Source organism: Medicago truncatula, chromosome 2 (genome assembly GCF_003473485.1).
Source record: "Medicago truncatula cultivar Jemalong A17 chromosome 2, MtrunA17r5.0-ANR, whole genome shotgun sequence".
Classification (NCBI taxonomy): domain Eukaryota; kingdom Viridiplantae; phylum Streptophyta; class Magnoliopsida; order Fabales; family Fabaceae; genus Medicago; species Medicago truncatula.
In genome coordinates this window covers 15,437,848-15,508,923 of record NC_053043.1, presented here as the reverse complement: position 1 = coordinate 15,508,923, position 71,076 = coordinate 15,437,848, and the positions used below count along the sequence as shown (strand labels likewise).

General features: G+C 32.6%; 8 protein-coding genes and 1 long non-coding RNA gene across 10 annotated transcripts in view; 4 read left to right on the top strand and 5 right to left on the bottom strand.

Moving 5' to 3' along the window:
* Positions 1-16,471: 16,471 nt before the first annotated feature.
* On the top strand, positions 16,472-20,060 carry LOC25488232 (uncharacterized). Its single transcript, XR_003009356.2, has 4 exons — positions 16,472-17,310; positions 17,746-18,141; positions 18,412-19,140; positions 19,238-20,060. It is a non-coding gene; the product is annotated as an uncharacterized lncRNA (long non-coding RNA).
* A 600-nt stretch (positions 20,061-20,660) lies between these two features.
* LOC25488231 (cellulose synthase-like protein D1) lies at positions 20,661-25,619 on the top strand. The gene is made up of 6 exons (XM_013607906.2): positions 20,661-21,359; positions 21,814-22,243; positions 22,362-22,745; positions 22,892-23,267; positions 23,657-24,059; positions 24,537-25,619. The coding sequence occupies exons 1-6, from the start codon at positions 20,836-20,838 to the stop codon at positions 25,489-25,491; spliced, it is 3,072 nt and encodes a 1,023-aa protein (XP_013463360.1). The 5' UTR covers positions 20,661-20,835; the 3' UTR covers positions 25,492-25,619.
* Positions 25,620-25,969: 350 nt separating this feature from the next.
* On the top strand, positions 25,970-33,994 carry LOC25488230 (glycerol-3-phosphate acyltransferase 9). Its single transcript, XM_024775688.2, has 13 exons — positions 25,970-26,122; positions 26,522-26,665; positions 26,808-26,865; positions 27,528-27,646; positions 27,935-28,034; positions 28,977-29,072; positions 29,179-29,275; positions 29,888-29,975; positions 30,244-30,340; positions 30,507-30,592; positions 30,910-31,029; positions 31,124-31,222; positions 33,660-33,994. Exons 2-13 carry the CDS (start codon positions 26,544-26,546, stop codon positions 33,706-33,708), a joined length of 1,131 nt encoding a protein of 376 aa, XP_024631456.1. The 5' UTR covers positions 25,970-26,122; positions 26,522-26,543; the 3' UTR covers positions 33,709-33,994.
* Positions 33,995-34,496: 502 nt separating this feature from the next.
* On the bottom strand, positions 34,497-35,219 carry LOC120578164 (TPD1 protein homolog 1-like). Its single transcript, XM_039830462.1, has 2 exons — positions 35,111-35,219; positions 34,497-35,027 (listed from the first exon to the last, which is right to left on the bottom strand). Exons 1-2 carry the CDS (start codon positions 35,169-35,171, stop codon positions 34,720-34,722), a joined length of 369 nt encoding a protein of 122 aa, XP_039686396.1. The 5' UTR covers positions 35,172-35,219; the 3' UTR covers positions 34,497-34,719.
* Positions 35,220-37,633: 2,414 nt separating this feature from the next.
* On the bottom strand, positions 37,634-38,334 carry LOC25488228 (ethylene-responsive transcription factor ERF098). The gene has a single exon (XM_013607902.3). The coding sequence runs from the start codon at positions 38,322-38,324 to the stop codon at positions 37,923-37,925; it is 402 nt and encodes a 133-aa protein (XP_013463356.1). The 5' UTR covers positions 38,325-38,334; the 3' UTR covers positions 37,634-37,922.
* A 4,763-nt stretch (positions 38,335-43,097) lies between these two features.
* LOC25488226 (potassium transporter 10) lies at positions 43,098-47,809 on the bottom strand. Its single transcript, XM_013607900.3, has 8 exons — positions 47,656-47,809; positions 47,297-47,522; positions 46,749-46,994; positions 46,560-46,610; positions 46,163-46,423; positions 45,892-46,059; positions 44,994-45,248; positions 43,098-44,283 (listed from the first exon to the last, which is right to left on the bottom strand). The coding sequence occupies exons 1-8, from the start codon at positions 47,779-47,781 to the stop codon at positions 43,247-43,249; spliced, it is 2,370 nt and encodes a 789-aa protein (XP_013463354.2). The 5' UTR covers positions 47,782-47,809; the 3' UTR covers positions 43,098-43,246.
* Positions 47,810-51,699: 3,890 nt separating this feature from the next.
* On the bottom strand, positions 51,700-56,958 carry LOC25488225 (potassium transporter 10). 2 transcript variants are annotated; one of them, XM_013607899.3, is made up of 9 exons: positions 56,759-56,958; positions 56,091-56,263; positions 55,731-55,956; positions 55,056-55,301; positions 54,923-54,973; positions 54,537-54,797; positions 54,266-54,433; positions 53,555-53,809; positions 51,700-52,885 (listed from the first exon to the last, which is right to left on the bottom strand). In XM_013607899.3, the coding sequence occupies exons 2-9, from the start codon at positions 56,214-56,216 to the stop codon at positions 51,849-51,851; spliced, it is 2,370 nt and encodes a 789-aa protein (XP_013463353.1). In that variant the 5' UTR covers positions 56,217-56,263; positions 56,759-56,958; the 3' UTR covers positions 51,700-51,848. The 2 variants fall into 2 exon arrangements, with proteins under 2 accessions (XP_013463353.1, XP_024633302.1); XM_024777534.2 differs by having other exon boundaries at positions 55,731-55,953.
* A 3,299-nt stretch (positions 56,959-60,257) lies between these two features.
* LOC25488224 (ATP-dependent zinc metalloprotease FTSH 2, chloroplastic) lies at positions 60,258-64,978 on the bottom strand. The gene is made up of 5 exons (XM_013607896.3): positions 64,787-64,978; positions 62,105-63,283; positions 61,494-61,807; positions 61,049-61,289; positions 60,258-60,769 (listed from the first exon to the last, which is right to left on the bottom strand). The coding sequence occupies exons 1-5, from the start codon at positions 64,964-64,966 to the stop codon at positions 60,431-60,433; spliced, it is 2,253 nt and encodes a 750-aa protein (XP_013463350.2). The 5' UTR covers positions 64,967-64,978; the 3' UTR covers positions 60,258-60,430.
* A 5,613-nt stretch (positions 64,979-70,591) lies between these two features.
* Positions 70,592-71,076, top strand: part of LOC25488222 (eukaryotic initiation factor 4A-3) — a 4,732-nt gene continuing 4,247 nt past the window's right edge. Inside the window, exon 1 of the mRNA XM_013607894.3 lies at positions 70,592-71,003. Within this exon, the coding sequence (XP_013463348.1) occupies positions 70,702-71,003 (302 nt within the window). The 5' untranslated portion in view covers positions 70,592-70,701. The remainder of the gene's footprint in view (positions 71,004-71,076) is intronic.

The window sequence follows — 71,076 nt, the reverse complement described above, 5'->3', positions numbered from 1 at the left end:
AAAACGAAATTTGTCCCATGAATATAGGTTTACTTAGAAAGAAATTAAAATTCGATTTTTAGGTTCGGGTTTTTGTTTTTTTGTTTTTTGACGCTTTAAAAATTCATAATTAATTCATCATTAGTTAAAAAATATTTTTTTGTGTAAAGCTATATTTTAACGTCCTAAACATGCCTGAAAAAATTCAACGTCTAAGTAGCTTTTTTGGACTTCAACTATATTACATGGTGAAAAATAATAAGAATATCAAATTACAGAGTTAGAATATATGGTTTTTATTTTAAAGGGTTATTTTTCAGACTTCGCATAAATTACAAGGTCAATTTCAGTAAGTAACCATAATTTTTTTATTAACGTTAATATTACACAAACTCCGTAAAATAATGGATTTCATGCAAAATATATTAAAATTATAGTATGTAAATTATCGATTACTTTTTAAATATACGAAGTAATAATAATATATATTAAATTAGTGTAATACATAAGATTAAAAACCAACAAGTAACATAATGATTCAATATATAATACTAATAAAACAATAAATAAATATTAATATTTATTTTTTCGGTTCAGTTTGGTTTTGAAAAAGTGATCCGAAATCTGATCTGATCCTAGCGATTTATACAAAACAACATAAAAAAGTATTCCAATTTTTGTAGTTTTCAGTTTTTTTTTATCAGTTTGCAGTTTTATTTTGGATCGGTTTGGATTTGAACACCCCTAGCTGTTACATTTTTAGGCATGTTATGTGTTAATGGAATAGGAGTTATTGCATGGAAGCATGATAAATGTTGTAGGCGTGGAATAACAGCCAATGCATGGAAGCATGAGAAACGTCGTGTGCCGGTAAGTATTTACTGTCGGGGATCTTAGTGACAGTAAGAGTTTACTGTCAGGGACCTAACTGATAATAAGTATGCACAGTCAAAAACTTAACAGTAAGTCTCCTGCAACTAGGGTGGGAATAGGTCGGGCCGAGTCAGGCTTCACTTAAACAAGCTGGTCCTAGTTGAAAAACTAATGCCTAAACCTTGGCCTTTAACCTGTCAAAGACTTTATTTTAAGTCCGGCCTGACCTTTTTAAAAGTCTAGTCTGGCCTATTAGCATGTCTAAAAGCCTAGTTTGTGTTACAAATTTTAAATAGAGTTCTTTCATCAATTTTGTTTTTCTTTTTAACTGTGCAACGTACTTAATATAGAGATAAACATTGATTAGATACAAATTAAACTAATAAAACACAATTAAAAATTTATAGATGGATAGAAACTCAAGAATAATCGTGTCTGATAACAGCAAGGATTTCAAACTTAATCTAATATTTGTAATTGTAACTCATTGGAATTGGAATTGGAATTGGATTGTTTCAGGTCTTGTGTACTGTATGTTATCTTTTAATTTTTGGTGGTTGGTAATTGGTATGAGTAACTCTAACCTCGGTAGAGTTCAATTGATCTATGAGGAAAATAACAAGAGTTGTCCTATATCCCAAATACAAAAAAAAAAAAAAAAAAAAAAAAAAAAAAACGCGTAGCTAGGTGATTCTAGCAGCAAATGGTGAATTTCTACAAAATTTCAGTTTTATTTATGAAATATTATTTCGATTAATACTTGTGCAGTACGAAATGTTAAATTTCTATGCATTTTGGCTTCAAAATTGAAGAACAGAAATCGTCAAAGATTTCAAATGCGGTGGATGGTGGTTGTTACTGTATTGTATTTATAATGAACATATCATGAATTTTACAAGCCCGCGGTTTGCAACACGCCCACGCCAAATAGCTAATATATGACTAACTTTGTTTTTTATTTTTTTTTTAAGAAATAACAAATTTGGATTTCATTTTTTTCTTACAAAAATGGAAGATATTTATTCATTTAAATTGATAGATTACATCGATATAATACAAATTCAATGTCGCTAAAATAAAATATAAAAAATGAATCTGCAAACAAACTCACTGCATCATATTATATCTAGAGCTGTCAAAACGGATGGCCCGTCCCATTTAGGGTCGGGCCTAACGGGCTTTGGGCTTTATCGTGTCAGGCCAAAAAGTCCGGTTGAAAAATGGACTTGAAGTATATTACCTGAGCCCGGCCCTACACGGGCCGTGGGCTAAACGGATCGACCTGTATTAAAAATTACATTTTTTTATTTTAAAAAAGTACTATAAAATACTCCTACGATTTTTTTATAAATAATATTTTTAATATGTTTAATTAATGTCTAGCACAAAAATAAATCGTAAACATTTTCGTACAAACATCGTAAACTAAAACGACGAGGAAAAAGATTTTAATTAAATTAGATACGTTATGGTTATAAATATTTATATATTCGATCTTTAAAACTATAAATAACGAAACGAGTAAATATAATTTTATATTTTTGTTAATCTATTGAATTTTCACTTTTGTTTTTTAGTTTGAAAATCAACTAAGTAAAGAATTATTTGAAAAATATATATAATTTACAGGAATTTTTTTATGCGGGCTAACGGGCTACCCGCAGCCTTACTAAAAAGCCATATTAAAATTCGGGCTCAATATTTAAGGCCCATAATTAATCGGGCTAAATGGGCCAGCCCGTTTTGACAACTCTAGTTATATCAATATGACTATATTCAAGTCTTCAAAATATTGAATATATGCACTTGCTCAAAGCTCTTCTTTCAACCCGAATCAAATAAACATAACAATAAGACGTGGAACAAAAAACACATCGTACAAAGACGAGAATCAAAACAAATAGAGTCGTGCAAAGAATATGAAATCTCAAAAACTAACAAAATAAAATTTAAAATATGTGGAACAAATATGAATTTTTATGATTTTAGTGTTTTAAAATTCATATTTAATTCATGTTTTATATCATTTACACTGCACTAATACCTTTATTATTTCCTCCGGTTAAAATAGAGTTTTTTAACATAAATTAAATATAAATTTTTATGTTTTTAGTGCTTTAAATTTAATATTTAATTATGTTTTGTACTCTCATTTACACTTCACTAATACCCTTATTATTTTGAACATTTATGCCAAAATTCATTCAAAAAGTTGAAGGATGCACATGACCTGACTTAAAAGTATGGACCAAAAGTGTGGACGAAATTTTGTTCGGGCTAAAATTAAAAAAAATAATAATAATTAAGAACCTAAAATGAAATGTTGACTATTCATAGAGAAAAGAAATATTTAAATATGAATTAGTGAAAATAAATATTTAACTGTAGAAAATATTGAACATTCAAATAAAAATGCAACGGCTCCTAATTCCAGGACAATAACTATAAGGGAAATGTGTTTTCTATCTAACAAGATCTCGATGAGCAAAAACATGTATTTGATGTGAGTTTATGGATTATATGGAAGCATCAAAATAATAAAGTATGTAACAATGTTACTGAATGTTTGCCAGTGTTTTTGATAAACTATAATTCTAGCTTTGATTATCACAAGCAGGATAAAACTAGAAAATCATATGACATGTTGTGCAATCTTTTTTCAGAAAATGTATGAATGTTAATCAAGTTCTTAGGTTGCTTTATGAACTAATGAAGCTTTGCAAGAAAATAACTGTCTCTCGACAAGGAAAAACACAGTAAATGCAAGTAAAAGTAAAAAACTCAAAAGTTTAAAACACATAACTTAAAGGAAAGGTAAATTGCATTACATTAATGTAATGGTGGTTCGACAAATCAAATTACATACATTCTGTATGACTCTTTTCTCTAGACGTCGGTACTTCGAGTGCTAGAATTTCTATTAGTGATTTGCGACCTATTTTTCATATGAAAAACTACAATTTATACATAGTAAAAATAACTGAAAAAAGCTAACTGCCACGAACAACACTCCTTCCACCGAAAACTGCTTGTTCCCCACGTCTTCACTAAGGAAACCGTGCTTTTGAATTTGAATTTCTCCTTCTTCGACTGTAATTGCTTGGCTTCGACCAAACTCTTCTCTGGATCAAATCTTGTCCAAACTTCGAAGCTTTTAAACTCTTCCAAATGCTAAGTCCAGACTCTGTCGAAAACTCCATGCTGAGGATAATGACTTTAATTCCAGAAAGGACAGATGCGAACGCATGTTGACTGCATTAATTAAGCTTGTCGAAATTACAGGCTAACAAATTTCCCCAAAAATGCCATTTTTTGACTGGAAAACGCAAAGGAGAAAATTGGTGTTTTTGAAAAACTCTAAGTATCCTTTTGGAAACTGACGTCATGCATCAACATCTAATACCTCTCTTTAGAATGTTAGTATTCTTTGTTGTTCTGGGCTTAATGGATCCCTATTTTATCTATTTTTTGGTCCAAATTAAAAACTTATTTTTTGGGGTCTAGGATGGTCGTCCTGCCTCGGATACGGCTTTGGTTTGATCAAACGATGTATATAATTTAATTTTACTTGCAATAATACAATTTTCTTTTACTTTTGTTCTTGTCCTGCATTTCTACGTTTGTGTTCTTCTTCTTATATTTTTTACAACGTTTACTCATTATTACATGTTTCTTGAACTTCAGCTAAAGCTTGCAACTTTAAACATATCAACTAAGAACTCCTTAAGGATGTAACTTGAGTTCTATTGATCATCAAGTTTATTTGTTGAGAGAATATATTTCCACTTCAACACTAATATAAGCTTTAGATAATAAAATTATAATTTCATTTTTTGCAAAGTAATACACCCTAAACTTTCTTATTACATCAAACACAAAGGAATATATGTATTAAAGAAATAAATTTAAATCAACGAATAAAGGAAATCTACATAGGTATATTACACACAACGGTAAAAATATATTGCTTAATTGCACTTTTAGTCTCAAACTATTGTGATCGTAGACTTTGGCCATTACTTTTTTTCTTCGGTGATTTTGACCCCTTCTGTTTTTCTCATTTGAGATTTTGCAGCCTCAATTTTCTCCAAAATATACGTTGATGTGTCATCATTTACGCTGTTGTTGCCAAAAAATCAGACCATAAGTGTGAGAGCGAATGAAATTCGCTACTAATGTTGAGAGGGAGAATGTCACGTCATAAAGAGAAAATCATAAGTGGTCAAAATCGCAAAAAAAAAAAGTGTGATACCAAAATCGCACAATCACGATTGGAGGGCCAAAAGTGTAATTAACTAAATATTTTCTAGTTTCTAATTCCAAAGATCTGCCCCATGGTTGGATGTTTAGTCCCAGTTGATTTAGAGGTAGTTGTTGTAGTCGATGGCCTTGTTGTTGGATAAAGAACTTTCTGAATGCTTGGGTGTTTAGAACTCATGGTGCAATTAACCAACAACTTATAAATTTCAAGTTTGAAATGAGAGAGATGGATAGTGCACAAGCTTGTTTCTAAGTTTTGTTTTTAAAAAAAAAGCTTGTTTCTAAGAGAAAATTAACACAAATATATTTTGGAGTGGATGAGTATTGAAGAAGCTTAACGTGTTATGGATATTTATAATGGTTGAAGAAAACACGCGTAGCTAGGTGATTCTAGCAGCAAATGGTGAATTTCTACAAAATTTCAGTTTTATTTAAGAAATATTATTTCGATTAATACTTGTGCAGTACGAAAAGTTAAATTTCCATGCATTTTGGCTTCAAAATTGAAGAACAGAAATCGTCAAAGATTTCAAATGCTGTGGACGGTGGTTTGGTTGTTAGTGTATTGCATTTATAATGAACGTATCATGAATTTTACAATCCGCGGTTAGCGACACGCCCACGCCAACTAGCAAAAATATATGACTAACTTTGTTTTTTTATTTTTCAAGAAATAACTAACATGGATTTTTTTTTTTTTTATTTTTTTACAAAAATAAAAGATACTCATTCAAATTGATAGATTAGTAACAAAAAATTCTATTAAATTGATACTACCTCTGTCCCTAATTATAAGATTTTTTGAGAATTTTTTTTGTCCCTTTTTATAAGACCCTTTTGTTATTTCCAACTACATTAATTATTTTTTACATACATGTCCCTATTTATTATACATCTTTTTCTTCAATTAGCAATAAAAAACATGTTGAAAACATAAACCAACTCTCTCTCTTAAAAGATATAATTGTAAAAACAATAGTAATTACAAACATATTTAATACAAATATTCACTATCTTCAAAAAAAAAAATACAAATATTCACTATCTTAATTCCCGTTATTTTTTCAAAAGGGTCCTATAATTAGGGACAGAGGTAATAGATTATATCGATACAATATAAATTCAAAGTCGTTACAAACAAAAATGGAACTGATTACTCCCCCGTCTTAAAATAATAATCTTGTTTTGTGCATGATTTTTAAGAAAATAATTAATTGTGTTGATTTCAATGATAAATTTTTTATCATTAACATTCCCTTATTAACTGATTGTATTTTAAAACACTGAGGAAAGGAGAAACCCTTATTGAAGGGGTTACTTTTAAAACACCCAAAACTACGATTAACTATAAATCGTTCCAAATACATTTTTCATTTTAACTTAGATTAAAAGAGTTAAAATTGAAATACCTGACGACAGGAAATCATATAGGATTATTAGCTCCTTTTTACGGTTATTTAAGAGTTAAAGTACCTAAGTTGATTGTATTTTAGTCGCTTTTTGTAAATGATTCGATAAAAAAGTCATGAAAGGGCAAAAACAGGAAACTAGCCTTAAAATTATGTAAATCCACCCAAATCAAACAACTATGTGTTCATGTTATGCTTTTGCAAGTTTATCATGAATGATTCTTAGAGCATAGTCGTTACAGACATTATGGTGAAAAGAAATGGAGGAAGGAGTGAAGAAAATAGCTTGACCCATCCTCAGCCTGACTCGTGATGCATGCTATGAGCTACACATCACGGGATCTCAAAGGAATTAGCCACGTTCAGTATTGCATCAAATCACGTCGTGTACTATAAGTTGCGTGTCACAAGATTTAATGGAAAGGCAAGGTGTTAGCTCTGTTCGCAACTCGCATCACGACATGAAGACCCTGCGTCGTGGGCCACTTAAATCAATGGAAAACACCTTTAATTTTGACAAGAAGACAAAGACATAAACATGATTATTGTTTATTAGGAGTGAGCAGATCCATTATGGAGCCAAGGATTCATCAATTGGTGATCCTTCATTTATGTTTTCCTTTTCATATGCAATACTTTATGTTTAGGAAGCATGAGTAACTAATTCTCTAGGTTAAGTCATGAAGGAGCAACTCCTCTGGAATTGTTTTATCATGTAACTTCTATTGTCCTTTGAATACAGTTAATTGCCTTGACTTTATGCGTTTACGAATGTTCGTAAATCGATCTATGTCTCAATGACTACAAATTAAACCTAGCTTTGGGACTTGACCTAATTTAATCGTTCAACCTTTATTAGCTTTAGAAATATTCTAATAATGATCTATGACTATAATCTTGCTTTCTTTCAAACCTTCAATGGTTATGGATTCACCTAAGACATCAGGGTTCCATGGCCATTAGATAATGATAGTAACCAAGACATTAGTGGTACTTAAATTCACATCGGTGAAACTTATACCTGATGTGAAATATACTTATTTGACATCGTTTAAATGGTACAAACGATGTGAAAACTTATTATTTAGTATTACAAGAATCGCTCCCGAATTAATGGAGTAAACCACTTTCTACTTAATGGGCAATTCCCATAATGTCTACTTAATGTATAATTACCACTTATTTAATAAATAAATAAATAATGGAAAAATATAACAATTACAACCTTTTAAGAAACAGCACAGTGTACAATAGAGAGATTCAAATACAATTAAAAGGTACTTCCAAGTAGAAATATTAGCTATGTTATAAATTCCAATAAAAAATAATAAAAGTATAAACATAAAAATAAATTGGAATAAATGTATACAAGAAAATATAGGTATATACAATATCCAACATCAGCTCCATATTTGCTAGCCTGCAAGAGATTTAAAATATAATCCGAGGAGTGAGTAAAATATAAATTCATGTTTTTGAAGTAAAAAAGGTAATAAAAGGGTGAAATATACTTATCAAACATACTGTTGAAAATATCTTAAAATCTGCTGCATAGTTGGATAAAGAACTTTCTGAATTTTTATGTTTTTTGAACTCGTGGTGCAATGCAACAATAACTTAATTAAAATCTAGTTTTTAGTGAGAGATCAGATCAATAGTACACAACCTTGTTTATTAGAGAAAATTAACACAAATATCTTTTTGAAATGAGTAATGGATAAGTTTAGCGATTGTATGTGGATATATTTATAGTCGTCAAAGAAACTAAAAATAAGTAGTTTCTAATCAAAAACAGTATATAATATAAATGGTGATTTTCTGCAAACTTTCTGTTTTATTTATGAAATATTTTTCCTATGATACTTTGCCATTACGTTATTAAAGATTGGCTTCATAATATTTTTATTTTTATTTTTTTATTATTATTGTATATTACATACATAGTTCCAAGATTTTTATGCAGTAATTTCAAAACCATTTCCTGTCATCTTTATTCTCCATATCCACAATGGCATAAGCAATGACATAAATTCATTGCCAACGTATTACAGCCTCCGATTCTCATTTCACACTAAATCACCACCATGATGTAATATTAGTTTGATATGGTCTTCCATCCTACAAATTTCAGCAAGCTTAGTTTTAATCACAAACAAAAACAACAACAATACAAACCCTAAAATACAAACCCTATTCAGAAACTGTTTTATTCAATGTGTAATTTCCTTCATTACAAAGTTAAATGTTCATCAATTTTAGTAACCAACCAGAAAAAAAAAATTAAATTTTCAAATTTTTACAACTTAACCCAAAATCCTAAAACGAATAATCAAACCAACTGTCTCAAAAATGCAACAAACACAAACAAAGAACAAGGCAAGCATCAACGATCACAGAAACAAAATAAACAAAATGATCAAAACTTAAAACGAAAAAACAAAATAACGGACAAAAACAGGGTGAATATTAACACAGCTAAACACCATGAAAGGCATTACCTTTAATTACAGCCGAACACAGAAACTTCAAAAACGTCAGAATCGCCGGTGATGATGATGATTTTGGAGGGGTGAGAATGGTGAAAGTTTGAGCGGGAAGGAGGAAGGCCAAAGATGTTTTTGATGTTTCTGACTGAAATGTGAAGAAGGGGTATGAGTAATGTAGGGGCAAAATGGGAAAAGCAGAAAAAATAAACTGAAAAGTGAAAACTGAACTTTTTCCAATTCAATCAAATTAGTCCTTGAACACATGACTTCCTTCTTGCCACGTGTACAAGACAACACAACATGCAGGGCGACATGTCAGCATGACTAATAGAGCACTTGGACGAATGAACCTTTTTGATGGACGTCTGACAAATTCAGAGACTAAATTGATATTTCGCATAATTGAGGGATGAATTTGACCGACCCATAAAAATTCAAGGATAAATTTGATGGTTCACTCCATAGTTCTTCTTAATTTCCAGAATGTAGCATGAAATTTACAATCCGTGGTTTGCTAGCATGGTGGCGATAAGGTCAATTTTAAGCTGCTGAAATGAAAACAATTAATTTCACTTTTTCCTCATAAATTTAATAATAATTTCAAGAATAATTAAAAGGAGAATCTTAATCAGTGTTTCTTGGATATTGGTTAATCAGTCAAAAGAAATAAGATTTTATTAATCAGTGTTTCCAAGACACCGGTTAACAAGACTCTAATTAAAATATATCATAAAACATTTTTTTCATAAAAAATATCCAAAGGCCAAGTCAATTAAAGATTACATTAACTTTAGACTTTGCTAGTCTAAACAGTTCAACCAGTTTGTAAATTACCCATTTCTTTTGGTTTACTTTGTTTTAAACAAGGAAATTGCTACTTAATGCGAGAAAATTCTCGTGAAAGTGTCCCGATATGTAAGCTACAGTCAAACAAAAAAAAAACTTACCCATGACCCCATGTATTCTGGAAATCAGAAAATTAAACAGGCTACTTGTTGATTCGGGAACAGTTCGCTATAAATCCTCTCGAGATATATAGCATCACTCCTTAAACAATAAATAATATTTAATTGGACTCGTCGCAAATAGTAAAACGAGAAAGTTAAAGGTTGGTTTTTTTTTAAGAAGACAAAAATGAAAAAAGAGCTCTAAACCTGTGAAAAGAGTACTAGGCTAGGATTCATACTAAGTTACAAGTAAGATGAATAAAAGCAAAAAGAAAGAAAAGAAAAAAAAACAACGCAACCACGAGATAGCATTGGAAACAAAACACGAGGTAAATTACATGAGTAAAAAACATTGAAAGGGGTTTATCCACCACCGGTGAAAATCAAAAGCTAAGAGCTTGTTTGAAACACTTCCCAAAAACTCTTTTTTAGTTTTTAAAAATTTGAAAATTAAAAACTTTTTTGCTAAACTATTTTTAAAATTTCAGTTTTGAAAACTGTTTTGAATTTTTTAGTTTTGGGGATTAAAACTAAAACATGTAAAAGGATAACTATTACGGGAAGAGGACATGTATATTTCAAAAACTATTTCAAACAAGCTCTAAGTATTTTTTGCTTTCAACCACTAAGAAGATAACAGATTTACTTTGTCAAAGAGTTGTCGTACAAATATTTTGTTTTGCTGGAAAAATACGAATTTCCATATAACTCAAACACAAGCCAACCAAATCAAATGAAGCGAAGACCAACTTTTCATTTATCACCATTTTAAAATGGATGAAATGATAAACAATATGCATCTTGTCTGCTAAACAGATGCCCAACCACTGCAAATAAGAGGCCAGATGCGCCCAAAAACTCCACAACTTACGAACAGATGATCTACACTTTACTCCTGCCCACAACCACTCACGCACAAACATGAATTAGCCTGAATAATTCCATGTCGAATCAGATTCTCTTTCGTTGGTAAGTGATTTTGTAACATCCTCCATGTCAGCAAGAGAACCTTCAAAGGAGCCACTTTATTTCAAACTATGTCGAAGATGAAAGATCTATCACTCGATACCACGAAAGAAAGCATGTGATAAATCCTTCAATTACTGTAAAAAAAAAAAAAAAAAAAAAAAAGAGAAAAGGATAAAGAGGATCAATTTGTTGTAGCCCTCTTTCCAAATTAAATTCATCAGTTGGCTCCTCATTAACGAGGACTGATGTTGTCGTAATTACACATTTCATGACCCACTTACGCCGTCTGGATATTCATTTTTCTCACAACTGCTTCCAAATATTTTCAATCCACCAGAATCTGTCTTCCTTTAACAAAAGCCGACCATGATTCATAAATGACGCTACCTATAACCTTTCTAAGTCTATTGGCTAACACCTTAGCTAACACTTTATACAAACACCCAATCAACAAAATTGGTCGGAAGTCCACTAAGCCTTGTGGGTTTTCTACTTTATGAATTAACGCTATAAAAGTGCAATCATAACTTTCTCCAATTTGCCATTTCTATGAAAATCAAAGATGACCCTCATAAACTCCGACTTAAATTCTCCCTAAAAATCTTTGACGAAGACAAAATTGATTCCATAAGGCTCAAGACTTTTAAAATTTTCACAATCCCACATTGTGTGTTTAACCTCCTCTTCACTAACCATTCTAAAGAGACCTCCACTATCAGTCATGTTGAGACACTTTAAAATCAAATCATCCAAACAAGGTCTCTCGATTCTATTTTCTTTAAAATAAGTTGCAAAGTGATCATAGATCGTTGCTCTAACTTTTTGTATTAGCATCGCCTTAATTAAGCCACTTTACTCTAGAATTTTACCACTACAAGTTGTTATAAATGTTTGATAATATGAACAAATTATATGAATGAGTTTACAACTCCATCTTCTTTTTTTAACAACTTGGCCTCCTCTCCTTGTATATCCATCTCTGAATTTCGACTTTTCATTTCTTTCAATATCCCATCCATATTATGAGAATCAGTTTGATGCTAACCATCCATATTATGAGAAAATGACAACGTGGGTAATTTATGTGGTCTTGTTGGCACTGTTCACAATTCACCGATCGCTAATGATAAGAGATCTTAATTAGATTGCGAGAAAAACAAAATCTAGCTAAACACTTGATAATCACAAGTCATTGCAGATCAATAACTTTTTATTACATTGATATACATGATGTGCACTTGTGGGCGCTTGGAGTTTTTTATTTTATTTACGGTAACCCTCCAATTCCCAACGGAAAGGGGGACCCAGTAATCCAAAGTTCGGCATTAAAGTAAAGATAGTATGGCCAAGAATTGTTCCACTCAGATTCTCTCCAACAATTTGCTTGTTAGCCATATCGAGTTGCGGTGGCGGAGCCAAGAATTTTATAGAGCTTGGACAAAAATTGCACATTTTCTGCGGATAATTTTATAGACTTCCTATATAATGTTACTTCCTTCCTGCCGATAATTGCACATTTCCTGCGGATATACCTTTCCTGTGGATATTAAAATCTTAAGGAAACAATTACCCATGAAGGTATTACATTTAACTGAGAACCTAAATCCTTGACAAAATCCACAGGAAACATGTTTCCTGCGGAATTTACACCAAAATCCGAAGAAAAAGCGAGAGGTTCTAGTAATGATCAGACTTGCTACAAAGAAAGTAGAAGCTGAGCCTGAGCTAGTGCTACAAAGAAAGTAGGCTAGCTGGGAGTGGCTCCGCCCCTTTTGAGTTGTTCATTTTAATCTTTGAAATGTTTCCTTTATTGGCCACTTGAAAATTGCCTTGTTAATTAATCAATTCTATACCCAAAACCTTAAAAACACGGTGATAAAAATACAGGGTTCAAACTTCAAACCTTCTCAAAATAGGGTTGAAGGTAAAATAGGGTCCCCAAACCTATATTATTTATATATTTTTTCTTCACAAAAACTAAAAGAATAATCAAAGATATATGATTCATCATGCCATAATAAATAGAAACAAGAGTTATGATACATAAACATCCTTATGTGGCCATACACCCCTTAACACTCACACAAAAATCTGACATGTGGCCATGTAAACCCCACGCAAACACATTTTCTCTTTCATCTCCTCTTTTCTCTTTCTAGTACATGGGTGTACAAGGGTGTATGAGGGTAAATGATGTCTATGTAACATTATTCTAGAAAGAATGGACAGAAACGTATGTCGCTAGGGTTGGTGACACTGGAAATTGGAATAAAATTGATTGAGCCATTGGAAGACAAGCAGAAACGAGGGTTGGTGTGATTGATTATTTGCATTTTTATAATAACTACAGTTTTATCACTTATGATTATGCCATTCAATCATCACTCTCACAAAACAACGACAAACCTTGCAATTTGGTCTGCAGGGGGTTTAGCGATCGTGTGTGAAATAGGAGGGGAGGATCATAACAACTTGTGTGCCTCACTTATTTCAAATGTCTTTGCTATCTTATTCACAAACAGTTTGGTATTTACTCAGTTGATCCATTGCGTCTATCAGATCATTTGTAGTTTTGTCAATTACGCGGCAATTTGAAATCGTTACGATCATGTTTGCAGCTAATATGGTTTTTATGTGTTTGGACAATTTTAAAAGAAAGAAATAACATAATTTTTAACATCAAGGAACAAAGTCTGAGTCATCTGGTAGACAAGATTAATTTATTTTTTTTTCCTTTTGATGGTTGAAAACAAAAGATACTACTTTTATTTTTATTATTGTATGTGGTGGCTTAACCCTTTGTTGTGTATGGGTATCACCATGTAATTTTGTTTGTATTGGTTCTGCAGCCGTTGTTAAACTCTATGTTTTTTACCTCGCACACCTTGTGGTGAGCTAGTAAACTGTTTTTTTTTTATGTTAATAAAATTCATTATTCCTTGTTAAAAAAATAGTTGTAATAAAAGATAAAAACCAAGATACATAAACATATCATGTCACATATGTTGAAATAATCAAACCCAGCACAAGGCTTAGCCAGATAAGAGCCAAGAGTTTACAATGTCATTACATTAGCATGGAAAAAGAAAAGCAAGACTAAATTTTTTTATGGTGGCCAAGATTTGAACCCTAGACCTTGCATATATTATATATTGTCCATATCAACTGAGCTAAGCTCATGAGGACAAGCAAGACTAAATATCACAACATTACAACATATTGTCAAACCAAAACGACAAATTTTTTTTTTTTTATCCAAAAACGACAACATAGTATCACTATACACATAAAGTGTATACAACCATTCCTAATTCACCCACCTAGAGAGACCAATTAAAAAAATTAACAATAATAAAGATACTGAAATAAATGGATATAATGAAGGGTAACAACTTGATCAATTAATGGTCCCATCAGTTTCATATAAGCTTTCCTGCAAAGGAATATTGAAAATACATAACCAAATGAGAAAAATTCAACATGTGCATAAGTTGCCACACAAAAAACATGTATATAAGTTGAGGTGTCAAAAAAAATGTGCATAATTAAGATGAAGAATAAAAGTATGTTATAAAGAAAATGACCTTGTTATAATTGGGTTCAATCCTTCTCCTCCTCTTTCTCCTCCTCCTTCTCCTTTTCCTTCTCTTCTCTTTTTATTCTCCTTCCAAAGATCTGATCCATGGTTGGAAGTTTAGTCCCAGTGGATTTAGAGGTAGTTGGTGATGATGGCCTAGTGGTTGGATAAAGAACTTTCTGAATGCTTGTGTTTTTAGAACTCATAGTGAAATATATAATGAAGGAGCTTATAAACTTCAAGTTTTATCTGAATAAGTATATTGATGAGTAATGAAGAAACTTGATTTCACCATGCTATATATAATGGTCTAGGCAATGGAAATATGGTAATTTACTCCAACATTTCTGTTCCATTTCGTATATATTTTCAGATGATATTATCCTTTTAATCTTAGTAAATGAATATTCAAAGTAAAAGCCGGTTTTGAAACCAATATAGTCAAGATATATAGGTTGAAAGTTTAAACCTTAGGTATTTCAATGCAAATTTCTCGTCCATTTCTTATATATTTTCCGATGATATTATCCTATTAACGTTAGTAAATGAATGTTCAAAGTAAATAATAATATTTTATTTTTAAAACTTGTTTTGCAACAAATGTAGTCAAGCTAGGATGAAACCCTAGGTATTTCGAAGCAAAAGCTAAGCCATGTACATTTTTTTTTTTGAAAGGTCTAAGCCATGTACATATAAATGGTGAATTTCTGTAACATTTGACCGACAATATTTTTATTTGTTTTTCTTTCTCAAGAAAATGGAGTGAATTAGGATGTTTCTTGAGCAACAAGTAGAGGTATAAGAGTAACAATACTGAATAAATTGAATGAGAATGAGAAAGTGTCAAACAAAGATTTGAAATAAGACAAATTTTACAGTACATCCAACAATTTGAGTGTACCGGTACACCAAATTATTAAATTAATAATTAAACGAGTTGTTTTTTTGAAGAAAAAGAACCGTTTTCTATCATTGACAATTACAATAATTAAATCGTATTTACCAAAAGCGTCGACGAAATAAAATTTACATTTTTTAATTTTTGTTACATATAACAAAGAATGTTGATTATTTTTTATGAGAAAATGTTAAAAATTTAATATAATTCTTATAAACAATGAAATGATGTTTTTTCTTATAAAATGATGTTTTCTAAAATATAAATATTGATAAATAACTCTTTATTTCATAAAAGAATCATTAAATTATAAATTTTTTAAAGCAGGAGTACCGGCACACCTCGGTTTATAAGTTGTACCGTAGAAGTACGCGCCTTTATATTTTCCCGAAACATAGTAGAAATTTATCGTCTACACTTCATACATACATGCATTACCCTACCATATTTGCTATTTAAATAAATAAACATATATCTTATCATATTTTATTGTAAAATATTTGATTTAATTTATGTGTTTTCTGATCTCAAATTTTTATTTTTTAATTTACGTGTTTTAAAAAATGACATATTTACTTCCTCCTAAAAGTCTTCGAACTTTAGAAAATGACAAATTAAATAACAAAAACATAACGAATATACAAGGAAATGAGAAACACAGAGGTGATCGAAAGTTCTTGTCTATCCTATTTTTCAATTGTATTTACTTGTTGTGTGTGTATATTATTGTATTTGCCATTAAAATAAATAAACATAATTTTTTACGAAAAAATAAATTCAAAATATCTTATATTATTGTATAATATTTACTTTAATTTAATTTATGTATTTTACTATTGGGTTAAATATGTTTTCTGTTTATATAAATTTTGTGTTAGTTTCTATAAAAAAAATCGCATGTTTGTTTCCTCTAAAAAGTCTTTGTCTCCACTTTTACTCCTATTTGTTAGTTTAATCATCATTTGAGTAATGGAAGTTCATGTGGTCATTTTATTTTTATTTTTTTATGGTTAAATAGTCGTTACAGAATTCACAATTTTTTAGTTTAATCCCTTAAAAAATTTATTCAATAATGGAGAGAGGAGGGAAGCGAGAAAGTGAGGAAGAGATAGACAGAGGGAAGGAGGGAATAAGGAGAGGGAGATAGGGTGAGAATGAGAGAACGTGGGATTGAGAGAGGGAAAGATAGAGTAAGGGAGAGGCAGCGATATCCCTTTCAATCTATCTCTTTATTTATCACACTCTCTTTTACCCCTATCCATTGTCATCTTTCGTTCTCTTCTCCTCCCTCATTGCTTTTCTTCTCATATATTTAATTCGTGAAGGAATTCACAGAAACAAGTGAACCAAGAGAGCCTGCAAAAACGACCGTCGTAAGAGTGAGGCGGAGCACTATGAGTGGAGGAATTTGGTCTGTGACTGATGAAACTAGGAGGCGAAAGACATAGTTTCACGTTTTTTAGGAAGAAGATGATGAAAATGGATCGAAGAAACTGGATTGGAGAAGGAGGTAGTTGTTTCTCTCTTGGAAGGAAGAAGATGATGATCAGATGAAATTATGGTTTCTTGGGCTTGGGTTAGCTTGCAGGACTATATTAATATTGGGCTTTGGCTTGGGTTAATAAAGTTGGACTAGAAAATTGCTCTTCTCCTATCAAAAAACACTCATGCTCAACTGAACAGGCCAAAGTACCCCGCGTGACTTAAGTCACGCTCGGTACTTTCATCGTGAGTTAACTCATAGAGGTTGTAAACCTAGCGTGACTTAACTCATGCTACGTTCTGTTATACAACAGCAATTCAGAAACATAACGATTCATTTTTCAAAAGTTCCAAATACGATTTTTCTCCCATCAAGTGCGATTTTCTTCATTCTTGCGCCAATGAAACTCAATTTCAACCATAAAATCAAGTAAGTTTTTTTTATCCTATTGTATTTTCTCTTTTTGGTTTAAATTTTTTATTATTTGGAGAAATTTTACATTTTTAGGTTTTTAGAAATTTGGTTTGCATGTTAGTGATGAATTAAATTAGGAATTGTAATTTAGATGTTGTTTAGAGTGCTATGTGGTAGTTTAGGGTTTATAAATTGTTAGATTTTATGTTGATTGAAAGTTGCACTTTAGGTGTTTGATAAAATGTCTCAATGAAAATTTGTTTGTTTTATGGATTGTTAAGATGAAATTAGTTTGTTAATGTTGATTATAGTTAGTTTGTTTGCAATGTGGTAGTTTACGAATTGAAATGACACTGCCGAAATTTAATTGTTTTTGTTGAATAGTTAGAAATAACACAATGTCCCTATGAAAAAATTCATTGATTTGTTGCTTTTTGAAATGTTGTGTAGATATGTCTCAGAGGCCTAATAGAGTTAGGGGAGGGAGGGAGTCTACTACCGGTAGTGCATAGAGAGAAAAGGTCGCACAACACCCTCCTCAGGCAGGTCGACGGAGACAAGGGCACGAGGATTGGTAAGTGTGATGATGTAAAGGGATCATCGTCACAGGCGGATGCGTGCCAGATAGTGGACCCGACGTATTATCAGCATCAGCATCAGGCATATCAGCCTCAATATGAGCAGACTCACCAGCAGGAGGGTGAGGCCTGTGGTGAGGCTCAGAAGGAGTAGAGGATAGAGTTCCAGCCCGAACCGCAGTGCTTTCCTAGGGGGCCTAGTGATTTGTCGCATCTACCTAAGTTCAGTAAACACGTTGCAGGCAGCAAGATATGGGTCGATGATGAAGTAAGTATAATTTTTTAGTTTTATTTTAAAGATATGCTACTTTTTATGATTTAAAGTTTTATGTTAAAACAATTTAAATTACTTAAATTACGTGCGCTCATTTAAATTACGCAAGCTCATTTAAAATATGTGTACTCATTTAAATTAACGCGTAAGAATTTAAATTACACGCGCTCATTTAAATTAAGCGCCTCATTTAAGAATTTAAATTTATGTTAGAATATTTAATGTTTATTTTAATTATTTTTTTTAACGGTGTTTATTTTTCAGTTCAAATGTCCCATAAGGTGACCGGTGTTTGGCATGGGAAGAAGCTTAGTCATAATACCTTGATGGTGCCGGAAGAAGGAAAAAAATGGTTCTAGACGCCGGTGAATGCATCCGGTTTTGCCCCTTCCTTAAGACTAGGTACGACAACATCACTCACGGGCTAATTTGTGTTTTATCAGAGAGATGGAATAAGGAGACCAACAGCTTCTACATGCTTGTTGGGAGATGGCCGTCACACTAGATGATGTGGCATATCTTCTGGACATCCTCATCACTAGTAGGCTCATTGAGCAGGAGGATCAAACTTATGAGTATGACATATTTTTGCTGGAGAATGAGTTGGGTTTTACGACGCAAGAAGCGATGAAAGAGGTGAAAGATCAGCGGGGTCTTTATGTAAGTTACACTCACCTGAAGAGGTGTTATGAAAGCATGTTGAATAGGTGTAATCAGTTGGAGGAGCCTGCATCAGACGAGGAGGAGGAGGAGCAGAGTGTTGTTAGGACCACCTGCATTAAGGTGTTTTTGCTGCTCTTGCTTGGCTACACCGTTTTTGCCAGCAAGAACAACAAAAGCGTTAATCTGCTATGGCTGTTTGCGCTTTAGGACTTGGACAGGTTGGGTGACTGGTCATGGGGCGGGATGACACTTTCTTTCCTGTATGAGCTATTTTGTCTTACCTCTGACTCGGTTGTTAAAGCCACTGGTGGTTACATGACCTTGCTAGTGGTAATATTTTTTTTATAATTTTTTTAGTGGTTCATAAATGTATATTTGTTTGTATGATACTTTCCCTGATATAAATTTGTCTCTTTGTGTTTGCAAGGATGAGTTTTGAAGCACTTCAAGAAGATCGTTCTGAGGAAGCCTAAGCCAGAGTACAAGCCTGGGTAATTGGAAACCTCCTAGGGGCTATGCTGATGTTGGACACTACAGATGCCTCCTTAATTTGATGTTGAATGCTAATGTCATCTGGAGGTCGTATGAGACTCGGCAAGACCTGACGCCTTTTCGAGACATATGCTGATACTCAAGATGGATTATGGCCGACAAAGACAGGATGTGTCGTCACTTTCCAGAGCGGGTTCTGAGGCAATACGACTATATCCAAACCATTCTCAGACCTCCTGCGACGATTCTTGAGTCAGAGTATGTGGTTATCGCCTTCACGGATTTTTCTATCCATGTCCTTAGCCAGCAGGAGAGGGATCATTCGGTCCCAGAGGACGAGGTGTGGAAGTATGTGATGAGGTACATCAAATGGTTCTACTGTGTATCTCATCATATGTTCCGCGAGCCTGCGCCTATTGTTGAGTACACAACTCCTATCCCTCCTTACAAGGAAGTTATTGTAAAGCAGCAGTGAGCTAGACAGCTTCCCGACCCACTCCAGATCATCGACAACATCAGGCGCAAAGTGGATAGTGCTATGGAGATTCCTGATATGTTTTCAAATCCTCTTGTTGTCGGCATTATGGAGAGCATACAGTCCAAGTATAGCATTCTGCAGGAGGTGGCAGTTTCGCAGAGAAGGACTATGAGTCATAGTGCATAGGAGGAGTAGGGTCTTGTTCTAGTGTTTTTAGGACATTTGTATATTTTTAAATGTTTTTGTGACATTTCGGGGGATTTATGACATTTTGATTAGTTTATCGGTTTTTAATTTTGCGTAACTTTGTATTTTATTACGTGTATGTTAATTATTAATGAATGAATTATTAAATGAATGATGAAAACATAGATGAAATGATGAAATGGATGTATAAAAGTATGAACCAATGAAGGAAATTAGGGAAAAATTTCATTTCTGCTATTCTGGAACTTAATACAGGCCCAACGTGACTTAACCCACGCAGATGTTAAACCCAAAATGAGTAAAGTCACGTTGACCTGTAATCCGCGTGACTTAACTCACGCTGAGTTCAACGTGACTTAAGTCACATTGGGTTTAACACATGCATGACTTAATTAAGTCACGCTGGAGTGTATTTTCGTCAGTTTGGATAGAAGACTCATGAACGTTCATAAAATAGGAAACCAAATGTGCAATTAAGTCTTAATTAAATTTAAGTGAAGGATGTTATAAGTCATGATAAAAAGAATTCCCTAAAATTGTGTTGTTGTTTTTTTTGGTCAAATGAATGGTTTAGTTCTTTTTTCTTGTGTGTTTGTATGAGAGAGGTGGAGCATGAAATAAGGGGATGAAATCCGTTGAGTTGAATTCTAAACTCCAACATCTCAAAGAAGACAAGTTTCAAACCATTGAATTTCTCTCCTCTCAAAACAATGTTCTTTCTTGGTTTTTTGTTTCCTCAACCAACATTCTAACAACCTTAATTATTGTAACAAAAAAAAAATAAAAGGAACAAAGTACATTGCATTACATTATTTCAAACAAAACTCTTCAAAAGCTTTCCAATAAGTATGAACCTATTTGGTGGCAAGCCACCACAAGGAGGGGCGAAGTTTACACGCCGGACATCAAGCGGACGAGTAGTGAGTCTATCAAGAGATGATGACATGGATATGTCCGGTGAGTTTGCTGGCCAAAATGATTATATCAATTACACCGTTATGATGCCACCAACACCAGATAATCAGCCCGGAACATCTGATTCAAAGCAAGGGACTACAAGATTTGCCTCGGATACTCAACAAGGAAGGGGTGCTGGCGGAGGTGGTGCATCTAAAATGGATAGAAGAATGTCGGTGTTGAGCTCGGAAAATAATAAGTCTATGTTATTAAGGAGCCAAACTCAAGATTTTGATCATAATAGATGGTTGTTTGAGACTAAAGGAACCTATGGAATTGGAAATGCTTTTTGGCAAGATGATCCAAATTCTTTTGGAGATGAATGTGAAATGAGCATGTCAGATTTTATGGACAAACCTTGGAAACCATTAACTAGAAAAGTTCAAATTCCAGGCGCTATACTCAGTCCTTATAGGTACCTTTCTTAATTATGCTATATAGTTTTTGTTACAATATTTAAAGGTTATATGTCTATGGTTTGCATTCAAAATAAAATTATTTGTCTTGGATAATGGTAGATCCTTGTAGACATGCATCATTTCTGAGATTTCATAATGATCTTATTTCAACATTTTTTGTTTTGGTTAGGAGAAACTATTAATAATTAAAATGACGTTGATAGTCATCTTACGACGGTCTCTGATAGTCATTTGTGAGATTTCATAATGATCTTAATTAAACATGATGTTATAGTCATTTTACTATAAACATTTGAAGTTTTGAATTGTTGGTATGCACTACTTGTAACATTTTAGCTGCTACATTTGTTGGCGACCACATAAGTTCAAACATTGATTCAAAGATTAATACATGGTTTTCATAACAAAATTATGTATTACTTATAATAATTAACTTATCTTTGAACACAGGTTGTTGATTGTTCTCCGTATGGTGGTTCTAATATTTTTCTTAGCTTGGCGAGTTCGGAACCCGAACTTTGATGCACTGTGGTTATGGGGGATATCAATTGTTTGTGAAATTTGGTTTGCTTTCTCATGGCTTCTTGATATTCTCCCCAAACTGAACCCTATAAACCGAAGTGCGGACCTTGTTGCATTACATGACAAGTTTGATCAACCGTCTCCTTCAAATCCAACCGGTCGGTCAGATTTACCAGGCATGGATGTTTTTGTTTCAACCGCTGATCCTGAGAAAGAACCGCCTCTTGTCACGGCGAACACAATTCTTTCCATTCTTGGTGTAGATTATCCTATTGAAAAGGTCTCATGCTATATTTCAGATGATGGTGGTGCCATTCTCACTTTTGAAGCCATGGCTGAAGCTGTGAAATTTGCCGAGGTTTGTTTATATTCTTTAATAAGGAACATGTTTCACATATAAGCATTTTGTTCAATTTAGCATGTTTTAGTCTGTTTAGATTCATGATAATACACAACCAACTAATCCATGTTTGCAGTTATGGGTACCATTTTGTCGAAAACACAATATCGAACCAAGGAATCCAGATGCTTACTTCAACATAAAGAAAGATCCTACAAAGAACAAGAAAAGACATGATTTTGTAAAAGATAGGAGATGGATGAAGAGAGAATATGATGAATTTAAAGTGAGAATCAATGGACTACCTGAGGTAATAAAGAAAAGATGTAAAATGTATAACAGCAGGGAAGAGAAGAAAGAAAAACAGTTAGTTAAGGAGAAAAATGGCGGAGTTTTACCACCGGATACAACAATTGATGTCCCTAAAGCTACATGGATGGCTGATGGTACTCATTGGCCAGGAACTTGGCAAAATTCTACACCTGATCATGCTAAAGGTGACCATGCTGGAATCTTGCAGGTACCATTTAATTTCTCCTCTCATCCATCAAATTTTTTTTGTTTTTTGTTCGTAATGTTTTCGTTTTAGTCCTGCAAAATTTGTTCATATTGAAATTTGGTGTTTGTTTAAAGTAAATTGTGATTGTCATGTTTTCAACTTAACAGGTGATGAGTAAGGTACCAGAGCATGACCCTATAATGGGCCATCCAGATGAGAAAAGTCTAGATTTCACAGGCGTAGACATTAGAGTTCCAATGTTCGCATATGTTTCTCGAGAGAAGCGGCCCGGGTTTGACCATAACAAGAAAGCAGGAGCCATGAACTCCATGGTTCGAGCCTCAGCCATTTTGTCCAATGGCCCTTTTATACTGAATTTGGATTGTGACCACTATATCTTCAATTCACGTGCTTTGAAGGAGGGAATGTGCTTCATGTTGGACCGCGGCGGCGATCGTGTTTGTTACATACAGTTTCCACAGAGATTTGAAGGGATTGATCCCTCGGATCGATATGCAAATCATAACACAGTCTTCTTTGACGGTGATTCAATATTTCATCTATATCTATATATATTCGTTAAATGCATAGTTTAAAATTGCAGGCCATAACCGCAATTGAAGCCGCAATATAAAGATTAGCCACATTATCTGCATCTGTCTGTATTTTGCTGCAACATCAAGTTCTAAATGCATAGTTCTAAATTGTGGTCTACAACTGCAATTGTGGCCGCAATATAAAGATTTTAGATGAATATGCTTTGGCATCACTATCGTGATTCTGGCCTATGTTTTTTTTCGCACTATTTAGGTTTGCATAGTTGCAATTCAGAACCATATTAAATGTATATGTGTTTTATTCTAAATAGTGATTAGATTTCATTTTTTTTTTTTAGTATCTAGTGATATATTTACCAATGTATGATATATTAGGAAATATGAGAGCATTGGATGGTCTACAAGGTCCAATGTATGTCGGAACCGGTTGCATGTTTAGGAGATATGCACTCTATGGATTTGAACCTCCAAGATTCATTGAGCACACAGGTGTATTTGGAAGAGTAAAAACCAAGGTGAATCATAATCCAAATCAAGCAAGATTACACCTTGATGATGATCAGGAGCCCCTACCAGGTGATTCAGAATTGGGTTTACCGCAAAAATTTGGAAACTCAAGTATGTTCACCGATTCCATACCTATAGCTGAATTCCAAGCAAGACCACTTGCTGATCATAAATCTGTCAAGAATGGCAGGCCACCAGGGGCATTGTTAACGCCACGCCTACCGTTGGATGCTCCTACTGTTGCTGAGGCAATTGCTGTCATCTCATGCTGGTAATTTTCTTTCTAATCTCTCCTTTTTTAGTGCTAAGAGAAAAAATAGTTCTAGTATTAACAAATTCATCTAAATTAGCCAAGACTTTACATTGAATAAAATTAAACAAATCACGAATTCAAAACATGGTCATGTTGAGATTTTAAATATTGGAAGAGAATCGGTGTCAAATATGGTTGATGCAGCTTCATTGTTGTCACGTTATAGTTATCGATACATAGAAATGTTGTGGCGCAGATCTTGATCACAAATCTTTTTTTATAACCCTGAAAAAGACAATTCATCGATCCAAACTGTCAATCTTAATGATTACTACTGCAGACTTGAATATAAGCAAAAAAAGTACATGTATATGGTTAACATGTGGACTAAAAACATGTATTTTTTTTGCTTACCAGAGACATGTACTTCTTTTTCTATCAAATTATCGATTTGGTGATGGCTCATACATGAATGTATTTGATATGCTAACACAGGTATGAGGATAAAACAGAATGGGGAGATAGAATAGGTTGGATTTATGGATCAGTGACAGAAGATGTTGTAACTGGTTACAGAATGCACAACCGTGGATGGAGATCGATATATTGCATCACAAAAAGAGACGCTTTCCGTGGAACAGCACCTATAAATCTCACCGATCGTTTACACCAAGTTCTAAGATGGGCAACAGGTTCAGTAGAAATTTTCTTCTCAAAAAACAACGCGATTTTCGCAAGTAGACGCCTTAAATTCTTACAAAGAATTGCATACCTCAATGTCGGAATCTACCCTTTCACCTCATTTTTCTTGGTCATATATTGCTTCCTTCCAGCAATGTCACTTTTCTCAGGACAATTCATAGTCCAAGGCTTAGATCCAGCATTTCTAACTTACCTTCTTCTCATCACAGTCTCACTTTGTCTAATCTCACTCCTTGAAGTAAGATGGTCAGGAATTGGCCTCGAAGAATGGTGGCGTAACGAACAATTTTGGGCCATTGGTGGAACCAGTGCGCATCTTGTCGCTGTCATACAAGGATTATTAAAAGTCGTAGCCGGCATAGAGATTTCATTTACATTAACAACAAAATCAGCTGGTGAAGATGAGGAAGATGTCTATGCTGATCTTTACCTAGTGAAATGGACTAGTCTCTTCATTATGCCACTAACAATTATTATTGTCAATATTGTTGCACTTATCATGGGATTTTTAAGGACAGTATACAGTGTTATACCTCAGTGGAACAAGCTTATGGGAGGTACATTCTTTAGTTTTTGGGTCTTGTCTCATATGTACCCTTTTGCTAAAGGGTTGATGGGTAGAAGAGGAAGGGTTCCAACAATTGTTTATGTTTGGTCAGGGTTGCTTTCTATTACTATTGCATTGCTTTGGATTTCAATTGATCCTCCAACTGATACTACTGCTTCAGGAGGAAATTTTCAAATATGATTATTATATTCTAATATTTTTGGTTAGGAAGAGTATGTGTCACTATTCATTATGTATATCATCATATATAAGAATGTCACAATGTGACAAGAAATAGAAGTGAAAGATAGATTTTGTCTTTTCTTCAATTTTATGCAAAAGAATGCATGGTTTGAAATGTACAAACTGAAAAGAGTATCATTTAACATTGTTATTCAAATGTAGAGATATTTTTGTAAATGTCAGACTTCATGTGGGTCTCACAACTATATGTTGGATCCATTTAATGAAATTATTGAAATGTTAAATATATTTTTGTATGATTATATATAATGCTATAGATTTTCAATAGTTAACAAGTGTAAAGAAATTAAATACATTCACATTACTAAAGTATTCAATCTATAAATTAAGTGGGTACAATAAACAAATTAAATAAAGGTTAATTAAGACAATTATTCCAAAATTTCGTATAATTAAAATTAAAATGTGTCTAAAAACAATACATAATTGAAATAATAAATAAATCTTGGTTGAAAACTTCGCAGCTTCCGCCCACTATTCATCATCATCATCGTTGCCTCCGCTCGTCCAGAACTGTTCACTGCTCCGGCAGAACAGATCGTTAACTCTTACTGACTTCCGGCCAATGGTGCGTCAACATCACTTTAAACTATGTTTTTATTCATTTAGAAGCTTAAACTTATTGTTAAATTAACTTCTTTTAAACAACTCATACTTAGTTTTATACAATCAAAATCAATTTTTGTACATCTCTGTTGCATTGAAGCTCATGTCCGACACTTGTGATTACATTGAATTATTGACGGATTCTGAAATTGGAATGAGTGAATTGATGGTTTATTCTGATATAAATACTCTCTTATCTTGTTTGTGGATAATGATTGGGACAAGTAACATTATTAATATCAACAATTTATATATGACTTGTGTTAGTTTTAAAAATCAAAGCATGAATTAGTTGACTATTACAGTGGAAATTTAACTTGATTGATATTTCTGTTATTTTATCATTCAATTGATTTTTCAGTAACAGTAGTAGCACACCACTAATGAATAGCTCTGGAGTACTTAAGTCGTCAAGTTCGGAGTTGGATCTTGATCGACCCAACATTGAAGATTACCTCCCTTCAGGAGCCGCCATTCAACAAGAACCTCGCGGCAAGCTTCGCCTGTATGTCTTATCTCTTCCATTTGATTAGGATAAAGAATATAAGTGGGAAGTAAAGAAGCAGTATTCTCTTCACTTTATTTTTTTCAAGTATGGAGTTTTGGTTGTGATTTTAATATTATTAGTTTTCTGGATTTTTTTTCAGCCACGACTTGCTCGATATTTCTCCTACTTTATCTGAGGCAGCCGGTGCTATTGTAGATGTAAGCTTTTTCCTGCATCTTTTATTCACTGTTTTACTGCTTTTGTGGTTTTTATGTATCGGAGATTATCTTTCAGAGATGGAATTGTGGTGAAAATGTTGCAGAGAGAAGTTTAAGTCAAACATAACAAGTTATCCATCTTTTGAAATTTTACACTCTTACTGAAACAAATATCCTTACATCTCGGCTTTTCTGTTCCATTCTCATGTTTGTTTAGGTTATTTATGATAATATGTAAAGCTATATTTTAAAATCACAATATCAACAAATATATGTGTCTGTGTTATATATGTAAATGGAATTCAACAGAGTTTTTGTCTTGTTTTCTTATAAACTAAAACCTCCTTTTCCGTCTTGACTAAGCATTGATGGTCACTCTTTCTCACACATTCAGAATTTATATGTTGGACCATGACTCACTCACAGGGTGTTTCAAGTCAAATCTTTTTCCATTCTCATGTTTGTTTAGGTTATTTATGATATTAAGCAAACTTATATTTTAAAATCACAATATCAAAAAATATGTGTCTGCGTTTATATGTAAATAGAATCCAGTAGAGTTATTGTCTTGTTTTGTTATAAACTAAAACCTCTTTTTCCGTCTTAGCTAAGCTTTGATGGTTACTCTTTCTTACACATTCAGAACTTTTATGTTGCACCAGGACTCATTCACAAGATGTTTCAAGTCAAATCCTCCAGAACCATGGAATTGGAATATTTATTTGTTTCCTTTATGGTGTTTCGGAGTTTTTGCTCGATATTTGATAATATTCCCCACAAGGTTAGCTTATTCTTATTACTATGCAGTTTACTGTTACTATTAAGTTTGGCTATTATAGGGTCTGCTTGGCTGATTTCAGATTGTGTAATTAAGCACTAAGATTGACAGTATATTCGGAAAACATAACTTTTACGACATGGTTTGAACTTTGTCTTTTCTACTATCTAATTCACCTTCTTTTTTTTTGTATTTGGCCCTATTTCTCTTACTTTGCTGCTTTTCATGTTAATGAGTTCCTTTATTGTCACCGTTTCTGGAAAAATGATGCCATCCTAATTGATCTTGCAGGGTTCTTGTGTTAACAATAGGATGGATAATATTTCTTTCCTCCTTCATCCCAGTGCACTTTCTATTGAAAGGACATGACAAGTTGAGGAGGAGTATTGAGGTGATTATTCAACTTATTCTTGATTCATTCCATCTTTTCCTATTTTATATTTTTGTTGCTTTCACTGTGTCTTTTCTTAGACCCTACTACTGAAACTACTGTTAAACACCATTCTAACAGCATAAATTCTAAATAACCTCTCAGATTTCTCTTTTATTCACCTCATCTAAAAACATAGCAAATTTCTGGGTTTCATGTGTCTTTGATGATACTGATATTTAAGCTGAATGATATGCTAATATTGTTTCTTAAGAAAATGTATATATACTTCAGGTTTATGTCCATATTCTGGTATCTGCTTGTGTACTTCTATTTGAGTATTAAAATGACTTCAAAGTTTTAGCTTCATTTGGTTCTAAGTGTCTATTATTTAGTCTCAATTCAGTTTGCCTCATCTATTGGGGAAAAAATATCATTTTCCTTACATTTTGTTTTTATTTTTACTACAAAAAGTGAAGGATTTTCTCTTGCAATAAGAACATTAATATCCATTAACAGATTAGTCAGTTGCAGAAAGAAAACATTGTTAAAATGGCTGCATTTAAAAATCAAATTGTCAATTAGACTACAGAGAAGTTCGTAGAAATATGTTGAATAATGAAAACGACCTGTGGACAAGGTGTCTTTTATTTTTTAAGTTCAATGGAACAAGATTTGGCCAAAAGTTTGGTGGACATGATTTAAATTTTCCCTCCATATAATGATTTACTTGATTACTGGATGTTGTATGTAGTGGAGTACTAAATACAACTTGTTTTCATATTTTAGTCTTTCAGGCAATGTATTTGTGTATATTTTCTAAAGACCCTCTCTTTTTATCCCTTTGCTGGGTGTTAATTCCAGCACATTAACCATTTGTTCGCCTTCAATAATAAAATAAAAAACTAAAAAAAAACTTTTGTTCATCAAACTAAATGTATTTCAATTGCTTATTTCCTGCAGAGGTCCTTGGTAGAGATGATATGCAGTTTCTTTGTTGCATCTTGGACTGGGGTTGTCAGGTACCATGGACCAAGGCCCAGCAGGCGTCCAAAACAGGTATGTCTAGCATCTATTAATGTTGTTGTATTTTCCTTATTTCCACATTTAGGTAAGATAAATGTCATTAATCACTAATTGATTTTTCCCTTCATTTTCTTAACAGGTTTTTGTGGCCAACCATACTTCCATGATTGATTTCATTGTCTTAGAACAGATGACTGCATTTGCTGTTATTATGCAGAAACATCCTGGATGGGTTGGTAAGCATATAGAGTATGATTTAATTACATAGGACATGTATCTTTATCACAGATGAGAAGCTTTATGAGCTAAACATTTGTTGTTGAAGTTAAACGGTTTAGATAACAAGAGAAAGGAATAAGTACATCGAATTATGACTACGATTTGATGTGTTGATTATACAAAAGGCAAAGCATTAATATTGATGATCTGAAAAACAGAATTTACCCTTACTTATATTCATATTATACTCCTTCCTAATTATAATCAAACATGAAATAAATCATGAGAGTAACTAAAAATTATAAAAACAAGCAATTATACTTAAAGATAACATCGAGATAATATAAAAAAGCATATGAACTTGCTAGGTTTTTATATGATTACATTCTGAGTTTAACAGAATTTGAATTGCTCAACCAAAGATTTGTAGGGGGGATGGGTTCATTGCCCTTTGTCGTTAGGCCCTCTATCTTAGGTTGTTAGGTGATCTAAATGGACATCAGGAAGAGTAGGGTTTATAATGAACAATCATGGATGATTTAAAGAATAGCTTCGTAATGTTGAATTGTTTTCATAACTTGTCTTGACTAAAATTTATGAATTTTATTAAAAGTATAACTACTGTACAGGATTGTTGCAAAGCACCATTTTGGAGAGTGTAGGATGCATTTGGTTCAATCGATCAGAAGCAAAGGATCGAGAAATTGTGGCAAGAAAGTTAGTATAAGTAAAGGGGTTTGTCTAACATGTGCAATATTGCACATGTTAAAGTAACTAAAAGTAGTAATTTTTTATTGAAAAACAACAATAATTTATTAAAAAGCTACATATTTAATATAAAATGAACAAGTTTCAAGACAAAGTTACTATTTTAAACTTCTTAACATGTGCAAATTTGCACATGTTAGAAAACCCCTAAGTAAAGTTATTAGAAAATATATCTGTTTCAAATTCCTCCTTACTTACATGATTATGCATATTCTAGATTGAGGGAACATGTCCAGGGAGCTGACAATAATCCTCTTCTCATATTTCCTGAGGGAACTTGTGTAAATAATCACTATACAGTCATGTTCAAGAAGGTATTTGAATCATTTGCAATTACAGTCATGTAAAATGCAGTTTATGTTATCATATTAGTGCAATAGCTTTTCTTTTTTTGTTCTGTTATTTTGCACCCATTGATCTGTCTTCTATTCATGTTCCTATCCTATTTATTGAAGCCTTATAACTTTTAATGGTGTTTAGGGTGCATTTGAACTTGGCTGCACAGTTTGCCCAGTTGCAATCAAATACAACAAAATATTTGTCGATGCTTTTTGGAACAGTCGAAAGTAAGATGTTTCTCATGTTAATTACTTACAGTATTTTATCAGCCATGGTGGCACCATTGCAAATTGCGATGGCAGATTTTTGGACAACCGCCATGGCCAATTCATGAAGGATGGCCAATTCATGAAGGATGGCCAATTCATGAAGGATGGCAGCACTATGGCAGTTAATGGAGGATTTTTGGCTTTCCGCCATGGTCTACCATCTACAATCGACGACATGATTACTTCTTTTTTTTTTTTACAGAAACAACATGATTACTTCTGCCACATACATTGTTTATTGATGTAATAAAGATTCTGCATTTGATGCTTTACAGGCAATCATTCACTAAACATCTGTTGCAGCTAATGACATCTTGGGCTGTTGTTTGTGATGTTTGGTACTTGGAGCCACAAAATCTAAAGCCAGGAGAGACACCCATCGAGTTTGCGGAAAGGTAAATAATCTTGACTCTGAATATATGCAGAGGCTTATGTTTTGGCACTTTCTCTAAGTGTCGAAATTGTGTCTATTTTATTTTAATTGTGCAGGGTTAGAGACATAATCTCAACTCGTGCTGGCCTTAAGATGGTTCCTTGGGATGGATATCTGAAGTATTCTCGTCCTAGCCCAAAGCATAGAGAAAGAAAGTAAGTTCAAATTCCTATTTTTTCTGGGTGTCCACTGTGTTGTCATATATTGCCTGCAACATAAGTGCTATCATTGAGATTATCATTTTTCTGATGTTTTGGCATCTTAGAAGATTTTGGCTCTACTTAGTACTGTGGTAGATTATATTATATTCATTCAGCATCGGTTCCTGATGATTAGTTGGTCATAGTTGTTTGCATGAACAAATGTGTTACTTGAACTATGGGTGTTCATGGTATGGGTCAACCCAATCAATCCCGATAATCTAACTCAACACAAATGTTCGGTTCGTTTTTTTTTTAGTTTGGGTTGAACCCAAATCAACTCAACTCAGCCAAACTGGAGGTGGTTTGGTTTGAGTAACGGGTTTATGATTTCAAACTTGCGATTCCATGAAGCCGACCTATGGAAAAATGATATTATTTTGTAAATGTCGCTTAAGACCTTTAGGTGATGAATTTAAAGATGTTTTCTATTTAATTCATGTGCTAAAGTTTAAAATTATAGAATTTAGTTAGTCTATTTGGTGAGTGCCACGAAGCCGTCGGAAGCAAATTAAGAATAATGTTGATGGAAATGGTGAAAAGACTAAAAATGAAGAAATGGAATGGATAGACAGGGACGCCACACTTTCTAATCCAAGAAAGTGATAAGTCTATGGATGCGAGGATCGCCACAAGAAATATGATTTCTTGATAAGATCAAGGATGGTTCAATCCAGAACCACAAGAGACAAAGCTCTCAATACACATATGTGTAAAATTCTATAATATTCAACCTCTTTTTCTTCAATATTTATTTTAGGCTCTATATAATGATTTTGGATTTGAAAGAGATTTTCCTCTAGTATTTTAGAGATATCAGCCATTCCTCTATCAATTATTGCCATCATTTTCTCTCTCCTATTTCTTTGTAACTCTTTAAGAGGAGAAGAAGGACTTGATCTCCTCTTGATATCCTCAAGCATTTTCTCTCTCCATACTTTATCAAAATATTCTATTGAAGCTTGGATTTCTTGAGACATTTTTTTTTCTTTCAAACTTTGATGTAGAACAACAAAAATCAAATAAATTAAAAGGATAGAAAACACCTGATTTGAACCTAAGCTCTGATACCAAATGGTGAGTGCCACGAAGCCGTCGGAAGCAAATTAAGAATAATGTTGATGGAAATGGTGAAAAGACTAAAAATGAAGAAATGGAATGGATAGACAGGGACGCCACACTTTCTAATCCAAGAAAGTGATAAGTCTATGGATGCGAGGATCGCCACAAGAAATATGATTTCTTGATAAGATCAAGGATGGTTCAATCCAGAACCACAAGAGACAAAGCTCTCAATACACATATGTGTAAAATTCTATAATATTCAACCTCTTTTTCTTATTTCATAGAAAAAGTTACAATTTATAGAGTTTTGGCTCTAGTAAACTCAACGGTCCCTAATTAATTCAAATAAAACTTATAAATTAAATCCTAATCTATATGGCATATAATCAGCCTTACAAAAGCATAGACATAAAATTATTCTTTGATAATTCACGTGACTTGCTTGTTATCTTCTTTTCCAATTGATAGAATCTGCTCCATACAAATTCCAAAACTGCTGCAAGCTGCCACCATTAAATGCAATTACTATCAAACTGCCATCTTTTAATTCTAAAACCGTTGCTTCCATAGAATTATTCTCAACTGATGAAAATTGGCTTTTCAGTGGTGAATGAGAATTACACTTCTAATAATTATGATTTATGTTTGTGATGCATGTGTGGTCCTAAATATATGAAGTGCCAAATAATTCTTCCAAATGATGTGCAGCGTTTCATCATTACATCATATCATAGTGGTAGTAATAAGCCACTCCAAATTATTATATTTGAAAAAAAAATAACTTGCTGACTTGGAATTAAAATGAATAAAATATTCATTTTTCATGCATTTTTTTATAGGTTTCCTTCCACATGCTTAATGAACTTTTGATCTCATCACTATTAGTCTAACTAATAGAATTTTCATGAAATAGAATGTCATTTAATTAGATTAATTTGTTGGAATTTTAAAAATGTTGTCTTACAACCCAATCCAACTCAAAACACTCGTCAATGGAATGAGTTGGGTTCGTTCTAGTTTGACAGAAAACTAATTTCGCCTCAAACTGAACCGGTGAGTTTTTATTAGATCGGGTAATCAGTTTGACCTAAACCGACTCAACCATATCCATGTACACCCTTAACTTGAACTTTTCTGCTTATGTCAAAATTGGTGTTTAACAATATTTAATGGCCCTACATTGCAAATAGGATTGGTTAAATATTAGTAATATAATATGCAACTAATGCAGTTTTGTTAGAAATTTACATTCTGCTGTCATGTCTGTTAGTTTTTGAGTTGATTTGAATGTGTCATGTTGAATATATTGGCAATCACTCATTTGTAGGCAACAGAACTTTGCTGAGTCGATGCTGCGACGATTGGAAGAAAAATGACTGTACCTTTTGTATATTATTCTTATTTATGCCATTCTCCAGCTCTTTTTTCTTTCTTTTCTTTGTAATTTTATGCTACTATTTATATTTAGGTTCATAGGTTCTCATTTTGTTATGCATGCATCCAAAGAAAAAAAATGTCCAATAAAATTTTGCAAGGATGATGAAATTTTCCTGGACAAATGAACGAATAGGAGCTAGATTTTTCATGGATGAATAATTTTGATGAAGTTCTGGATCACAGCCTTCATACGTATTGGCAAGTATTTGTTCCCTTTTCATGAATTATTTATTCCTTGTATACCCCTTTGTGTTTCTCCTATTATCTGAAAAAAAGACATCGGAAAAAAAGAAAAGAAAAAAAGTAACCAACAAATAATATTCTTGAATTTTTCTGACTTATTATTCTATATTCGAAATAGTTCAGTGGTGAGATAAATTTTTATGCACAACATTTTTGCATTTTATTTTGTATTTTTGCCTAAAATATAAAAAATACTAAATGCAAATTCGAACCACATACACCTTGTTACAAACTTGTATTATCACTTGTCCACGTGAGCTTAGCTTAGCTGGTAGGAACAATGCATAATATATGAAATGTTTGGGGTTCAAACCCCGGCACCACAAAAAAAAAAAAAAAACTTGTATTATCACTTAACTACTTATTAAATTGTGCATCGTTAGTATGTGGTGAACTCACATACCTAAGTGTTGAGAAGTGATGAATTGTGGATTCGAACATGCTTCAACATATCATATGTCTTTGCATATCATGATTGTACTGCTTGAGTTAAGGTAGATGCGATTTTAGTGTAAGTATCTTTTACATGACAACCAATAAAAACTCTCTAATTTGTCTTTCATACCGTTTATATGAGTGGGATTACATGTCAAAAATAATGGATCATCATTGAACGTAAGTGTAAAATTGGTTTACACCGAAAGGGAAAGCGTGTATCCTTTAAACTCAATTTTATTCTTGGCTATTATAAAAGGTACATTGGCTATTTAAGAACAAATAATCTCTGATGAAATTGGATTTAGTGGAAATGACTTATCCCAAACGTAGAAGAAGACTATATGGAGGTTTTTGTCGATAGGTTCGCCATCATTGAGAATGCATTCGTTATCGGAGACCCTTAAAACTGAAGGGGTTATGCCTAGACTGGTTTGAAAACCAGTGCAATTTAACTTGACATTCTTTTGAGTACAATGACATTTGTTGGAGATATATACGGTCCATTCTGGCTTATTCTCCACTACTCCTGTCTCATACTGGGTTACTGAAATATCTTTCAATGAACATTGGCTATAACCTGAGATAATGATGAAAAAATTGAGAGTTTTGAATAATAGTTTACAAAAATTTTATGTTTTATCAATTGGAAGAAAATATTACCTTGAGAAATGAGGATAAGGAAGAAAACTATACTTAGAATTGTAATGATTGAACTAGCCATCTTCTACTGAACAATTGATAATGCTGCTATATAAATTATGATAAAGAGTTCTATGAAGCTGGGGATAGTGATTTATCATCATAAGAGGTATATGGTATATATGAAGTAATGTGTATGCCATAATGCCAAGCACGTCAACTATGTAATTAAATGCCTCCCTCAAAAAAAATATGTAATTAAATGCCAAATATGTCAAGAATGAAAATAATAATAAATGCATATGATTGCATATGATGGTGTATATATTTATGGGAAATGTTAACGGTATCCTCGATATTGTTTAAGGATACTAAAAAAAAGTTATATAGTAATTATTGCATTGAAAATTATGTAATCAATGCTCCGGGGACACCAATTAATCTGACTTATTTTTAATTATGTGGTGATAGGCAATCTCTGCAATAGGGATATGCTAGCCGCAAGGATTCGCAGAAATATTGCAATCTGTGCAATCTTTTTATGTATATTTTTGGCTAAATTACCTTTTTGTCCTCTAACTATTTAATTGGTATTGGATTGGTCCTCTAACTAAAAATTGATTTATTTCGGTCCTCTAAGTTTCTAACTGTTACTACATTTAATCTTTTCTGTTAGTTTTATTCAAATAAACGTTAGGGTTTGTGTTATGTGAGTCCTCTAACTTTATTTATTAGTATTATTTTGGTCATATGTCTTGTTAAGGTATTATGATTAAACAGTGACTGATATTATTGGTAACTGTTATGGTTCATATGTATGTGTGAAACAGGAGGTCAGATACCCACATAACACAAACTCTAACGTTTATTTGAATAAAACTAACAGAAATGACTAAATGTAGTAACGGTGAGAAACTTAGAAGACCGAAATAAATCAATTTTTAGTTAGAGGACCAATCCGATACCAATTAAATAGTTAGAGGACCAAAAATGTAATTAAGCCTATATTTTTTTATAGAAACTTGGCAACGGAAGTAACATTTCATGTGTCCCTTATTTGATAAAACAGATGCCTACATATACATGTGATAATTCTCCTACCTATTCAGTATTTACAACAATTTATGTCACAGTATTACTAATTCTCTTAAAATGGATCCAAGAGAATTAATATTTGATTAATGGTAATTGACTTTGTATCACCAACAATCATGGAAAATCTTTAGTAACTCTGGTGTCCAATTTAGCTCCTTAGTTGACTCCTATGTATCTCATTATTTTTTTTCCAAGATTTATATATTTTTCTAATGCATGCAACATTGCATATATAACCTCTATTCCTCACCAGAAGTAGTTAGGTGACATAGAATTTGGTGACATTGACTAACAACAATGTCACAATCTTGTGGTTAGTCAATGTAATGAAAGTCGGGTCAATCACTTTGGTTACATTTTTGGATTTCTTAATTTGCAAGTTATTTGGTAACAATTTTTGTTATGATCATGAGTTACATGTATTTATATATAGGTATAGTCCATGTCTTCAAAGAATGTTTATATATCTAATCACGTGGCTTGAAGAATGTTTATATACCAAGAGAAAAATACATAATGTTTATTTGATAAGTTTATTGTTGGCAATTTTCTAATAGACTTATCTATTGTTACTAGAAAATTGTTCTTCTCCCTTTCAAAATTTCTCGTTTCGTTATTTCAGCGGAAGTTAACTCATATTCGACTTTATTCACTGTGAGTTAACTCACGTTGACACTTTTAAAATCGGTTGACCCGACTTAAAAAGTGATTGAACCAGTTTTAAAAGTATCAACGTGAGTTAACTACTCACACTGAAAAATATCAAGCGTGAGTTAACTCCGGCTGCGACAAGGAAATGAGCAGTTTTGAAAAGGTGGAGAGTAATTTTCTAGTTATTAAGGAATTTGAAGAGCACACTAGACCTTTCTAGAAGAGGCCCCTTTCATTAGTCTCAAGGACATTGAAAAGTATTATATACTACTCCCTCCGTCCTTAATTGTAAGACCCTTTTGAGAATTTTTTTTGTCCCTTTTTATAAGACCCCTTTGTTATTTCCAACTACATTAATTATTTCTTTACATACATGTCCCTATTTATTATACATCTTTTTCTTCAATCAACAATAAATAAATGTTGAAAACATAAACTAACCTTCTTTCTTAAAGGATAAAATTGTAAAAACAATAGTGATTACAAACAACTTTAATACAAATATCCACTATCTTAATTCCCGTGATTTTGACAAAAGGGTCTTATATATAGGGACGGAGGGAGTATCTTTTTTTGGCTGTTGGAATCTTCCATTGATAATTTGGAAGAATGAAAATCTTCTTTTTGGATGCTGGAATCTTCCATTAACAAAATTAAGATATATACTTTCATGCTACGCTTTATTGCATTTTTAAGTTCATTTTCAATGTGATTGTTTATATAATTAATTACTTATTACCATTATCCCTCAATTTATTATTGAATAATAACAAAAATGCAATACTTAAAATGCTCCTAAAACCTAAGGTGGGGGAGGTGGGATTAAGTCTTCTAGGAGATCAACTAAACTTTAAACATTATTTGAAGATACAAGTTTGAAGTATAGTACTTGAAGATGTAGTCTAATTATATGGGTTGGGACACTATATCTATCAAATTTTCTTATATTCCAACAAATAACCACTAACATTTTTCTATTTAAAAAAGTTCAGTAGTAAAGATCTCGTGCAAGATTGCACAAATGTTGAGGGGAAATGGCAAGAAAATGACATAAAAAAGTTGTATACTTTGTGTCATTGGTAGAAAACTATTGCTTCCTTTCATTATATTCTTTGGATGATCCAAGAAGATCTTCCAACACCTTATTATCCAAATACTCAAACTCAATAACATCCTTATGTTGTGTAGAAGAAGAGGATGCATTGGCATTGTCATTAGTAGATGGTGACGATGATGACGCCGACGATAAAGAAGAAAGATGAAAAAAGTATTCGTCCGGAAAATTAAGAATGGCAAGAGCACCCCTCAAACGAATAGCTTCACAATCATAAGCTCTAGCTGCTTCTTCAGCTGTGTCAAATGTACCTAACCATTGTCTTCCAGTTGGCTTCGTTGGGTCTCGAATCTCAGCCCCATATTTTCCCCATGGCCTTCTCCTTACACCACGGTACCTCACTTCTTCTTCTCCCTTCTTATTTGTGTCTTCCATTTTCCTTTTTCTTAATTTGCAAGTTATTTGGTAACAATTTTTGTTATGATCATGAGTTACATCTATTTATATATAGGTATGTAGTCCTTGTCTTGAAATTATGTGTCATGTTTTTTAGTTTTCAACAGATGGATGCATGAATTGACTTGATTCATTGAGGTGTATAAATTTGATTCTTCGATTGTGTATAGGTTTATATGATTTTGAATGAACTAGAATAAAAATATGTGGACAGGATTGTCGTATGAATGAAAAATATGCCATTTGAAATTTTGAACATTTAGTGCTTTTCTAGTCTTTTTCTTGTTTAGGTGCATATGAGGTGAGCAAACTTTAATGCGCGTATCAATTATTACATTCATAATATTATATTATTATTGGTGTTAAAGTTGGGATCCCGCAGCCAAATTCAAATTTGATGCAGATAATTGGTATGATTTAATTCAAATCAACCTCATCTCATGTAGGCCAGTGTTATTTTATTTTATTTTTACCAGATATCATATGCACGCAATTGCAAACATTAAGCTCTCGAGTTGAGTAAGACTACAATGGATACGAAAACTTAAACTTTTGTTGGTGTTGACCGAAAAGATACATGTGATAGAAAGATGGAGTCTATATGGGTTGTAGTTCTATGATATAAGATGCACATGTTGAAAACACTTTAAATTTGTATTTGACTCTCTTTTATACTCGTCTTAAATTTGTTTTAGACTTTCTTGTTAAAATAATTAGTAAAGTTATAAAAATTGTAGTCTATATGGAGATATACACTAAAAATTGTAAAGTAATAAAAAAATAGAAATTTAAGAACTAATATTTATACAACTATTTTGTGATAATTCATGAGATAAATTTTTCTATTTATATTCTTATTGTATTTTTATTCTCTTCTTGCCTCTCTCAAATATTTCAAAAGTTGACACAAAATGATTTTTCAAATATAATTTACTCCAAAATTTAGTAGGAGCAAACTGAATTCAATAGCTAGCATTCTGGTCGAGCTCATAAACGGTCTAAATTTAAATAACACTGGCCAAGTCCTTTCAAAAATTAATGCAAAGGATGAATTTGGTTGCTATGGTGGATTTGATTCACTTGGACCAAAGTATCAAACCATACAAGCATGAATCAAAATACGAGAATTTTTAGTCCAGGTTGGTTTGAAATCTAATATGACTTCTAGAATTTTCAATTGCGGCGTCTGTTCAGTAAATTGGTACAATTAAGATTATAATAACATTTTCTTTAGATTTTATTAATAATAATACACATGCAATTATTTGCATACACGTACTTGTATACAACATTTTATTGTCATCTTGTTGTTGAATTGTCATCTCATACTGTACGACATTTAAAACATGAAAAAAACATTTAAAAGATGTTGTGATTGAGGTCCGAACTCTATTGTATGTCTGAGTTTTAAATCATTATTATCATTTTGTATATTTAAAAAAGATGGTAATATTTAAAATATAAAATATAGAAAAAGTTATTGTAGGGTCTCTTGCCTTAAGTTTGAGTTTTCATTTTAAATGTACTTAAAAGTTGTTACTTATGTTTATGCTTATGTTTTGAGTTTTCATTCCTTGTTAATTATTATTTTTCAATTAAAATAAAATATATTTAAATAATGTGGATTTTTTTTCTTCTCCATAATTTAGGGTTCTCCAAAAATTATTGAATTAATGCAACATGTCATTTTCTATTAATTAGTTTAGAGACTCAGCGTTGCCCGGGTTAGATATTAAATAAGTTTTATAAATTTGTATGCACGAATACACGTGTAAGTATGTTAGATTGAATTTATTTAAATTTACAATTATAATAATATCTTTAAAATAAATATAAATGATGAGATGAATGTCCAATGCAAGAATAAAAAGTGTAACAAAATCAATAATGAATTAGTCCAAGTGGTAAGCGTGTTAGGTCCCTTTAAACATGTGGTCATGGGTTTGTTTCGTGGCCCAGAGAGAAAAAAATTGATTGAAAGGAAAGAAAGTGGTTGATATATATATATATATATATATATATATATATAGGACATATCTAGTGAGAATGCTTTTTTATGTGAGAATTGTGAGAATGATTATCAACCCTTAGATTAAAATTGATTGGCCGAGATTAAAAAGCCTCATTTAATAACACATATTCCTCTCCCTACTCTATCATTTCTTTCAAAGCCCGTTACATTTTCAGATATTTCTCGCAGCTTCGATGGTGAATGAGACTCAAATTGGCAAAAGTCACAAATCTATTATTAACCTTTTTTTGTTTCAATAAAAATTGAAGTTTGATTAATTAAATTTGACAACACTTATTCCATGAAAATCAGAAAACTGAACCTCACATAAAGTGTACATGATGTAATAAGAAAATGTTATTTCAACAGATAAATTAATATTATTTCAATTATTTTAGGTTAAGACACTATAATGATAATTTCAAAAGCAAAATAATGAATTTCAAGTTTCATCAGATAATTGAATCCTCAAATTATACTTCTGAATACATTTCCTTTCGTTTTTTTTAGATTACTCTATCTTGTTTAGAGGGTATTTACCCTATCATGATATCAACCAATCAAAATGTAATATACATTGACAACATTAAATGTCATAAATGAGTCAATTTTTTCTAAAAAAAAAATCAATTATAATCATAAAGTAACTTTTAATACTTTTAATTTTTATTTAATTATAGAGATGATTACATTAGAGGTCATTTTTCTTATTTATTTGTAACATTTTGATCTTTTATCTTTATTTTTTTTTTTCCGTTTAGGTCTTTTATCTCTTATAAAAGCACATAAACATCCTTTTTCTTTTTTTTTAAATACCTAATATTATTTTTTAAAATATATTTTTATTAAAAATGAAAAAAAAATCCAGAAATATGATGAAGATGTTCATCATCTTCATCTTCTTCCTTTGAATCTTCATCATCTTCATTGAATCAAAAAAAATTCTACACAAATATATCTCCAAATATCATGAATTAATGTTATATTCACCTCAAATCTTCTTTTAAACACAAAAATCAAAACCTTGTACAGAAAGAGATTTAGTTTCATCGAGAAGAAAAAAAAAGATTGTCACACGGTATATTATTATTATTATTATTATTATCATCATTTTCTAACTCAATATTCAAACCCGACATAAAAATAACCCCAAAATTGAGAGTAGCTTTACACATCAATTTTGTTGTTTCAGAACAATCTTAACTTTCGTAAAGTCTAACCCTTCCGCCAGTGACTAAGGCTCCACCATCCGCCTTGCAACATTTGTGAAATTAAGGTTTTGATTTTTGTGTTTAAAAGAATATTTGAGGTGAATATAACATTAATTCACGATATTTGGAGATATATTTTAGTAGAATTTTTTTTTATTTAAAGAAGATGATGAAGATTCAAAGGAAGAATATGAACATCTTCATCATATTTCTGGATTTTTTTTTCATTTTTAATAAAAAATGAGAAAAAAGATGTATATGTGCTTCTAAGAGAGATAAAGGATCTAAACGGGAAAAAATAAAGATAAAGAAACAAAGTGTTACAAATAAATAAGATAAAGGACACATAATGTAATCTTGTCTTAATTATATTTAGGTGTTCAATCTTAATTAATTTACACTACATGACTGGCTTAGAACAATTAAAATTTCACATCAAATTTTTTTCATCTGAATGTCCTTAAATTTATCAGTTATATTCATAAAATTTCTTCTTTCCATTTTGATTGTTCAATTTTGTCGTTCCCAACTGTCGCATTTTTTAATTTTCGTGAGAATCGTCGTCATTCGTTTGATTCCAAATATCGTGAGAATTGTCGTTATTTCCAGTACCACGTCAGGTATGGTGACTTGATTTTTCTTTTTGATTTGATTTTTCTTGGTTGTGATGTACTTAATTATAACAATTGAGTAAGTCATCTGTTGTACTTTGAGGGTTGCTAGCAGGTGTTGCCGCTGTGATGTTGTGGGAGTCTACTATATAGCATTTTTTTGGATGTTGCTGAAATGGTTATGTGATGAGGCTTTTGTTCTTTTGTTTGGAATTAAAGGCTTTGGCTGATAGTGAGGCAGGTCTATGCGTGTTAGCAGATTTTATTAAGTTGCCTGCTTAAATAAAAAAAATAAGTCACGATACCTGACGCAGTTCTAGAAACAACGACAATTCTCACTATAATTGGAAATTGCGGCAGATTGGAACGAGAAAATTGAACAATCAAAATGAAAAGAAGAATGAAAAAGAAACAATAATTGATCAATAGGGAACAATAAAGAATAAGAAATTTGAATGAATGAGATGTTTTTGTTCTCACATTCGGGGTTCTGGAATGGAAGAAGTTTTATGAATGTAAGTGATGAATTTAAGGACATCCAGTTGAAAGAAATTTGATGTAAAATTTTATTTGTTATAAGTCTTGTGGTGTAAATTAATTAAGATTGAACACCTTAATATATATAAAAAAATCATTTGCTGTTTCAAAATAAAAATTAAATAAAAATTAAAAGTTACCTTATGATTAAGATTAACTCTCCTTAAAAAAAAGATTAAGATTAACTCTTTTATTTTTAGAAAAAATCTACTCATTTATTTGACATTTAATGTTACCTATATATATTACATTTTGTTGGTTGATATCATGAGAGGGTAATTACCCTCTAAACAATAAAGGATAACGTAGGCCTCACCATTTCCTTTTCATTCCAATTTATTTTGTTCATATAATTATCATAAAGTAATATTCTTATACTATATTTGGCTGTAACAAATGACATATCTTATAGATCCTGTACACATAAAATCTGAATTCTGAACAATATCTAAAAATCTGGAACTCTGCACAAAATGGCAGGCACAAAATAATAAATAATCTTATTGATCTTTATACAAAGTAAAGAAGGGACTATACATAGAAAACTTGACCAACATTTAAGAGACTCTCATGAGGAATATTGAATATCACACTATTTTCTCTGCATATCTTCCTAAGAAATGCATATATATAATCAACAACTATTTTCTTGTAGAATCTTGAATCCCTACTAGCCCTCACAACTGTGTTTCCTAGTATATGAACAACACCAGCTTCTCTAGAGTTGTTTAAAAATTCAAGTTCATCAACCTCAGTACGGTGACTATTAGAGGATTGAAAAGTAACATTCACATTTGTTGGTGATCTAGCAGGAACTATTGAATCTACTGATGAAATTGAATAATCCGTATTGCTCAATGAAGTTGTGTTTCCATTGTTATTCAATATGAAATCTCTCGATTGTTCGGTTTGTGGTTCACATGGACTGTATTCCGAATCCGAGCAACCTTCCATCATTGACTCGAGTCGAACAAACATGAAAAGGTTTTCAAAGAGTTTTTTCTCGAAATCATCGTCTTTCTTATGTAGGTCTTTATATCCATATCGTGCCACACAACGAAAAATGTGGTAATTCTTTGGTCCAATACGCTTGACAAGGAACCGCTCTTCTTCTGGGACTGTGTAGACAGGAAGATATTTCACACAAATGAAAACAACAACGGAATGGATCGCTGGTAGGTTTGTAATGAAATGAGAAAATATGTGGGGAACTCCCCTTGCAAGCTCTGTGTAGACTAGGCCGATTCCAGGGACACGAACTAGTCCTAAACTGGGACCGAGCCCGAGAATCCATGCCATTGAGACTTTGCTATGCAATTCAAACTCGTAGCGCTTCACTGTAACGTAATGCCAAACATACATAACAATCAGAAATACTCCGGCAATTGCAAGGGGTGCCCAGCCACCTTGATTGATTTTGAAGAGTACAGCCGAAAAATATGTGCATTCCACAATCAATGATAAGCCAGTGAACGCAACAACGAGAATCCAATGGCAGTGCCAAACTAATATCATGACCAAAATCATCAGCAGTGTTGTCACCAGCATGACTAACACAACTGCAGTGCCTTTCATTACAAGGACAAATTCGCTTGTTAATAAGCATAATAAAGTTCTTAAACTTTGTTTACTGGTGTAAGATCTAGTATATCTTCTTGGTTCAATTAAACCGTTACGTTAGTTATGTTCAGCTATTCTTTTTTCAGTTTTATTTTTTTATAAGCATCATATATCCCACTTTTATAGACAACATACGATCATCTAGTGAGAAAGTAAGCCTTCATTTGCTGGTTGATGATAAACTGCATATTGTTGACAACATGTAAGCCTTCATTCAGCTACATTATTATTTCTGTACCACTATACCCCTAATTATGTTACACTTTTTGTGCAACCTGTACTAAATACTATGATGGAAACATAAACTAATTATGTCTCCTCAAGGGTAAACTTGCAAAACAGTACTAGTTGTCAACAAATTTGATGTCACTAACAACTTTCTTAGTTCCCGTGATTTGGTCAACGAGTCCTATATTTAGGGACGAAGTTAGTAGTTCTTAGACCCTTCAATGTAAAGAAATTAGGAAAGGCCCTTTTTAATGTCGCAATGATTAGTTCCTATATTGCAAATTTTCAATGTATTTTTCTATATCTCCTTTAGATGATTTCATATCCTCCTACAAGTTGCATTTTCTCTCTCCCTTATAGTAAATTTATTTCTTAATAAAAAAAACATGAAAAAAAATGGCTCACAACCTTATGCGAGGGAAAAACTTACCATAAGCATTTCCAATCTGGTTTTGATTTTTAAAACCAGCAGTAACAGCAATGCAAAGAACCATAAGGATCCAATTGATATCTGGAATATATATCTGGCCGAGGAATTTCTTTGATGTATGCACAACTTTGACTCTTGGGAAACATCCATGAGCAAGGGCTTGCTTGATGACTGAAAAGGTTGCGGTGATTGTGGCTTGGCTTGCAACTACTGCTGCTAGCGTGGCAATTACAAATACCGGCCAGTATATTTTTTCTGCAGAACTAAGGATAATTAACATCTAACTGATGAAAATCATTGCATGAAGAAACAAAAGCACATCATTCTAAATAAAACTGCACCCAATTGATATGATTGCGGTGATTGAAAAAGGTTGCGCATCATTCTAAATAACTTGCTTAATGATTGAAAAGGTTGTGTTGTTTCCAATAGGTTTATGATATTCTAAACACCACAGGTGCAATCAAATGCATGGCTATTAGTATCTTACAATATATGCTTGTTGTATCTCGATTCAGTACAAAACTGAACCCAATTGATATGAATCTCTACTATGTATCTATTTTGCACATAAATCTCTACCTAAACTTAGTGTATCCATCTTTTTTTTTTGTCAACTTTGTAATTGTATACTTGGTCACTTTTCTTTTTCATTTGATTTACGATTTGAACATTGAATTATTTTGAGGTTCTATATGATATATCAGCTTACAGTTTTGCTATGCCATTTGTTTTTACTTAAAATGTCATGATTTTATCGGTGATGCATCTTACGATTCATAAATAAGATTCTATTCACAATTCGAAAAAAATAGGTCTCCCAATTCTTGATTTGAATCACGATTTGATAACTATGCTCAAACAGAAATTTCGATGTAGAGTGTGAGATATAACAAACCTGGAATACAACGGTAAAACACATCTTGTGAATGATGCAAGTTATTCACCAGATATGCAGCCTGTCCAGAATATGCTAAAAGAAGGCAAGGAAACACCACGAGAGTAAATGCAATTTGTACAGATGACACTGGAAAATTGGCTAAGTCGGCAAAAAGAGCTTCTGTCCCTGAAAGCAATCATCACAAGTTTTCGATTTTGAATTAACCGTTTACCTTATTGAATAATTTTAAAACACTAATCAAATCAAAAGTTATCAAAATCAAACAAACCTGTTATGCTAAGCAAGATTCCACCAAGGGAAAGCCAACTATCTTTGTGTCCGTCTCTTAGATACCGATACACGTAGAGAGGCGAAAAGGCTCTTAAGACACTGCCACCAAATCTCCACAAATTGTAAATACCTATACCTCCAATAAGAAGAAACCAAAGCAGAACAATTGGAGCAAAGAGCCAACCAACTCTATCTGTACCATAACGTTGTATGCTGAATAGTCCAACTAATATTACAACAGCAACCAGCACAACTACTCCTGTAACACCAAGGCGGAAAGAAAAAAAAAAGACAAGTTTTTCAAGAAAAATAAAAAAAAAAACTAGAAACTATAATCTCATATTCATAGTGGAAGACATAAAAGATTAATGTATGTTAAAGGTGTAGGAGCATACCGCTATCGACTTCGGGTTTGTTTACCTTGATGCCACCAGCAGCAGATAAAACTACATAAGAAAATTTCATAATGAATATGTTGAAGAAAAAAAACTGAAACAAATTTTTTCAACAAAAAGGAAAGAAAAATGATCGGAGGTAGTAACAAATAAATAGGAAGAAGAAGATGATTCCGACAGAAAACATACCAGATATAGCTGGGGCAAGAATACCATCTCCAATCACCATGCAGGTACCAACAAGGACAAGAATAAGAATGGTACTTTTAATAAATTTGTGTTGCTCTAACCATCTCTGAGTTTTAGCAGCAAATGACTTCTCTTGGAAGGTAGTCCGGCTATATGTTGTCAACTTTTCATCGGTACGATGCTGGTTGGGAATGATCTTTATATTTGCATGTCGGCAAAGCAAGGAATAAAGAGCCAGTGTTCCGCCTGCTCCATAGATGTAGGCTTGGTTAAACTTCGTTACCAACATATGAAATAACTTATTTACAATGTATTTGAGTGCGTCTTATGACATAAGCAATTGTGTAGCAAGGAAAATTTTATCTAGGCCCTCCAAAATCCTCCTCGAATACATTTTTTGAATTCCTCCAAATTAGAGGGATTCTGTATTATGAAGGAAAAAAAAATGAACTCCTCAAACTCCCAAACAGACCCTAAAGTTATAATAGAATTCCTTAGTCCAACCATTAATATCCAAATTAACCAAAATGTTGGAAAACAATATATACCTTGACCATTGTCATTTGCTCTTAATACAATGAAAACATATTTGAGCAGTGGCACAAGAGTAAGAGAGTATATGATCAAAGAAAGAGCTCCAATCACTTTCTCCGAATCATCAACTCCATAAGGAAATGTGTTATAGAAAACGTATAAGGGTGAAGTTCCCAGATCTCCATAAACGACACCAAGACTTTGATATGCCAGTTGTAGAAGCAACAGCGCAGAAAACTTCTGAAACAAATCAAATTAACATAGATCGAAAAATTACTTAAAATCACTTAAAAGACATGTTGTAGACATCAAAATTTCAAAGTTGCAAATTGCAGTATCCTATGTAAACAAAATAGAATTCATTGCATCATACTTTTTCTCTGTACATATTTTTGAGCCTTCCTGCTTCTGCATCCATTGGCTGGTCAAATTTCTGTTGCAAATCCCACATACTACCTTTGTTATCATTCTCTTCATCAATCTCTAACGGTGAAGCCATTTCGAACTGTATTCAATAACTTCCAACTACTAATTTCTATCTGATACTCCCTTGTCCTCAGTGTAACCCTAACCATCACAAAAAAAAAAAAATACAGAAAACATTGGAAACAGAACAAAAACTTATGTAGTTACCAAAAAACTGCCAAGTCAAAGCAAGGATTCAAACAAATCTATAAGTTTGGATTGAAGCCGGCAAACTTCATATTTGAGTGAACTTCATTTTGCAAGCTGAACTCAATTTTATTGTATTTTTAAAATTGGGGAAGAGTGTAGTGATATTATTATTATTATTAAAGTGACATCAACGATCATTTTACATCATTTCTCGAGTGATATTATGATTTATTGAAAATCAAACAAAGATTTTCTTTCTATCTAACTTTTTGAACTGATGTTTGAGGGCTCCTAACAGAAAACAAAACATGCTCTTTAATGAAGCAAAAGTAAAACACTTCACTGGGTGGTTCCATTCATCAACAAGATTTTAGCTAAGTAAACAAATTATTTAACAAATGTCCGTTCTTCCCAACATAATGTCTCACCGCCGATCCTCAACGACGCCAAATCACCACCGTGTAATTACAGATATGTAACTCTCTGATCCCACAATGAAAAACGGGAAGGAAAATCTCACCAATTAGACAATAAAGGAAAGGAGACGAAACAATCAATTAAGAAACTCCAAATATCTTAAATCATTCAGGCTGAAATTGAATCTTCCATGATGATTTGATGCATATACGTCACGTGGGTGTAATTGATGGAAGACCCGATTGTGATTCAAGAGGAGACGGAAAGGAACAATAATGAAACGGGACGTTACAAGTGTAAATCTCAACACAGCTGCATGCATGTAAGTTTTCTCCTAAACTCTGAATAATATATAATATTAAAACTATATTGTTTAAATTATAAAAGTAGAAATTTTAAGAACCACAATAATGGTTCTATTATGGTATTGTTTGATTTGTTGCTTTTGTTAAATTTTGGTGTTCTATCATGGCACGTCTTGTGTTAAATAAAATATTTTATAATGTTAATATATTTTAGGTTTAATAGCAGTTTTGGTCTCTTAAGTATCACAAAGTTGCGATTTTGACCTCTAATAAAACAATTACAACTCAACCCCTAAGTATAGCCTATTTTGCAGTTTTGATCCTATGTTTCAATTTTGACTCAATCACCAGTTTTGATCCCATGTTCTAGTTAAGGAACTCAAATCTCTTATCACATGCTTATGATTTCTATTAAAGAAAATGAGATTAATTGACAAAATGAATACAACCTAGCTAAGTTTTTTATTTTCTCAAAAAATTACGTAAGACTTTTTGTCCAAACAAATTATTAAATTTGGTTTTCCTTCTCGATAAAATTTAGAGATCTTGTTTTTAATCTTTACAAAATCTCATATTTTTTGTTATCATATTTAGTCTTTACCTTAGTAAAAAAAAATTTAGTCCTTACCCTTAATTTCCCTCACGTCGTACTATATATATATATAGATATTTGGTAAAAAAAAAATCAGAAATATACATGACATTTGATTTTTTTATTTATTTTTTTATGATTGGAAATTGAACAATAAATACTTTGTATAGTTTACAATACTCGTATACATTACACACGAATAACTTGTGATAAACCCTAATAGTCAATGTGCCTTTCTTTGATAGCTCTTTCAAAAGAATACATATAGAAGTGTCTGACTTATTTCATTTCTTATTCTTATAAACTCAAACTCTTAAGTCCCGTGAGCATAACTCAGTTGGTAGGACAATGCATTATTATATGTAGGAGACGAGGTTCGAACCTCGGACACCTCACTTATTCACTTTATAAGGTGTATTTTAGCCACTAGGCTACCTGAAAAAAAAAAAAAAAAAATCAAACTCTTAAGATTGTTTTTGGCTTAGTTGTAATTTTGGTTCCCTTATTTTACTAAACTTAAAAATGATACTTTGTTTTAAGTTCAACATTGGGACAATAACTTATCTTTTTTGGCGTCAAAAATTGTCATTTTTAATACAAAAAACATAGGTTGGGACAAAAATTGCAACAAATGTAAAAATAGAGATGAAAAAGTTTGATGTTAAAATAGAAGGCCAAAAATCGGGGCGTTCGTTTTTTCACCTTATATGGCTCCTGTGTGTTTGGGTTTTGTGGAATGATCGGAACGACAGGTTGTTTAGGAACAAACAAAGCTCTCTACCGCAATTGTTAGATAAAGTTAAATCTTATTCCTTGTGGTGGTTGAAAGCTAGTAAAGCTGACTTTAGTTTCGGTACTCATAATTGGTGGTCGAACCCGCTCTTATGTATGGGTATCGACTGATTGTTTTGTAATTATTATGACTTGATTGTGTTTTTGTCGTGATTGCTTTGGCACACCTTGTGCTGTAGCAATTAAGTGGTTCGTGTTAATATAATTCATTTTAGCTTGTTAAAAAAAAAAAAAATCAAACATATTTTTTTAGTTTATCTCAAAACAACTTAGTTAGCATTTTCAGGTGTTTAATAATGGATACGATTACTTTTTTCTATGCTGAAATTTAAATCTCTACTGATATTTTTTATAACTGAATGCATCGTCTTCAAGGTTTCATTATTTATTTAAATTTAATAGTTATCATAATATATATTAATTGGCCAACAAACAGTAACTTGAGATCTACATCCTCATCGTACCTCAAAATGCTGATTTCATTTTTAATTAAAGAAACCACATATGCAAGGGCAGTCACACCAGAATAATCCAAATAAAAGAAATCATATTTCTCTGATATGATGAGAAAATATAACCTACAAATAGGAAAACTAACTACTCCCTTGTCCCACAAAAACTGTCATAGCAGATGAATTCACACAATATTATCGTACCAATTTTGTCTTTAGGTGATGTTGTAAGTACCATCTAAAACTTACACATAAAGCAAAAAATTTGGGTTCAAACCCAGTTAACCATAGGAAATATCCAACTTAATAATTTTGATATTGTCAGTTGTGAGTTAAGTCCAAGAGATATTTAAGTAAATCAATTCAATTTCTAAACTATTGATGCTTGAAAGGTGGAGGATCGGCTTTGCGGCGATTCTCCTGCGAGTTCCAGCCATTACTTCGGAGAGAGGAGTCGTAACTGTTAACCGTTGCGATGAATGAACGTGTAACTAAAAACAGTTACGGCGGAGATGCGCGTAACAGAAAACTGTTACAGTGGAGGATCCTTGGACTGAGGCGGTTAGCGAACGATCCCCTCCTTCTAGCGCCAAATGATCTGTCTGGTGAGAACGGTTGAGTGGCAACGGTGCCAGAGAATGCTCTAGTGTGACGGTAACGGCTTCCGGCACGGCAGCGATGAGTCTTCGCGGTGGGATGAAAGGTGCCTGCAGGCACGTTAGCACTCTGACGCTCAAGTCAGTAATGGAATTGAGTAAGATTGTGCAAGAAGTGTTGTGAAAAGTGATGTGTACCTTGAGGGTGAAGCAAGTTCACCCTTATATAGGCGCGCGTAGGCCATAACCGTCCCCGGGTTATGCGATGTGTGATTAGGGACGGAGCAGGACACGTGTAGGGTGATCCTTACATGAGGGCGAGGTCCTGTGTGGCACGGTGCATGCAATCTGGCGTGTTCCTTTGGATGCGGAGTCTTTAGGCGGTGCAAGTCTGGACACGTGTCAGCGTGCAGTCTGGCCACATGTCAGCTTGCAGTTAGTCTTCTACTAGTTTTTCCTATACATAAAACTTTAGAGGTATTAATGTTATTTCAATTATTTTAGGTTAAGACACTATAATGATAATTTCAAAAGCTAAATAATGAATTTCAAGTTTGAATCCCCAAGTCATACTTTTGAATGCATTTCCTTTTCATTCCAATTTATTTTGTTAATATAATTATCATAAAGTAATATTCTTATACTATATTTGGCTGTAACAAATGACATATCTTATAGATCCTGTACACATAAAATCTGAATTCTGAACAACATCTAAAAATCTGTAACACTGCACAAAATGGCAGGCACAAAATAATAAATAATCTTATTGATCTTTATACAAAGTAAAGAAGGGACTATACATAGAAAACTTGACCAACATTTAAGAGACTCTCATGAGGAATATTGAAGATCACACTATTTTCTCTGCATATTTTCCTAAGAAATGCATATATATAATCAACAGCTATTTTCTTGTAGAATCTTGAATTTCTACTAGCCCTCACAACTGTGTTTCCTAGTATGTGAACAACACCAGCTTCTCTGCAGTTGTTCAAAAACTCAAGTTCATCAACCTCCGTATAGTGACTATTAGAGGATTGAAAAGTAACATTCACATTTGTTGGTGATCTAGCAGGAACTATTGAATCTACTGATGAAATGGAATAATCCATATTACTCAATGAAGTTGTGTTTCCATTGTTATTCAACATGAAATCTCTCGACTGTTCGGTTTGCGGTTCACATAAACTGTATTCCGAATCCGAGCAACCTTCCATCATGGACTCGAGCCGAACAAACATGAAAAGGTTGTCGAATAGTTTCTTCTCAAAATCATCGTCTTTCTTATGTAGGTCTTTATATCCGTATCGTGCCACACAACGAAAAATGTGGTAATTCTTTGGTCCGATACGCTTGACAAGGAACCGCTCTTCCTCTGGGACTGTGTAGACAGGAAGATATTTCACACAAACGAAAACAACAACGGAATGGATAGCTGGTAGGTTTGTAATGAAATGAGAAAATATGTGGGGAACTCCACTTGCGAGTTCTGTGTAGACTAGGCCGATTCCAGGGACACGGACTAGTCCTAAACTGGGACCGAGGCCGAGAATCCATGCCATTGAGACTTTGCTATGCAATTCAAACTGGTAGCGCTTCACCGTGCCGTAATGCCAAACATACATAACAATGAGAAATACTCCGGCAATTGCAAGGGGAGCCCATCCACCTTGATCGATTTTGAAGAGTACAGCCGAAAAATATGTGCATTCCACAATCAATGATAAGCCAGTGAACGCAACAACGAGAATCCAATGGCAGTGCCAAACTAATATCATGACCAAAATCATCAGCAGTGTTGTCACCAGCATGACTAACACAACTGCAGTGCCTGTCATTAAAAGGACAAATTCGTTACGTTAGTTATGTTCAGTTATTCTGTTTTCAGTTTTTATTTTGAGCATCATATATCCCACTTTTATAGACGTAAGCGTTCATTTGCTGGTTAATGATAAACTGCATATTGGTTAGAGAAAATGTATATATGTAGTGCTCCCTCCGCTTCTAAATATAGGATCCTCTTTACATCATTTCTCAGTCCCTTGTTATAGGCCCCCTTTAAATTTTCAGCTGCATTATCATTTCTGTACCAATATACCCCTAAGTCTGTTGCACTTTTTCTGCAACCTGTACTAAATACTATGATAGAAACATAAACTAATTATGTCTCCTCAAAGGTAAACTTGCAAAACAATACTAGTTGTCAACAAATCTGATATTACTAACAACTTTCTTATTTCCCGTGATTTGGTCAACGAGCCCTGTATTTAGGGACAAAGTTAGTAGTTCTTAGACCCTTCGATGTAAAGAAATTAGGAAAGGCCCTTTTTAATGTCGTAATGATTAATTCCTATGTTGCAAATTTTCAATGTATTTTTCTCTATGTCCTTTAGATGATTTCATATCCTCCTACAAGTTGCATTTTCTCTCTCCCATCCAATAAATGTATTTCTTCATTAATAAAAAATGGCTCACAACCTTCTGCGAGCGAAAAACTTACCATAAGCATTTCCAATCTGGGTTTGATTTTTAAAACCAGCAGTAACAGCAATGCAAAGAACCATAAGGATCCAATTGATATCTGGAATATATATCTGGCCGAGGAATTTCTTTGATGTATGCACAACTTTGACTCTTGGGAAACATCCATGAGCAAGGGCTTGCTTAATGATTGAAAAGGTTGCGGTGATTGTGGCTTGGCTTGCAACTACTGCTGCTAGCGTTGCAATTACAAATACCGGCCAGTATATTTTTTCTGCAGAACTAAGGATAATTAACCTCTAACAGATAAAAATCATTGCATGAAGAAACAAAAGTGCATCATTCTAAGTAAAAAAAATAGAGGGTGTTTCCAACAAGTTTATGATATTCTAAACACCACGGGTGCAATCAATCAAATGCATGGCCATTAGTATCTTACAATATACACGTGTCGTATCTCGATTCAATACAAAACTAAACCCAATTAATATGAATCCCTACTTTCTATCTACTTTCCACATAAATCTCATTTTGAATCTCAATTCATTCTAAAGAATCACTACCTAAACTTAGTGTATCCATCTTCTTCTTTTTTGTCAACTTTGTATAGTTGGTCACTTTTCTTTTTCATTTGATTTCCAATTTGAATATTGAATTACTTTGAGGTTCTATATGATACTTCTTGTGACAGAAATAGAAATTTTAATGTAATGTGACAGATATAACAAACCTGGAATAGAACGATAAAACACATCTTGTGAATGATGCAAGTTATTCACCAGATATGCAGCCTGTCCAGAATATGCTAAAAGAAGGCAAGGAAACACCACGAGAGTAAATGCAATTTGTACAGATGACACTGGAAAATTGGCTAAGTCGGCAAAAAGAGCTTCTGTCCCTGAAAGCAATCATCACAAGTTTTCGATTTTGAATTAACCATTTGCCTTATTGAATAATTTTAAAACACTAATCAAATCAAAAGTTATCAAAATTAAACAAACCTGTTATGCTAAGCAAGATTCCACCAAGGGAAAGCCAACTATCTTTGCGTCCGTCTCTTAGATACCGATACACGTAGAGAGGCGAAAAGGCTCTTAAGACACTGCCACCAAATCTCCACAAATTGTAAATACCTATACCCCCAATAAGAAGAAACCAAAGCAGAACAATTGGAGCAAAGAGCCAACCAACTCTATCTGTACCATAACGTTGTATGCTGAATAGTCCAACTAATATTACAACAGCAACCAGCACAACTACTCCTGTAACACCATGACAGGGGAAAAAGTTTTTCAAGACTAATGAAAAAAGAACTCGAAACTATAATCTTATATACATTGTGGAAGACATAGAAGATTAATGTAATGTTAAAGGTGTAGGACCATACCGCTATCGACTTCGGGTTTGTTTACCTTGATGCCACCAGCCGCAGATAAAACTGCATCAGAGAATTTCATAATGAATATGTTGAAAACAAAAAAGAAAATAGAACAAGAAGATGATTCCGACAGAAAACATACCAGATATAGCTGGGGTAAGAATACCGTCTCCAATCACCATGCAGGTACCAACAAGGACAAGAATAAGAATGGTACTTTTAATAAATTTTTGTTCCTCTAACCATCTTTGTGTTTTCGCAGCAAATGACTTCTCGTGGAAGGTAGTCCGGCTATATGTTGTCAACTCTTCATCGGTACGATGCTGGTTGGGAATGATCTTTATATTTGCATGTCGGCAGAGCAAGGAATAAAGAGCCAGTGTTCCACCTGCTCCGCAGATGTAAGCTTGGTTAAACTTAATTACAAAACATATGAAATAACTTATTTACAATAACTTTATTTGAGTGTATCTTATGATGTAAACACTTGTGTAGTTGTTTGAGACGACATATGAACAAAGTTTATGATATGTTCATAAGCTTATTTTTGCTTATTTCGATAAGCTCTCCAAAATAGCTTCTGAAAAACAACTTAAAACTTGATTGAAAGTAAGTACCTGTTCAATAAATGCTAAATTAAGTTCTTTAGTCAAACACACATTAAACAAATCCATTCGGATTATTTTTCGGTACAATGGTGACAATGAGGCTTAAGTCAAAATCCACTCTTTTACTCTTGCATCAAATAATTACTTAATATTCCTTAGTCCAACCATTAATATCCAAATTAACCAAACAGTTGGAAAACAATACATACCTTGACCATTGTCGTTTGCTCTTAATACAATGAAAACGTATTTGAGCAGCGGCACAAGAGTAAGAGAGTATATGATCAAAGAAAGAGCGCCAATCACTTTCTCCGGATCATCAACTCCACGAGGAAATGTGTTATAGAAAACATATAAGGGCGAAGTTCCCAAATCTCCGTAAACTACACCAAGACTTTGATATGCTAGTCGTAGAAGCAACAGCGCAGAAAACTTCTGAAACAAATCAAAATAACATAGATCGAAAAAATTACTTAAAATCACTTAACAGACATGTCGTAGACATCAAAATTTCAAAGTTGCAAATTGCAGTTTCCTATGTAAACAAAATAGAATTCATTGCATCATACTTTTTCTCTGTACATATTTCTGAGCCTTCCTGCTTCTGCATCCATTGGCTGGTCAAGTTTCTGTTCCAAATCCCACATACTGCCTTTGTTATCATTCTCTTCGTCAATCTCTAACGGCGAAGCCATTTAGAACTTGATTCAATAACTTCCAACTCCTAAGTTCTTTTTGGTACCTTCACAAAAAATACAAGAAAAAAACATTGGAATCAGAACAAAGGCTTCCAAAAAAACTTATTGACTTCCATCTCAAAAAGAGTTTCAAGAAAAAATTCTGGTAAAACTTATTTTACAATCAAAACAGATCTTTTTTCAAATTGAAGAAGGAAATTTGAACTTCGTCCCTTCAGGTTAAAAGATAAAACTGTCTCCGAGGGAATTTGAACTATGTCACTTGAGGTTAAGGTTATAAGTTCAAACTCTTACCGGAAGGAGTTCATTGAGTGAATCCACACATCAACAAAACTTTATAAATTTGACTAAAAATTGTCAATAACAAGATTTTAGCTGAATAATTTTTTCTAATCAATAAGAACATGAAATATAGAACTAGTTCAGTTGTTCAACATGCAAATACACAGCTAATAATCTCAAATCCAAAATATAAATCCAGAAATGAAAATTCAAAAAAAAAAAAAAAATACTACACAAGGTGAAATTCAAAACCTCACCTATAAAACAACCTGGTACTTGTGACACATAAGTGTGTGTGTAACTTGTGTTATTGAAAGAACCAAAATTCCATGGTTGGATACATGAAGAATTTAATCATGAACATAGAAGTACACAAACTTGTTTTAGTTCGGTTATTTTTGAGGAAGAGAAAATCAAGTAGGTAACTGAAATACTGAACATAGCAGACAAAATGATATCTGACCAGGAAAATGAAATGTATAGAGACAAATTGGACCCACTGTACAACTTGTTCTTCTATTATTTAATAGAATAAATGCTATTATGTTGATATTTTTTTGTTTTTATTTGACTATCATTTTTTATTATTGATATTAAATTATTATTATTATACACTATTTTGCTGGTGCACATATTCCTTGGATTGGGATCACTGATCAGTTCGATTGCAGACTATATATATTTATCTTCTCATCTTCATTATATAATTATTTTAACATTTATGAATTGAATTCTTCATCAAGATCATTATTATTCTAACATGTACTTCTTCCGGTCCTATATATAAGAAACAATTTACTTTTTTGATTCATTGAATAGTTGATGTATTTGGTCTATTTCCAAGCTAGGTACATCAATTATTAAATAAATCTAAAAAGTTAATTTTTTCTTATAAATTAAGAATCTATTATAAATTTAATTAATATATAATATCAATACAATGTTTTATATATACATTTAATGATATGTTGTTATGTTAATTAATAAATTTAAAAATATTTATATTATTATATTTATTAATTGATGTGACAACACATTATTAGATAGTAGATAAAAAAACACATCATTAAATATATAGATAAAATAATGTTAGAGTACGGACAATACATTCAATTTAAATTCTTATTATATTTGTTGAAGGGTTTATTTTTTATTTGTGATGAGGTGTTTTGTTTTTTGGTACAATATTTTATATATTTTAACACGTACGTGACGCGGTGTAATTAAAAGCACTAGTTAGTGCTGCTTAATGCTATTGTCAAATGTCAATGGTGCATGATGATAAGAATCATATAATATTTTTTTTGAAGGGGAGTAGAATCATATAATAATCCTGTAAAAAAAAGTATCATATAATAGTTAGTATAATAAATATATATAAATATATTTTAAAAGGAGGAGTTAGTTGACAATTAATTTGGTAAACTATGTACTATAGGTTCACCAAAATAATAATATTAAACTTTTTTCTTTCAAAAAAAATAATATTAAACTTTTTTTACGGAATATTATTAAACTTATATTTTTTTAAGGAGTTATTAAACTTTTATATTGGTTAAATAATAATAATAAGAATAATAAAATCTACCAAACAAATTAATAATAAAAGTGATAATAATTATAATAATAATTGTGAGACCATAAAAAGCCAATAATGCAGTGGAGTATTCACTCTAACGATTTTGTATGTATATCTATAATAATGATAATGATTGCAATGATAATTTGGAATTATGTGTGCGTCATATAGATGAAGATAGAAGAGATTAACTGACAAAATGTATACAACTTACGTAAGAATTTTTTTCGTCAAAAATATACGTAAGACTTTTTGTCAACAGTAATTTTAAACATGTTTTTTGTCTCGATAAAATTTAGAATATTTTTAATCTTTACAAATCTCACAGGTTTTCTTGTTATCAAAGTAATTAAGGGTGAGATATGATTTTTTTTTATTTAAACTTTACTTTTTTTTAGGTTTTATAATAGGTAAATTCTATGGTACACACCCAATATATTTGAGTACCGGTACACCTACTCTTTAAATTAATAGTTAAATGAATTGTTTTTAAAAAAATATATTATTTTTTGATCATTTATAATTATAATAACTAAATCTTATTCATCAAAAGTATCAACGAAATAAAATTTATTTATTATTTAAATTTTTATCACTCATAATTGAGAACATTAATTATTGTTTACAATAATAATAATATGTAAACAAATAATTACTATTGTACCGTAGAAGTTCCTTTTATAATAACTAAGGATAAGATTATTATTAACCAAAGTGTCACTTATTATGATTTTACAACCATTATACACCAACCATTTGCAATAGACAGGAAGGTACATGTACCTTTTTTTTTGTACACACCTTCAAAACAATCAACAAATAAGACAGAGGCGCTTTCAAAACAATACCCAAAATTACATAAATAGTCCCTTAACTTAATTTAGAAATACTAGAGACTTAGAGATTTATAATAATCAAAACAGACAACGTGATTTAGAGATAAACAAAAATCAAAATCAAAAAAAGTATGCAAATACCTTGTATCAAAACATAATTGTGTTTCCATTTCTTCTGCTGGATCACGTTTCCTCTTCTTTTTCTTCAGGATCGCGGTTTCCTCTTCTTTTGAATTTTCCTCTTCTTCTTCTTCTTCTTGCTTTCACGTTTCTCCTTTTCCAGATTGTGTTTTTAATTTGTGTGAAAGATTAAAGGGTTAAAGGGTAATTGTGAAAGAAAAATAAAAGAATAATATAATTGTGTTTTTTATATCAGAAAGGTAACGCAAGACTAATATTGAATCTATTTAAAAAGATAAAGGATTAAAATGGAGAAAAAATAGATAAAGGACCAAAATATTATCTAATATTGTATACTATTTATGTTAAAATTAGTATTAATATATACTTTAATTGGGCAAAATGTTGAAGTTTAAAAAAATTTGGGAAATGGTAAAATTAATATTAATATATGCTATCTATGTTGAAGTTTAAATCTCTACTGCTATTTTATATGATTGAAAATGCTTCATCTTCAAGGCTTTAACTAGATATTGGTTGAAGTTTTCTTCTGACAAATGCTTACTATAGCATGATTAAATAGTTATAATAGTATATATTATTTGTTCTGCAAACATCTGATTTGAGATCTACAGTCTCATGGTACCTCAAAATGCTGATTTCATTTTTAATAAATAAAAGCACATGCAACTGATGCAAGCAGCCACACCAGAAGCTTCTAAATAAAAGAAATCATATTTCTCTGATTAGAACAAAAAAAAAAATTGATGGCTTGAATTTGAACCTCGGACCCAGGGCCGGCCCATAGCCCGTCGAGGCTGGGCGACGACACCGGGCCTCCAATTTTTTGGGGCCCAATTTTTTTTTATATGTAAGCCACGAAAATAATGGTTATATATTTATTAAAAGCGAATTAATTTAATCTGTACAGCTTGCTTTAGTGGCATGGCTACTTTTTGATGAGTGTGAGGTCATGTGTTCAAGACCCACAAAAGTGTGATTTTTAATATTATTTTTTTAAATAACTTATTTATTTTTTTGGGGCCCAGATTTTTTTATTTTTTTTTGCATCCCTTATAAAATTAAAACCGGGCCTATGAATTTTTTAAGACGGCCCTGCTCGGACCTTACATATATTATGTATTGTCCCTACTAACTGAGCTAAGCTCACGAGGACTCTGATTAGAACAAATAGAAAATAGAAGCTACAAAAAGGAAAACTAAATAAAAATCCAAAGTATGTATGGATACTTTATTACTACTGTTCATGTAAGTTACATCTTGTCCTAACTAACACTTTGAAGGAACATTTTTTCTGTTACAAATATTTGACAATTACAGAAAATTGAGTATGTAAAGGGGCTATACTAGAGTAATGACATGTATATAGCAACTCAAACAGCAACTGGTGAGGGAGTTGAAGTAGGGACCAAGTTTTCGGGTGGAATTTCAACAAACTCCGAAAGGAGAGATCTGAATTCGTCTCCGGTAATTGTCTCCTTCTCTAGTAGGACTTCGACAATCTTGTCGATGGCCTCACGGTTGTTCCTTATATGCTTTAATGCAATTTCATATGCTTCATCTGAGAGCCTCTTGATAGCAGAATCAATGTCTTCGGCAAGCTTTTCTGACATTGAGTTTCTTGCCATCATTCTCATGATGACGTCTGCATTTTGAGACGGGTCCATAAGTGACCAAGGACCAATATCAGACATTCCAAATGTGGTTACCATCTGCAAGAGTATCATTTCATTTATTAGTATGACAAAGTTGTATCAGAAGGATAATGTAGGAAAATCCATTCTTTCGCTTAAAAGCGGAAATTTTCAGGTATTGAAGAAATCTTTAAAGATGACCTGATCACAAAAATACTCAGAATGCCATCAGAGAATATAACCAAATTGAGATTACCATCAAAACAAGGACTTATAGCATTCATCCCCACCAAAATAAAAACGGAAATGAGTGAGATGAATTATGGAACAACAGAAAATAACGTGATTATGTGAGACCTGTTTAGCCAAACCGGTTATTTGCTGCAAATCACCAGCCGCTCCAGTTGTAACTTCAGGCTCACCAAAAATAATTTCCTCCGCAGCTCTGCCGCCGAGTCCACCAACAATTCTTGCAAAGAGTTGTTGTTTGGAGATTAGAGTTGGGTCGTCAGAAGGAATGAACCAAGTAAGACCCCGAGCTTGACCACGTGGAACTAGGGTTACCTTTTGTACAGGATCGTGACCAGGAGTCAATGTTCTGCAAGTACAGATTGATATTTCAGAACAAAATTTCTCGGAACTATTAGCTAAAACAGCTCATAAATTTGAACCATTGTTTTCCTCAATTCTCCTCGTATAGAAGTGTAACATGAATTCATTATGGCAACAGTAACTAGCTTTCCCTGCAATGGTACACAAGTCTAACATGAAAAAAAAAACTACATTTTAATTTCAGGCTTACCCGCAAATGGCATGCCCAACTTCATGATATGCCACTAAACTTTTGCTCTTCCCGTCTGTCATCACGGTACCTTCCATTCCAGCCACAATCCTATCAATAGAATCATCAATCTCTTTTGATGAAATCCCCGCCTTTCCACGCCGTCCAGCTAATATAGCAGCTTCATTCAAGAGGTTTGCAAGATCAGCTCCACTGAAGCCAGGTGTTCTCATGGCAACTACCTCAAGAGACACATCACCATCAAACTTTTTATTGTTACCATGAACCTTTAGTATTTCAGTCCTTCCTCGAATATCTGGAACGTCAACTGATACCTGCAGAGCATTATGTTCAGTAATTTACTCATTAATAAGGGTTTGTTTGTTACAGATTATAAAATAAGTGACTTTGATATTCAATACTTTAGAGATTAATTTAAAAAAAAAAATATTATCGTGTGTTTGTTTACCATAATAAAAATCATCAATCATAAATTATTTTCAAGAGAAGCTACTCAAAAGTCAAAACAGGTTCTCATTTAAATTGATTTTTAGATTATTTTTAAAAAGTATGTAACAAACATATGAAAACTCGTAAAGATTGTATATATTTCCTAACACAATCTTACTTACCTGTCTATCAAAACGTCCCGGTCTCAATAAAGCAGAGTCAAGAATATCAGCCCTGTTGGTTGCTGCAATGACAATGATTCCAGTATTACCCTCGAATCCATCCATTTCTGTCAAAAGTTGGTTGAGGGTCTGTTCTCTTTCATCGTTCCCTCCACCAATTCCAGTGCCTCGTTGCCTTCCCACAGCATCAATTTCATCAACAAAAACAATACAAGGAGCGTTCTCTTTGGCCTTTTTGAATAAATCGCGAACTCGAGAAGCACCAATACCGACAAACATCTCAACAAACTCAGAACCTGAGATTGAGAAAAATGGGACACCTGCTTCACCGGCAATAGCCTTAGCTAATAGTGTCTTCCCAGTTCCTGGGGGACCAATGAGAAGAACCCCTTTTGGTATGCGAGCCCCAATAGCAGTGAACCTCTCAGGCTTTTTTAGAAACTCCACTACCTCCATAAAATCCTGCTTGGCTTCATCTACCCCGGCAACATCGTCAAATGTCACTCCAGTATTTGGTTCCATTTGAAATTTGGCCTTAGATTGACCAAAACCAAATAAACCAGACCCACCGGGACCTCCCGTCCCTCCAGATGAACGTCGTGAGAGAAGGAACAATCCTCCAATAACAATTAAAGGGAAAGCGAGATTTCCAATCAGGTTGGAAAAGAAGGAATCTGACTCTTCTTGAGCATTATGAGCTGCAAAGTCGATGTTCTTTGTCCTGAATTTCTGAAGGAGTTCTTGGTTAAGTCCGGGGAGTTGAACCCGCACTCGCTGCACCCTATTACCTAACTCGGGAGAAACAGCCTCGACAATAGCTATAGTTCCATTCTCAAACAGATCAACTTTTTTAACCCTGTCTTTGTCCAAATACTCAAGAAACCTAGAATAAGACATTTTAGATGAGGAAACGCCTTGTTCATCAGCATTAGCATTCGCGCTTCCTAATAATGCAGATAAGCCAACTGTGGTGTTCAACAATTTCAGAAATCCCCTTCTTCCTTTGTGTTCACTTTGATCTAACAATGCCTTTACTAATATAGTTTTTGATGCCCTCCTCGATGATGAATGTCTCCGAGAAAGTAAGAGACGTCTTCCATTTAAGTCCTTGCCAAGCGTCATTTTATTACTTTGTGTAGTTAAACCACTCCCAACAAGGCATGCCAATGATGCTGCCATCTGTATCAAGAAGAGTATCGAAAATATCGGTTAGGTTAGTAAACATCGTTTTTTCTTGTGATTTGGAGGAAAAGAAATATTTTATAAATACAATTTGTGGTCGCCAACTAATTTCTGATTACAAAAACCAACACAGTGAATTCAGTTTAAACCGCCAATTAATTTCTTATCAAGGCATACCAACATAACAAATTGAGTCAATATTCTATACTCTATATACAGGAGCGCGAGCATGCCAGAAATGTTGTGCATAAATTGTGTACTTCAAAAAATTCTAGATATGAAAAGTAACAACCATAAGAACAAAAACTCGGATGTATGATCAGAAAGACAGATCATGCTAGAAGCCAAATTGAGAACTTAGATGCACCCTTTGACATGAAAATAATCACAAAAGTAAGAAGTGTATCATATTAAAGTTATCTCCCAAAAACATCCAACTCTTTGTGAATAAAACCTGATAACATAACAAACTTGATATAACTGTATGCAATGACCTAAACTAATTAGCTTTTGCAATTATTCTTCTATCAAATCATTCAACAAGAGAAACCTATCTCAACTTTACAAGATAAAACGATCAATATATCTACAAAAACCAAGTAACAGCATAACCTAATACAGTATCAACAACTGGGTCTGTTTCAATTGGCTTATTTGAGCTTATGTACTAACATAAGCAATTGTAAGGCTGTTTGGAAAATCTATGGAAACAACTTATGACACGTCCATAAGCTATTTTTAAGTTTATTTTCATAAGCTCCTCAGAATAGCTTATGAAAACAGCTTATAACTTATATGAAAACAATCTAACTTTATTTTATCCTTTGGTATAGAAGTAGCTTATAAATAAGCAGGGCCGTCCTAAACACTTTGGAGACCCTATTCTAATCTTAAAATTTTGATCCCCAACAAAAATAAAATGGAATTGGGCCTCTTATTATTTCAGAATACTACATTTTTACCAAATAAAGCGCCAAAAACTCAAAATATGGCTAAATTATAGGGCAATGTGTTGTTGATCTGCTTGCACAACCAAACAGTCGGTGCTGTAAATAAGCACTTATATGATAAGTGTGTATGTTATAAGCACTTAATTCAGTTGTTTACCCCTTTCAGTTCTTAATCCACTACGCAATAAATATTTTTAAGTTGTTTATCCTATAAATCAATTATGTGACAAAGTTGATTTTTTTTTTCACTTCAAAATAAACCATTGATCCATAAATACATCATCTTTGTCCAAATAAACTACAAAAATGCAAAATACACATTTGCTTTAACACACACACAATATATATAAGAACAAATAAGCGATTCAAACAAGCTCTAGTATCTGAAATGAAATTGTAAGCAAGTCTTAGTTGAACTGTGAAAAGATATGATTTTTTTTCAAATATAAGACGATTTAGCTGAAAGGGTCTACTATTAACAACTCTAACAATCAAATTATCAACAAAAATAAGAATTAAGGAAATTAACATCACAGAGGTAGTTACATACCTTAATGAAGAGGATGAGAGAGAGAGAGAGAGAGAGAGAGAGAGAGAAGGGAAGTGTAATAAGGGAAGCAATGCAAGAGACGTGTGTTGAATGAAGATGGAGAAATGAATGTGACGGGAGAGAAACGTGTAATAATAAGGCTATGCAAAGAAGAATGATGAATAATTGGAGTTTTTTCATTCATACCATCATTTTTCTTAATCCAATTTGTTTTTTTCTTTCATCATTTTGTATTTAAGGTTAAGCTGATTTTTGTAGTAAGATAGATGTAGAAGCAACAATTGACTTGGTAGATCCAAGGACGTCGGGGTTCGAATGTCGGAATCTGCATCTCTCTGAAGCCACAATCACTAGACTAACCAAAAAAATATAGATGAATGACTTGTTAAGATAAATCTAGTTACACAAATGCAAATGTGTTTATTATCTTAAGGAAAAAATTTTATCATCAATTACAATCATATTCGATTTGAGGAATCAATCTCTGCAGTTGGATGTAAAGAAATATTTTATTGTGGAAAAAAAAAACTACACAAATATATTGTATGATTGGGAATGAGTTCGAACGAGCTATATTTATCTTTGTTAGAGTCATGTTGATTTTTAGATAATTGACCCTTCATTAATTTTGATGATAACTACGGGTGAAAATTGGTTAGGTTTCGCAAAGTTTATGTATGACATGATGAAGAAAAAAATTGAAGGCTCAAGTCAGGCTTGTTATCGATTATATGATTATTTGTTAGTCTAACTTGGGCATTTTTGAAACGATGTCATGACTTACAATTCTATTTAAAAGCCTTTTTTATATTAACGTCTTCAAATAAATAATCTGACATATATTTAAATAGATTAACGAGTCAATAAATCAACGAAATTAAAATATATTTTGATATTGAACATGATATTTTGAGAGTATGACTTTGTATAAAAACGTATTTTAAATATATTTTATAAGAATACATTTAAATGTTGTTGGAACAAAGTTAGATTTGTACAATGACTCTGAAGTTTTGATGATAATAAAGTATTAAAAGAACAATTGGATATACTAGTATATGTTTAAGTGTATAGGACTATTGATTAAAATTTATCAAGGTCTGAACATATATAAGAGTATCAGAAGCACAAGATAAGTTAGAAGACTTAGTAGAAGATCTAAAAAAGGTCAACCATAAATCAACATGGTGCATCAGAAGAGAATAAGTCACCCAAAAGCAATTGAAGACCAGATTCGTGATCATCAGACTCTAAGCCACCCAGACTCTGAGTTATAGAGACTTTGTGGAATCCAGACTCTAAAGGATCCAGAAACCATGTCAGCTTTGTCTTCTTCTGAGTATAGTCACTTTCAAGCAGTACTGATTGTCTTCTTCTAAATCTGTGTCAAGGAAAAATAATAATGAAATATAGGAATAGTTTGGTTTAAATGCAATATCTAAACATGACAGTGATGTCAGAAAGATTTTTATTAGCGTGGAACAATTAAAAAATGTAGCATACATTTAGTTTTCTCATGTTCTCCAATGAACAAATTTTTCCACTGCGGATATAGTTACTTTCACATAAAGCTTTTTTATCCCGTATATTTACAATCATTGAATATTTTCTTGTGCTTCTTTAGAAATTGAAATGCATCAATATTCCTCATTGTTGGTGTACGAATCAAAGCCTGAACCATACTGGTATGACATTTTTCACCTGTTTTCACAAGCTTTTTGCAACAATGTTTACTTATTTTCTTATCATTAATTAATTTGCTGAATATTTCTTCTCCACAATCAATGCCTACTTTTTCTATGCACTTAGCTAGAAATTCTTCGTTTTCAGGTTCAGTAAAACGATTGCACTTCTGAAAAATATGATCGCTCTTGGTAAGATAATCATTTCGATCAACATTTTTAAATTTTGGATCAGTTTCCAAAATAAATATAGTCATTTTGTTGTGACAAGAATAACCTGTTTGAAGGATCTTGTAACAACAATCTCTAGTAATTGTAGTCTTATTATGAGTGAATAATTTGCTATAAAATTGTTTTCCACATTGTTCTCCAACATTTGCTGCGCAATTATGCAAATAGTTTTGTTGAGCAGTGAGTATAGCTAGTGTTGTGGTAAATAAGGAAGCCACCAAAACAATATAAATGCTTGATCTTGCCATGAGTTTTTTTTATATAAAAAAAAAACGTTGTATTATTATTTGTTGGATGAAAATATTGACCTAAGCATTTGGTTAAATAGTGGACTAAATTAAGTACTTTTGAGAATTTTTTTAACTTATGCTACATTTACTACACATACAAAGTAAAATATAATAACAATTAAGAACTATGTTGTAACTACTATTGATTTCTGTAACCAAAAAAAACTACTATTGATTTTAAATTATGACTTAATATTGATAGAGAGTTTGCATAAAAAAAAAAAAAAAAAAAAAAATTCTTGAAAAATCGGGTTAAATATATTTGCAGTTACTTAGTTTTTTTTTATGGTAAGCTTGTTTTTTTGTCCAAATTGTAACTTGTAAGTTAGGTTTTTTTTTTTACAACAGTTGTAAGTTAGTATTTTAACTTATGAAAATGACAATTTAATTTTCTAATAATATAACAGATTGAATCCAAGCTAATCCTTGTATCAGTTTACCACCGAAGCATTTAATCTAGTCCATCTACGCTTATCCTCATCCTCATCCCAACAATGGAGAGGATTGTTTGGCTTGGATGTTGACTAGTGATGGTATATTTTCCTTATCGTTGGCTTATTATCAACACTAAACCAAACTTGAGCATAATAATGTGGATATATTGTATTAATTATAACTGCATTTGGAGTTGGAAAGGTCCCTTTAGAATCAAATGATTTCTCTGGAAATTAATTCATGCTTTCTTGCTGACTAATGCCACCAGAGTTCGAAGAAAAATGACAGTTATTGATGTTTGTAATGGATTGCCTTGGACAATTGCGTTTGGGGTTATGTTGGATAATCTTTGGTTTATAAGAAATCAGTTCATTTTAACTAAGTATCCATCTAGGTGTGAAATCAAGTAATTTGGACACATAGTATATATTTTTTTGAGTGAATCATCAACTTAGTCCCTGAATTATCACAGGTCGGCCAAATTCGTTCCTCAATTATGCGAAATATCAATTTAATTCCTGAATTTGTTAATTGTCAATCAATTTAGTCCTTCTGGTCAAACAGGCCGTTAACGAGGCTGGCGTGGCCGTTAACCTCTTACATGTCATACGCCACGTAGGCAGGGACTAATTTGGCTGATAATTCCAAACATTTTGAAGGACTAAATTGATTGATTTGCAGAAATTTTTTTAATTTCTTCCCAAACAACTCTTTTCTTCCCCAACGACTTTGTCTTCCCCAATTGTATAAAATTGGAACCCTAATTACACAATCTATAATCTACATTCTAATATCACCTAAATTTCCTCCAATAATAAGTGGTCCAAGTTCTTCCCCAATTCAAAAAACTTAAAACCCTAATTTTTTTTGTATTGAAGCCAAAATCCACAAAATTTCTTGAAGCAAAACGCTTGAAATTGAATCTGAAATGATGGGGGGTGGGAATATGGGAAAGTCGAGCTTCATCTTCAAGCTGCAAGTTTAATGGTTATGAAAAGAGGTTGAAGATGATTCAGAAATGTAACCTTCAAATACATCTCCACATCATAATAAAAACCATCAAAGTAGTCCCTGAATTATACTACTTACTATCAAAATAGTCCCTGAATTATATTTCTAACTACCAACATAGTCCCTGAATTATATTAATAAATATCAAAATAGTCCCTGCATTATTTTACTTACTATAACATCAGTTCTAAAACTATAACATTTTCAGCTATTACTATACATCAGTATGCATGCAAAAAAGGGACATAACATGAATGAGAAAAAGATTAAGATGGTTATTTATACCTTTTGCATGTCTGAGATGAAGTTCCATCCATTATGCTCATAATTTCCAAGATCTTTATGTGGTAATTCCAAAAACCATTTCCAGTTATCTTTATTCTCCACATCCACAATGGCATAAGCAATAGCATAAATCTGGTTATTTCCATCTTGTCCCACAGCAGACAAAAGTTGCCCTCCATAATACCCCTCAAGAAAGCATCCATCTAACCCAATCAATGGAGATGATGATGATTTTGGAGGGGTGACAATGGAGAACGTTTTAGCGGGAAGGAGAAGAGTCAATGATGTTTTTGATGTTTCTGAGTAAAATGTGAAGAAGGAGGAATATGTAATGCAGGGGTAAAATGGGAAAAGCACGAAAAAATTAAATTGAAAAATGAAAAGTGAACTTTTTCCAAATCAATCAAATTCGTCCCTGAACACGTGGCTTCCTTCTTGCCACGCGTACAAGACAGCACAACATGCAAGGCGACATGTTAGCATGGCTAACGGAGCCCGTTAACGGAGGGACCTTTTTGATGGACGTCTGATAAATTCAGGGATTAAATTGATATTTTGCATAATTGAGGGGCGAATTTGGCCGACCCGTGAAAATTCAGGGACTAAATTGATGGTTCACTCATATTTTTTTTATATCAATGAAGGCTTAGAAGCCTAACAATACATAGACACAAACCTAAATAAAATTTATTTAGATAAATCTGATAAAATTTATGAGTGAAACGATATTAAATGATTTGACTAAATTATTTCTTTTAAATTTTACTCCCTCCGGTCCTATTTATAAGAGAATTTTGGGTCAACAAAAGTTGATGTATCTCGTTAAAAATTCAGTCCAAATACATTCACTTTTGTTGACCTAAATTTCTCTTATAAATAGGACTGGAGGGAGTATTATTTATATATGTGCTCAAATACATTTGTAATTTTGATATTTTTACCCAACTAAATATTTCTCCAATTATTTTTCCTTTAAATTTTATCATTTATGTGTGTGTTCAAATACTTTTGTTTTGAGCTTGTGCCCAACTAAATATTTCTCCAAAAAAGAAAAACTACATCAAAATCCCGGTGTTCATTTATCTTCAGTTTGGTACTTCATCAGGTCTTGCAAAATCCCGGTGTTCATTTATTATGGTTTGCAAGATCTTGGGTAATTTGGAAGAAAATAAATACTAAGTAGAATTTTCGGTGCAAAAAAAAAAAGCACTCCTTATTAGCTTTTGAAAGATATCAAGCGTATTTCCTTGTGGTGGTTTAAAGCTCAATATGTTACTTTTTATTATAAATTTCATGAGTTAATGGTTAATCGTTATTATTAGCGTTGAAAGATTGTTGTAATTTTTTTTTTTTGTTGAAGGAATTATTATTGTAATTATTAACTATCCTCTCTGGCACACCTCGAGAGGGATAGTCTCTTGGTAATAAAATATTTTATTTTAATTTCTTAAAAAAAATAAAATTAAACGAGGGGTAATTGCATAGTATTGTTACTAGTAACTAGTAGCTCTATGACTAAATCGTTGTAGGAACATGATGAGAGTAGTAATGTTATGATTCGTTGGACGAGTACTAAAATGATATTAAGGGCATCGATTAAGGAACAAATGTAGTAAGTAATACACTGGAACTTTGTTGTTAACTTTTTAAAAGGATAAAAAGTGTTATTTTCACTTTAAAACTTCATTTATAAACTTCCTTAATTAATGCCCTAGGGACGTCGGTTAACATGAATTATAAATAAAAATAAAGGACAATAGATAATTTTGCCTTTTTTTTTTTTTTGTTACCAAATCTGTAAGAAAAAAAGGAAAAAAAAAAAAAAAAAGATAAATCAAATATATTTTGGTACCATAGTATAAATAAATTCGCAAAATGCTTTTTAGCTCGCAAACGTAAGGTGTAGCTTATTCTACTTTTCTAGGGCAAACACAAAAAAACTCGTCTCTCAACCAAACCTTCTTCCTTCATCTCGGCGGCGATGGCGACAGCTTCTGTGGTTCCGGCGAATCGCCGACGAACGGTTACGGCGAACGAGGACATGGATTTCGAAACAACCGAAGGCGTGAAAGCAATCGGAAGCTTTGAAGAGATGGGGATAAAAGACGATTTGCTTCGTGGAATCTACCAATACGGATTTGAGAAACCTTCTGCGATTCAACAGCGTGCGGTTGCCCCGATTATTCAGGGAAGGGATGTTATTGCTCAGGCGCAATCTGGTACTGGAAAGACCTCGATGATTGCCTTGACGGTTTGTCAGGTTGTTGATACCTCCGTCAGAGAGTGAGTTTCTTCTTCAATCTTGCTTTTGATTTTTGTTGTGTTAGTTAATTTGTTTGGATTTGGAATTTGAAGA

What these genes read in the sequence shown, in the direction of transcription:
- LOC25488231 (XM_013607906.2), top strand. Translation starts at nt 20,836, where the DNA reads ATGAACCTATTTGGTGGCAAGCCACCACAAGGAGGGGCGAAGTTTACA. An exon ending in ACCATGCTGGAATCTTGCAG is followed by an intron (nt 22,746 to 22,891) that starts GTACCATTTAAT and finishes TCAACTTAACAG; the next exon opens with GTGATGAGTAAGGTACCAGA. An exon ending in ATTGCTGTCATCTCATGCTG is followed by an intron (nt 24,060 to 24,536) that starts GTAATTTTCTTT and finishes ATGCTAACACAG; the next exon opens with GTATGAGGATAAAACAGAAT.
- LOC25488230 (XM_024775688.2), top strand. Translation starts at nt 26,544, where the DNA reads ATGAATAGCTCTGGAGTACTTAAGTCGTCAAGTTCGGAGTTGGATCTT. An exon ending in CAGCCGGTGCTATTGTAGAT is followed by an intron (nt 26,866 to 27,527) that starts GTAAGCTTTTTC and finishes ATGTTGCACCAG; the next exon opens with GACTCATTCACAAGATGTTT. An exon ending in CGAGAAATTGTGGCAAGAAA is followed by an intron (nt 29,976 to 30,243) that starts GTTAGTATAAGT and finishes TGCATATTCTAG; the next exon opens with ATTGAGGGAACATGTCCAGG.
- LOC120578164 (XM_039830462.1), bottom strand. Translation starts at nt 35,171, where the DNA reads ATGGCTAGTTCAATCATTACAATTCTAAGTATAGTTTTCTTCCTTATC. An exon ending in CCTTATCCTCATTTCTCAAG is followed by an intron (nt 35,028 to 35,110) that starts GTAATATTTTCT and finishes TCATTATCTCAG; the next exon opens with GTTATAGCCAATGTTCATTG.
- LOC25488228 (XM_013607902.3), bottom strand. Translation starts at nt 38,324, where the DNA reads ATGGAAGACACAAATAAGAAGGGAGAAGAAGAAGTGAGGTACCGTGGT.
- LOC25488226 (XM_013607900.3), bottom strand. Translation starts at nt 47,781, where the DNA reads ATGGCTTCACCGTTAGAGATTGATGAAGAGAATGATAACAAAGGTAGT. An exon ending in AAAATATGTACAGAGAAAAA is followed by an intron (nt 47,523 to 47,655) that starts GTATGATGCAAT and finishes GATTTGTTTCAG; the next exon opens with AAGTTTTCTGCGCTGTTGCT. An exon ending in AATCTTGCTTAGCATAACAG is followed by an intron (nt 46,060 to 46,162) that starts GTTTGTTTGATT and finishes GATTGCTTTCAG; the next exon opens with GGACAGAAGCTCTTTTTGCC.
- LOC25488225 (XM_013607899.3), bottom strand. Translation starts at nt 56,216, where the DNA reads ATGGCTTCGCCGTTAGAGATTGACGAAGAGAATGATAACAAAGGCAGT. An exon ending in CAAACCCGAAGTCGATAGCG is followed by an intron (nt 54,798 to 54,922) that starts GTATGGTCCTAC and finishes ATGGTGTTACAG; the next exon opens with GAGTAGTTGTGCTGGTTGCT. An exon ending in CCAGATTGGAAATGCTTATG is followed by an intron (nt 52,886 to 53,554) that starts GTAAGTTTTTCG and finishes TTTTAATGACAG; the next exon opens with GCACTGCAGTTGTGTTAGTC.
- LOC25488224 (XM_013607896.3), bottom strand. Translation starts at nt 64,966, where the DNA reads ATGAAAAAACTCCAATTATTCATCATTCTTCTTTGCATAGCCTTATTA. An exon ending in CGGGACGTTTTGATAGACAG is followed by an intron (nt 61,808 to 62,104) that starts GTAAGTAAGATT and finishes AATGCTCTGCAG; the next exon opens with GTATCAGTTGACGTTCCAGA. An exon ending in TAACCGGTTTGGCTAAACAG is followed by an intron (nt 60,770 to 61,048) that starts GTCTCACATAAT and finishes ATACTCTTGCAG; the next exon opens with ATGGTAACCACATTTGGAAT.